Raw genomic sequence first — 72,089 nt, 5'->3', positions numbered from 1 at the left:
GTGGTTTTAGGCCCTGTTTACACGAGAACGCTCGCGGGTGCAAACGTAAAAATATTTGATCAGATGTGCCTTTCGTTTACACGGCGACAGCGTTTTTGGGCCTTAAAAACGCAAAGAAGTGAAACCCCCCTCCAGAGTGGAAATATTAAAAACGCTCCACCGTCGCGTTCCCGTCTAAAGGGTAAAAACGCAAATCTGCTCACGGTGGCTCTCGTCACGTACACGTTTACGTCACAGGCATGCGCCAGTACAGGAAAATAACAACCAACATGTCGGATTATTTCCATACGTCGGACCTTCAAGTTGCCCTAGCAGCTGATAAACGTACAAGAGTCTTTTTGCTGTTCGCTTCGCCATGTTTTGATTTTGCGCTACTAGGGAGAGAAGTAGAAGGAAGGTTGTACGCAGGCGCGCGGACTTGGTGTTGTTGTGTGGCAGTGCTTCACATTGCCACCTAGCCGCCTGGAGTGCATACTACATCGAATTTCACACACTTTTGCGTCACCATATGCACGCAGATTTCCCCCCATAACGCTCGTCTAAACGCAAAATAAAAAGTGATAACGCAACACCACTTTTGCATTTTCTCTTCAGATCGTTTCCGTGTAAACATAGCCTTAAACCATTCAAGCTAAATAAGATGCGAAAGCAACTCAATTCTGTACACGAATACTGAATTGAGATCTCTTTCACGTTTTGTGGAGCTTGAAAAAAGAAATACACAAAATTAAGTCAAAATACCCTCGTAAACACAGTCGGTTAAGTGTTGATTTAACGTAGACAGTTGAGAAAGAAAAATCACGTGTAACAGTATAATGGATCAGTGCATCAGGTCTTAAAGTGACAGCAGCCTAATATACCCGCGGTCGTCTGTGTCATTACTGTTAGTCAAAGAACATAGGAAAAAGAAAATCACTCACTGATCTTGACTGAATAATTTTTGTAACTTTAATACGGATTGATATAAAAAGAAAACTATGCAGTGTTATTTTACATTAGATATCAATTTCTGAACTTTGTTCAGTTGTATTTATTTGTGCTATTGCTAATTTGCTTATTTGTTGCTTAACTGTTTACTTGTCTTGAATAATGTTTGACATTTATTTTAGTTAGTCTAGTTCATTAGTTTGTTATTTGGGCTGCTGATTTTTGTTCATGGTATTTAGCTGGAATGGAATGTTGTGCAAAAACACACAGAATAAATATTTATGACAGCGAAATGTTTGACTTAATTTTTTATAACCATATTGCAATCGAAACTGGGAATCGATAATAATTGGAATCAATACGCAGAATTGAAATCACTAAAATTCAAACGATACCCAACCCTACATGCGAGAGCTTAAAAATTCCATAGAATAGTGTTGCCATGGAAAACACAACTTAGGAACGTCATTTGGGTGAGTAAATAATGACAGTTTTTTAACACCTATTAGCCTACTTTAACATGTGAAAAGAGAATTTTCTGTAAATATACTTTGCAAAGATTAAACACTCAAATACTCCACAGATGTCATGACAGATAAAGCTGAAACCTACGGCAAAATAAAGGTCAACACAACTAAGAAAACACAAAGTAAACTCCATGACCCTCGCAAAACGTCCAGTTATGTAAGTTTATGTGGGGTTAGTGCTTCAAGCAGTGTGTCTGCTTTAGATATTTAAACACTGGCCCCGCAGCAATAACAGGACAGTCTGGTTAGTGTCCAGGGGTCTGTTGTATTAACCAAGCAATGCAAGTTACAATTCAACCAATGTGTAACAGAAATTACAAATGTTGGAATTACCGCAATTACGAGTTTCTGATTTGCTGATCTCTGTGTCAAACTTGTCGAACTAGTACCAGTTTACAGAGAGCTCAGGACTTTCTAGAACTTTCTACAAATGGAGCAAGAACCAAATATGACAACCTGATCCACCAATAGAAAACCACAACCATCCAATCAATTCCCCACAGACAAAATCAAGCTCCGCCCACATTTGTTCTTGTTCGAGAAGCCGTTTCAGACGGATACATGAAAATAGAAAAGAAAAAAAAGAAAATAGAAAAGAAAAGAAAAAACTAATTTAACAATCTGTCACTAACTTGAGATCCACCAATAGCAAACCACAACCATCCAATCAATTCCCCACAGACAAAATCAAGCTCCGCCCACATTTGTTCTTGTCCGAGAAGCCGTTTCACTCGTATATACATCAAAATAGAAAAGAAAAATACAAATGCAATCGTTTCATGCTGACTTTAATAAAACATAAAAGAATAGTCCAAATGACTAGCGTAAAGTCACATGATGAGATGTGACAGACACATGTCATTATCTGGTGAAAAAGTAGTTTTTCTTGTTACGGTTTAAAAACTTTAAAATTCGTCTATCATATGACTTTGAGAAGAATATAATGCATGAGTTATACTGTATAGACAGACTACTGTGGTGGAGTCCTAATTAAATTGCAACCTGAAGAACTGGTAGTGCAAACCTCCCAGAAAATTATCAAACATCAGTTATTATAAACGGAGATGGAAAAACCCAGTTGGCATTTATGTAGCTGGTAAATCTGAGACAGGTACTGCAAGATCTAGGTCAAATTACAGAGAGTCATGGTAATGCATGCTGCAACACACAGTCTGTATGTGAGAACAGTGTCCAGCAACATGCCCGTATCTGCTGACAGTACTAGTTTCACTGTCAAAACAACCTAAATATTTGAGTTTATTGGGACTCGACAGCAGTTTTATCCCTGAACCCAATGCTTGTGCTTGTTACTGTAGAGCTGGAACCAATAAAACAGGTGGACAAATGAATGAAGATGCTCAGATTTTGGCCAATAATACTAATTATTACTAGAGCAAACATCACTATTACACTTACTCATACTTTGGCTTAGGATAAGAAAAATCCCACTTACACCGAACAAAGGATCAGAGACATATCATAGCGACTATTTCTAAACTCTAATGAATCAGTCCAGGTCTTATAAGATGGCCATTTACCACATAATAAACTCTCTATTGCAGCTCTGCAAACACATTAAAAGCATAAGCAATCTGTCTGATAACACTGCGACCAGCTTTATCGTGTTGAATATTTGAAGAAGGCGCGCTTAACATCGCAGATGTGCAGTGGGAGAGCAGTTTAGAGTAAGTTACAGCAGAAGCAGGAGAAAAACAGCACAGTAAATGCAGATTAGAGGATGCCTGAGAAGGTCTTGTAAATGCATGCTCAGCTAGCTGATGATACGACACAAAGAGCTCACCATAGGATTAAAGGACAGTATTAACCACTAAATTATCATGCAGTGTGTCTGAGATGATGAAACTGGACCTTAACACAAAGTACTGTGGTGATACCATAGTACAATAATGTTGTCAGACTGTAATTCCACTTGATTACCAAATTCATATATCATGCTATAATACTCCAATTAGAGCTACACGATTAATCATTAAAAGAGCAGAGAGAGCCATTGTCCGAAACAGCTACGCAAACAGTCTTTCATTTCTGTGTTACAATAATTTAAATTATCACAGAAGTACTGGAAAAGTTCGGATATGAACACCTTTTGGCGACATGTGACTGTTAAAAATGTATTTGTCATTGAATCATTCATGTAAAAGAGACTCATTCAAAAAAACTGATTCGTCCAGTAATGATCGCAAAGTCTTTATGAGTGAGTTGAATCATTCACTCAACCCAATTTAAAAAATAATAATAATGAACTCAAATTAATTAAAACATTTTTTTTTAACAAACTCCAGAAATGCAGTAAAAAAACGTTATTTTGTTTGGTTGTCTGTTCAGAATCTTGCAGCTCTCACTACAAGGTAGTTACAAAAAACAACAACACATGAACTACAAAACAATACAAAAAGTGAACTGTACTTAAAATAGGCAACATAGTCTTTATGCAAATGTATAAATATTTTTTTCGTTTTGATTTTTTGTGTGATTAACCTACAAATTTAAACAAAGCCTGGTTTACATACTTTTGTTGTTTTCACTAATATTAATGATAAGAATAATTACTAATATTAATAATGACATATACAAATTCTTATAGTGAGTTTAAATTTACAGTCAAGGTTACTAAAAAATTAAAAATCCACAATTCCAGACACAGATTAACACTCAAACAGTGTCATAAGAAAGTATCAGAAAACACCTGTGCACCCGTGATTTTATATAAAATACATACTATATTATGTAACTTTCACAACAAGAGCAAACATCTCAGCTCTTCTCAAATCTAAAAGGCATAATGTCAACAAAACGATCTGATGCTCAGATAAGCGTTGGAAAAGCATTGCTGTATGATTTTAAACAGACAAATATACTGTCAATATCTAATACATAAAAAAAATATACAGTAACATAGCAAGAGAAAACAAAGCAGAATAGAATAGAATAGAAGTGCTCTCCTTTCACTTCACACAACTGACTCTGACCTTTAGCTGCAGCAGCCAGTGCTCGTCGAACATCACGTCTTGAGGCGTCAATGAGCCTGTAATGGTGCTGACAGCGCGATCACTGCAGCATAATATCATTTATAATAATTAATATAAACACATAACCTCCGCCGAGTCCTGTCGCGCGCCTCCGCCGCTGTCAAACTGCAGCTGCAGGTCTCGCGCGCCTCCCGGAAACGGCGTCATGACGCCCAGATGATCATGCAGACGTACAGACACACCCCCCGACACACCTCAGCGCTCGGCCAATCAGAGCGCAGTACGAACTGGAGCGCCGATGGAGGAGTGTGGTGTGGATGATGGCCAGTACATGATGAGATGGGCTGACTGGTTGGACTGGGTTCAGGGGACATTGTGCATGTCTGTCGACTGCATACAGTAACATTCAGTGCATGTAGTGTAGATACTTTATCATCTCGCCATCGTCCTGTAAACTTTAACAATGACAGATACAGTGCAAAAGGCCTTCAGTCCTGTACTGCAGGAAATTTATAATATCAAAAGTTGGGAAACATAACTATTTTTAATTAATTATTGAAAGAGGACTCTGATGCTCATCAAGGCTGCATTTATTTGATCGAAAATACAGGAAAACAGTAATATTGTGAAATATTATTACAATTCAAAATAACGTTTTTGTATTTTAATATACTATAAAATATAATTTATTCCTGTGATCAAAGCTGTATTTTCAGCATCATTTCTCCAGTCATCACTAGATCCTTCAGAAATCGTAATATGCTGTTTCATTAGCAATGTTGGAAACAGTAAAATATATATTTTTAGAGCCTGCAGTGATAGGCTACTTTTTTCATGATTGTTTGATGAATAAAAGTTTTTTGTTTTTTTTAAAGGACAGCATTTATTACAAAAAAAATATATTTTGTAACAATATACACTACCATTCAAAAATTTGTGGTCAGTCATTTCTTTTTTTTAAAATACATTTTGATTCAGCAAGGATGTGTTAGATTGATAAAAAGTGATAATAAAGATTCAAATTGTTATTTTAATATTGTGAATAAAATTCTGTTATTTTTTACTTTTTATTTCATCAAAGAATCCTGAAAAAAGTAGGCCTATCACAAAAAAGCAGCAGAACTGTTTCCAATGTTGATAATAAATCAGCCTATTAGAATGATTTCTGAAGGATCATGTGACACTGAAGACTGACTGAAAATGCAGCTTTGGTCTCAGGAATAAATTACATTTTAAAGTATATTACAATAGAAAACACACACACACACACACACACACACACACACACACACACACACACACACACACACACACACACACACACACACACACACACACACACAATTAAGGTAACATTTAACCAAAACCAACAGGTTTTATTCTATATCATCATTATTACATTCTTTTTCAATTAGAAATGAAACACATCTTGGGATGAGGCAAGCCGGCAGGTTGGCAGAGAGCAGCGTTTAATCCGACTTAAAAACTCTTTCCATTGCAAAAGCACTTTGAGGAGAAACACAGAGCTTATGTTGTGAAATCTTCCAGACATAAATGTTGGGGTTGCAGTGATATTGCCCGGGGGGGGCGAGTGGGCCAGATTGCAAAAGAAGAGTGAAGGTGATCGGTCCTCTCCTCATGGACAACCTCCAGAAACCCCTGCCAGCCCGGGGACTTATACTGCATATCATTTCGTTTGTACTCTTTTGTATAATGACAAAGAAAGATTCTGAGTCTGATTCTGACTGGAGCCAGTCACGTAACACAGGGATCTGGGCAGGAATGGCATGGCTGTCCGGGAACTGGACGCTTCCCAAAGTCTGGAGCTCGAGTTTGCTCATTAAAGTGATAGTTCACCCAAAAAAGTTGTTCTAAAACTGTATACGTTTCTTTCTTCTGCTGAGCACAAAAGAACATATTTTGAAATTTTTTTTTTTAGCTTTTATTATGAATATGTTAGCCTTAAGGTTATGAATAAGCTGGTGTGCTCCAAAACAATGACAAAATTCGCATTTAGGCGATGTAAGCATTCAAAACGTACATTCTCACACTTCCGCAAAAATAGATCAGGGATTTTTATGACATCACAGCGGAGTTCAGCTTCTCATCACATCTTCTGTCCAATCAAATGCTCTCTAGAATCTAAAGCTCCGCCCCCTGTGCTATAAACACCACCTGGCCGAAGCGACCGTTGACACGTCACGGGCAATTTGGGTTGGAGACGTGTGTTCGGTTGCTCAAAGGCTCGAGTTTTATTCTGTTTTCCAACTGTACGTTGGTTAAGAATTAAATGGATGGTATTTATTCACACCTCTACTATTGAATCCAACGTTTCATCAGCGCTCGGATTCGCTTCTATGGTGCTGTCAACTACGAATTGCAGTCTGTGAGGTAAACTAAATGCTATTGGCTATTTGAAAAGGGGGAGGGGCTATTCAATTTGTCCCGTCTTAGCTTCCTGTTTCAGTGGAAATTACGTAACTTCCATAGCTACTTTTTTGAAAACACTTTAGTTTAGGGTCTAATTCTCACTATTAAGTTGGTTATTAACATGCATATGAAATCTACATCCGCCATGTTGTCATTATCATGTGACCTATAGCGTCAGTTGCGTCGCTTCACTGTCATTCACAAATCCTCTCATGTGGCCTCATCGGATAGTAAAGTGTTTATCGTATTCAAACTTCAGTATTAAGTCATCCAAGTACTCTTTGCCTAGTCTTTTATGTATACTGTGAATTCGGACACACTTCTTTTGTCACATACTGTTTTTTGCCTACTAGCATTTGCAGATGCGGTATTACCGTATGGCACAAGCTGATTGGCCTCTTCTGATCCCGCAGCCAATGATATCGCTTGCTCAACCATTAAATATTCTAGTTCAGTGTTTGGTGTAAGCTAGTCCTGCAACAGCTATTAGAGTTCCTCTGAGACCACTTTCCCAGCAAACACAGAACGTTCCCCTAACGTTCCCGAATGGTCCCATGAGGTTATTTTTTTGGGAACCAAACAAGAACGTTATAGGAACGTTCCATGTAGGTTATTTTTAGGTTCCATTTTTATAACGTAAGGAAAACGTTCCGGGAACGTTCCCCTAACGTTAAGGGAAAGTTCTAGGAACGTTCTGGGAACCAAAAACTAACGTTCCCAGAACCTAAATTTGTTTGCTGGGTTTACACATAGCTGGGTATTTAGAGAAACTAATATCCCCCCCCCCCCATTTTCAATAATAACATCGTGCACACAACATCGTTTTCAAAAAAGTTGTCATTTACATCATTATTGCGAAAACGATAATATTGATAATAAACGATAGTATTGTCGTTCTGAGACCATTTTCATCTAAAATAATGATAAATGGCATAATAATGCAGGAACACCTTTTCAAAGATCAATAAACTTTTATTTCTAAAGACTATTTAAATGAACAAAACTACCAAAAACAATAAAAGCAATGGACTCTCAGTCTCTGTTAACAAAAAAATGCACTTACAAATGTGTGACACTGAGAATCATATGCATCATGTAGCCTACTGTGTGATCTCATATGAGTATGTGCACTAGTTTGTGTCTGTGTCTGTGTGTGTGTGTGTGTGTGTGTGTGTGTGTGTGCTCGCGTTTCATATGAGTATGTGCGCTAGTTTGTGTGTGTGTGTGTGTGTGCTCGCGTCTCATATGAGTATGTGCGCTAGTTTGTGTGTGTGTGTGTGTGTGTGTGTGCTCGCGTCTCATATGAGTATGTGCCTTAGTTTGTGTGTGTGTGTGTGTGCTCGCGTCTCATATGAGTATGTGCACTAGTTTGTGTGTGTGTGTGTGTGTGTGTGTGTGCTCGCGTCTCATATGAGTATGTGCGCTAGTTTGTGTGTGTGTGTGTGTGCTCGCGTCTCAGATGAGTATGTGCGCTAGTTTGTGTGTGTGTGTGCTCGCGTCTCATATGAGTATGTGCGCTAGTTTGTGTGTGTGTGTGTGCTCGCGTCTCATATGAGTATGTGCGCTAGTTTGTGTGTGTGTGTGTGTGTGTGTGCTCGCGTCTCATATGAGTGTGTGCGCTAGTTTGTGTGTGTGCGTGTGTGCTCGCGTCTCATATGAGTATGTGCGCTAGTTTGTGTGTGTGTGCTTGCGTCTCATATGAGTTTATGCGTGGAGAGTTTGTGTGTGCGCGCGCGCGTCTCATGAGTGTGCGCGATTTTGTGTTTGTGCGCGCGTGTCTCATTATGCGTGGAAAGTTTGTGTGTGCCCGCATCTCGTGTGTGTAGAGTTTGCGTGTATGTGCGTGAGCGACTTTAGGTGTGTCGTTGTTAATTTCATATGTATTTGTTTGAGCATTCAGCAGTATACATGTATGTTTGACTACTTAGTATATGTGTATGCAAGTGTTTAATATATTTGTGCGTGAATGAAGTTTGATTTAAGCCCTAGACGGCGCCTCATATGAGGGTGAGAGAGCAGAGATAGAAAGAGAGGGACGAGCGAGATGTAGTGCTTGCACAATGGCGCTCTGCAATCAAATAGATTGTAAATGGGCTCAGTAAAAAAAAAAAATAATAATAATTAAAAAAAAAATTTGAAAATCAATGTGTGGCGGTCAGCGTTGATATTGTCATCCAGTCTCTTTGGAGTCTCAGTCTCTCTTTTAGAGAGAGAGAGAGACGAGGTAAACAAACAAGCATGCAAATGAAAATTATCGTGGCCGGAAAAATTATCGAGCTCATTTTTTTTATTGTGCAATTAATTGATTTATTGATTATCGCGACAGGCCTACCGCTCACATGACGTTTAGCATTTTCTGGCGCATAATGTGACGTTTGAGCACCTAAAACCCGTTTCTCACAGTTGACACGGCGACACAACCAGCGTTAACAGAAAATCTTTTTAAAGTTTTAAGAAATAATCATTTTCTGTGATAAAAACTGATTTTTTTGTGTAAATGAGAGGCCGCACCTCAGGGAAATATCTGCATCTTCCCTTCGTGTAACCCCTCCACCTCCCCAGCTCCACCTGCCTAGATCTGACACGGGATTTATTGTGTATCTATTAGTAGTAGCAAGTCCCTATTTCTGCAGGAGTAATAATCAACAGCAGCAGCAGACGTGTAGCAGATCTAGTCCACCAAGATCAAATACATTAACATTGCTATATTCATTCAAAACAACATGTTGCCTTTATAATGTCACACTTAACATTTTATTCACACTCAATTAAAATGCGGCACATGAAAAAATATAGTTTCTGACCCTCATCAAAATGCGACCCAGAATAAGATGAACCCAAAATTGAGGTTAAGACTAACGTGCAAGTGTTTTAGCAAAGGAAAAAGGGATGAATTTAGATATTGCGCACAGCATGTCCCAAAACATTGAACAGCATTTAGTCATTTTTTGATGTTGCAAAATTATGAGCTTAGAAAGTGTGTTTGATGAACCATCAGAGAATAGTCATGGCAGAGACTTTGTTTAAAATGGAATAACAAACATCCTGGACAATGAGATTGCAAGATCCTGAAATAATGGGACTTGCATAACGGATGGTGAAAGTGTTGATTTCTGCAGAACACAGCTGGGATCTCTCCCGAAACCTGTGGAAAATCAATCACTGCCGTCTGAAATGTTTCCTAACAAAAGATCTTCTGATGAGTGGTTTTTTTAGATTAGAGTTTTTTCTTTTGTGTTATATTGCAACATTTAATTGGTCGTGACCATGGCATAAAAACTAAAACAATGTTAGCACATTAATTAACATTTGATATTGTTGTTTTAGATGATTATTGTCATTAATAGCTATATTTTATAAATGTATAATATCTAAAACACATTGCACCAACCTGATATTTAATTATAAAGTGACTCTTGTCCTAATCTATGTCAGTGTGCTTATATTTTGTTCACTACTCAACAGATATTACAAAAATGTATAATATTGGAATTTTAGTTCTAATTCTAAGATTATAAATTCTAACTTTAATTTACAATTCTAAATGACATCTTTCTGTTAACATTCTTACTAAATATAATCATGAACACTGTATTTAACATTGCGTAATTATTTATATAAATATATATATAGGCCTATATATGTATATATATATATATATATATATATATATATACATACATACATACATACATATATATTAGTGCTGCCAAATTCATTAATCACTATTAATTTTATATATATATATATAATATGATAAAAATATTATTTTTTACCCATTATTATATATATATATATATATATATATATATATATATATATATATATATATATATATATAAAATAATGGGTAAAAAATCATATTTTTATAATATATTTTAATTAAAGGGTAAACAATTATATTCTGAAGCCAAATATATCTTCTTAATAGCCAAATCATTATTAATCGGCCATATATCATCAAATAATGTACTATAAAAAAAATCATGAAATTATTAGTTAGCATGATCAAATACACCTTAAAAGTGTATCATTGCATGCATGTGTATTTTTAGAAAAAGAGCAGTGATCCAATTGTACACGGGCAGTTATGGAATATGGTAATAATAACGCATGTCTGTCTACACTGCCGCAGAGTGACCGATAGATGGCGCCGTCACTCTGTTATAAAGTTATGATGATGATGCGTTGGCTGACAGACAACAACATTAGCTAGCTCAGCAGTTTTTCGTATGATTCAGCGCCATTTTGCAGAAATATTGCATACATTCCTAATAAATGTTTGTGTATATATTGTAGTATAAAGAATGTCATTGTTTTTAAACTTTTTTCCTGCTTTTTCCACCAAATGGAACGGAACAAATATCTCAAATTGCTCCTCACGGCCTGTGAATCAGGGACTTGTTGACATTATGACACTGCTATTTAACGCAGAATCATGGTCAGTATGGTATAACAGTATGGCAGAGCTTTATATATTGTTTTTTCCTCTGTCTAATGTGTACATCTCTGTTCATGTGAGGTTCTGACAGTGCTTCAGTCCAGAGTATGATCTTGTTGAAGTCTGTCCAGTCTCCAGCCTTGAGGTGATCCATCCAATATGAATAATGAAATACAGGTAGGCCTATATGAATGACCATCTAACAAACTACTAGCATGAAAAATAGTTATTCTCTATATGCAGTTATGTAGAAATTACACTAAAAATGTTTACTTGCGTGTTTCTTAAAGGGATTGTTCACCCCAAAATTTAAATTCTGTCTTCTTACTCACCATCAAACTTATATTGTCGTTGTAAAAAGTTTATATACACCTTGCAGAATCTGCTAAATGTTAATTACTTTAACTAAATAAGAGGGATCATACAAAATGCATTTTTGTTATATGCAATTTATAAAAATGACCCCGTTCTAAAGTTTATGTACCCTTGATTCTTAACACTGTCGTTACCTGGATGATCCACGACGTTTTTGTTTTTGTTTGTTGTGCATTGTTGTTCTTGAGTTAAACTGCTTAATGATCTTCAGAAAAATTCTTCAGTTTTCCAGCATCTTTTACATATTTAAACCCTTTCCAGCAGTGACTATGATTTTGAGATCCCTCTTTTTCACACTGAGGACAATTGAGGGACTCAAACACAACTATTACAAAAGGTTCAAACATTTACTGACGCTCCAGAAGGAAACACAATGTAAAAAATATCTACACAATCAGACTAAACAACTAAAGGCTAATGATTTAAAATAAGTTCATGATATTGAATTCAGTTTAAGTTCTACATTGTCTGGAAATAGTGATTAAACGAGCTGCTTTACAAAGTGTATGCAAAAATAGAGTAATGTAATCTTCATTTATTTAATCAGTATATTTCCAAAGTTCTTTTACTGTATGTGATATTCCATTTATTGTTCAAAGAGTCACAAAAAGACACAACAAGAAAGGTATTTATTAAAAGTCTTTTTTATTGCAGGTTTATTTGTAGACAAACGTGGAATAACTGATACACCACATAAAAGTTCAACAGATATTGCAGATATATATTCTCATCATATTTATCTTGTAAAAAGTTTAAGCCACAGCCTTCCAAAATATCAAGATGACTTAATGAACACAGTGTATATCGAAGCATTTTTAAAATAGCCAACAGGCTTTAGTTTTAATGTTAAACATTTATTTTGTTAGTGTTTAGGAAGTATGCTAGCAAATAGCCTATATATAGATTGTTTCAGAATTTTTCACTGGGTGATTAATTTTTGCAGTATGTAGTCTTAAAGTCGCCCTGTGACGAAAATCGAACTTTGGTCCCACTTTATATTAAGTGGCTTTAAGTCCTATGTACTTACATCGGAAAACAAGTACAATGTACTTATTGTGTTGACGTTGTATTGTAAAACACTTGTGCTGCTATTGAGGTGTGATACGGGTAAGGTTAGGGTGAGGTGTGTGTGATACGGGTAAGGTTAGGGTCAGGTGTGTGTGATACGGGTAAGAGTAGGGTCAGGTGTGTGTGATACGGGTAAGGTTGGGGTCAGTTGTGTGTGATACGGGTAAGGTTGGGGTCAGGTGTGTGTGATACGGGTAAGGTTGGGGTCAGGTGTGTGTGATACGGGTAAGGTTGGGGTCAGGTGTGTGTGATACGGGTAAGGTTAGGGTCAGATGTGTGTGATACGGGTAAGGTTAGGGTCAGATGTGTGTGATACGGGTAAGGTTAGGGTAAGGTATGTGTGATACGAGTAAGGTTAGGGTCAGGTGTGTGTGATACGGGTTAGGTTAGGGTCAGGTGTGTGTGATACGGGTAAGGTTGGGGTCAGGTGTGTGTGATACGGGTAAGGTTAGGGTCAGATGTGTGTGATACGGGTAAGGTTAGGGTCAGATGTGTGTGATACGGGTAAGGTTAGGGTCAGATGTGTGTGATACGGGTAAGGTTAGGGTAAGGTATGTGTGATACGAGTAAGGTTAGGGTCAGGTGTGTGTGATACGGGTTAGGTTGGGGTTAGGTGTGTGTGATACGGGTAAGGTTAGGGTCAGGTGTGTGTGATACGGGTAAGGTTAGGGTCAGGTGTGTGTGATACGGGTAAGGTAAGGGTCAGGTGTGTGTGATACGGGTAAGGTTAGGGTCAGGTGTGTGTGATACGGATAAGGTTAGGGTCAGGTGTGTGTGATACGGGTAAGGTAAGGGGCAGATGTGTGTGATACGGGTAAGGTAAGGGTCAGGTGTGTGTGATACGGGTAAGGTTAGGGTCAGGTGTGTGTGATACGGATAAGGTTAGGGTCAGGTGTGTGTGATACGGGTAAGGTAAGGGGCAGATGTGTGTGATACGGGTAAGGTTAGGGTCAGGTGTGTGTGATACGGGTAAGGTTAGGGTCAGATGTGTGTGATACGGGTAAGGTAAGGTTCAGGTGTGTGTGATACGGGTAAGGTTGGGGTCAGGTGTGTGTGATACGGGTATGGTTAGGGTCAGGTGTGTGTGATACGGGTAAGGTTAGGGTCAGGTGTGTGTGATACGGGTAAGGTTAGGGTCAGGTGTGTGTGATACGGATAAGGTTAGGGTCAGGTGTGTGTGATACGGGTAAGGTTAGGGTCAGGTGTGTGTGATACGGATAAGGTTAGGGTCAGGTGTGTGTGATACGGGTAAGGTTGGGGTCAGGTGTGTGTGATACGGGTAAGGTTAGGGTCAGGTGTGTGTGATACGGGTAAGGTAAGGGTCAGGTGTGTGTAATACGGGTAAGGTAAGGGTCAGATGTGTGTGATACGGGTACGGTTAGGGTCAGGTGTGTGTGATACGGATAAGGTTAGGGTCAGGTGTGTGTGATACGGGTAAGGTAAGGGGCAGATGTGTGTGATACGGGTAAGGTTAGGGTCAGGTGTGTGTGATACGGGTAAGGTTAGGGTCAGATGTGTGTGATACGGGTAAGGTAAGGTTCAGGTGTGTGTGATACGGGTAAGGTTGGGGTCAGGTGTGTGTGATACGGGTAAGGTTAGGGTCAGGTGTGTGTGATACGGGTAAGGTTAGGGTCAGGTGTGTGTGATACGGGTAAGGTAAGGGTCAGGTGTGTGTAATACGGGTAAGGTAAGGGTCAGATGTGTGTGATACGGGTAAGGTTAGGGTCAGGTGTGTGTGATACGGATAAGGTTAGGGTCAGGTGTGTGTGATACGGGTAAGGTTAGGGTCAGGTGTGTGTGATACGGGTAAGGTTAGGGTCAGATGTGTGTGATACGGGTAAGGTAAGGTTCAGGTGTGTGTGATACGGGTAAGGTTGGGGTCAGGTGTGTGTGATACGGGTAAGGTTAGGGTCAGATGTGTGTGATACGGGTAAGGTAAGGTTCAGGTGTGTGTGATACGGGTAAGGTTGGGGTCAGGTGTGTGTGATACGGGTATGGTTAGGGTCAGGTGTGTGTGATACGGGTAAGGTTAGGGTCAGGTGTGTGTGATACGGGTAAGGTTAGGGTCAGGTGTGTGTGATACGGATAAGGTTAGGGTCAGGTGTGTGTGATACGGGTAAGGTTAGGGTCAGGTGTGTGTGATACGGGTAAGGTTAGGGTCAGGTGTGTGTGATACGGGTAAGGTTGGGGTCAGGTGTGTGTGATACGGGTAAGGTTAGGGTCAGGTGTGTGTGATACGGATAAGGTTAGGGTCAGGTGTGTGTGATACGGGTAAGGTTAGGGTCAGGTGTGTGTGATACGGATAAGGTTAGGGTCAGGTGTGTGTGATACGGGTAAGGTTAGGGTCAGGTGTGTGTGATACGGATAAGGTTAGGGTCAGGTGTGTGTGATACGGGTAAGGTTAGGGTCAGGTGTGTGTGATACGGATAAGGTTAGGGTCAGGTGTGTGTGATACGGATAAGGTTAGGGTCAGGTGTGTGTGATACGGGTAAGGTTAGGGTCAGGTGTGTGTGATACGGATAAGGTTAGGGTCAGGTGTGTGTGATACGGGTAAGGTTAGGGTCAGGTGTGTGTGATACGGATAAGGTTAGGGTCAGGTGTGTGTGATACGGGTAAGGTTAGGGTCAGGTGTGTGTGATACGGATAAGGTTAGGGTCAGGTGTGTGTGATACGGGTAAGGTTAGGGTCAGGTGTGTGTGATACGGGTAAGGTTAGGGTCAGGTGTGTGTGATACGGATAAGGTTAGGGTCAGGTGTGTGTGATACGGGTAAGGTTAGGGTCAGATGTGTGTGATACGGGTAAGGTTAGGGTCAGGTGTGTGTGATACGGGTAAGGTAAGGGGCAGATGTGTGTGATACGGGTAAGGTTAGGGTCAGGTGTGTGTGATACGGGTAAGGTTAGGGTCAGATGTGTGTGATACGGGTAAGGTAAGGTTCAGGTGTGTGTGATACGGGTAAGGTTGGGGTCAGGTGTGTGTGATACGGGTATGGTTAGGGTCAGGTGTGTGTGATACGGGTAAGGTTAGGGTCAGGTGTGTGTGATACGGGTAAGGTTAGGGTCAGGTGTGTGTGATACGGATAAGGTTAGGGTCAGGTGTGTGTGATACGGGTAAGGTTAGGGTCAGGTGTGTGTGATACGGATAAGGTTAGGGTCAGGTGTGTGTGATACGGGTAAGGTTGGGGTCAGGTGTGTGTGATACGGGTAAGGTTAGGGCCAGGTGTGTTATACGGGTAAGGTAAGGGTCAGGTGTGTGTAATACGGGTAAGGTAAGGGTCAGATGTGTGTGATACGGGTAAGGTTAGGGTCAGGTGTGTGTGATACGGATAAGGTTAGGGTCAGGTGTGTGTGATACGGGTAAGGTAAGGGGCAGATGTGTGTGATACGGGTAAGGTTAGGGTCAGGTGTGTGAGATACGGGTAAGGTTAGGGTCAGATGTGTGTGATACGGGTAAGGTAAGGTTCAGGTGTGTGTGATACGGGTAAGGTTGGGGTCAGGTGTGTGTGATACGGGTAAGGTTAGGGTCAGGTGTGTGATACGGGTAAGGTTAGGGTCAGGTGTGTGTGATACGGGTAAGGTTAGGGTCAGGTGTGTGTGATACGGGTAAGGTAAGGGTCAGGTGTGTGATACGGGTAAGGTTAGGGTCAGGTGTGTGTGATACGGGTAAGGTTAGGGTCAGGTGTGTGTGATACGGGTAAGGTTAGGGTCAGGTGTGTGTGATACGGGTAAGGTTAGGGTCAGGTGTGTGTGATACGGGTAAGGTTAGGGTCAGGTGTGTGTGATACGGGTAAGGTAAGGGTCAGATGTGTGTGATACGGGTATGGTTAGGGTCAGGTGTGTGTGATACGGGTAAGGTAAGGGTCAGGTGTGGTGGTATGGGTCGGTTTAAGGGTGGGTTAAGGTGTAAGGGAAGGGTCAACTGTGTAATTACAAATGTAATTTGTAATGAATTTTTTTCCTTGAATGTAATTTCCTTGAATTTTTTTCAAGGAAAAAACGTTTGAATATGTAATTTTGGTGATCAAAGATGAGTTTTAAGGGATAAAATGATTGACTGCAGGGGGACTTTTAATTGATCGTTTGATTGTACCTGTATGTCCTGTTGATGGCGTGAGATTCAGCGCCTCCTGCTGGTGTCCCGCTGCCGTATCGCTGCCCTTCAGGGAAGGCAGTAGGTTGTATAGTTATCTCCTGATGGGGCAAAATCACTACCCTGAAACCACACAACCTACTACCTCACCCTGTACGAACATCAGGAGCGCCCGTCAAGCGCAGAGTCATTCGAGGATCCTGTAATATAATGAACTTCACAGCACAGATTGTGTTCGAAATTAAAAACATCCTCAGAGGCCTCGAGGAAATCAATCATTTCGATTTGAAATGTTTCTTAAAGAGGACCTGTTCGCTTTTTTACATTGTAATGTTGCTGTTTGAGCATGAAAACGTCCCTCCAGCGGGAGTTATTCTCCATATCATTGTCAGTGTTTCTGAACTCGCTGAAACACCCACATTTTAGTCTTGAGTTTCTTCCGGGAACGAACACTTCTCAATATTCCTCATTTAAATAATTAATACGCAGAATAAAGGGGCGGGGCCTGGTTGAGTTAGTTATTAGTGTGTTAAACTGGTGGTTATGGAAAGGGGCGGTACATTTCCCAAACACACTCGAAGCACTCGACCAATCACAACACACTGCTCCAGGCGACCAATCGGAGCACAGTGTGCTTTTCAGAAGGAGGGGCTTCATAGAGACAGGAAGTAAACAGAGCGTTACTGACGGACTGGGAAGAGAGGAGCCGCAACAATGGAGAATATGAGGAAAATAATCAACATTCAAGCAGGAAAACCTTTTCTAGTAGAGCTCAAAAACACATCAAGACTGTAAAAGGGCGTAATATGGCCTCTTTAACAAAAGATAATTTAAAACCATCAAATCAATTAATCTTTTAACCAACATGCACATCATGTAATTCAATTTTGATATTTAGTTGACGGATGTAGTCCATTCCAGAGACTTCATCCATCCAAACCCAGTCCTGTATAGTCGTGATCCGGTCCAGGTTTCGTCGCAGAGTTTAAAGAGGAAGATGATGGTGATATTACAGCCTCTTCAGGAAAGACAGTAAGTTGTATAGTTATCTAACAGGAAGGGTGTCACCCTAAAACTATACAACCTACTACCTCACCCCAAAGGACAGTGGGATACGCTGGAGACGCCAGTGCTTGAGCCCCGTCTGAAAATACACTTACAATACATCATCACGGAAGCAGGGTTATTATCGTTCACTAAAACTTAAACCATAAAAAATTTCCGTTACTTGAAATAAAATAGACGTTAACTGAAAATAAAAATTAACTAGAAGCTTTTTTTCCACCTCTGAATTACAAAAATAAAAAGGTATTTGCGACTATCTCATAATTCATATTTTTTTTTACAAGCGACTTTTTTGAACTGCGAGTTATAAACTGAGAATTGCGATAAAATAAAGTCTGACTTGTGAGATATAAACTCGCAATTATAAGGAAAAAGGTCAGAATTCCCCGTTTAAATCTCACAATTCTGATATAAACTCACAATTATGAGTTAAAAAGTCAGATTTGTGAGAAATAAACTTGCAATTGAGAAAAAAAGTCTAAAATAAACTAATAAAAATGATGAATTTCAACCAAAACTAAAGTTAAAACAGAAAATATAAAAATAAAATGTAATTCAAAATATTAACAAAACAGAAATTGACAGAAAAAAGACAAAAGCATTAGTGAATGCAGGCGATTGTGTGTGTGCATTTGAACCGGCACCTGTCATGAAGGGCTCAGGAAGCGTTTCAACTCATTTCAGTCTGATTATTGTACGTCTCCTTCCGTCTTCATCTTTCTGCATCTGTAATGAAGAGAAATGAGTCTTCGTCATTATCTGCTGATCTTATGGCAAGCCGTCTCTTCAGGAATAAGCCAGATTTGGGTCTTGGGTTGGTGGGCGATACACATGGGTGGCACAGTGGTGCTTTATGTGGGCAACCCAAGTTTGAGTTCAGTTCGGGTCATTTCCCAATCCCAACCCTCCTTCTCCCGGTCTCTATAAACTGTCAACACAAAATCCTTCAAAATATTTATATTTAAATTAGTTCTGTCAAATCTAACATAAGAGTTTGTGTTTATAATACATATATATATATATATATATATATATATATATACACACACACATATATACATGCACATATATATACTGTATATATTGTAATATTGTACACACACTTATATTATTTAAACAAACTTTTATGATAGATGCGATTAATCGATTTGACAACTCTGATTTAAATACTATACCTTATTACGTTTAAAATTAGAGTAATGTAATATAAATATTTAATCAAACAATTATTTGAATTATTTATCAATTTTTTTAATTTAATATTTAAATACTAAATAATAATAATAATTAAATTAATATATATTATGTTATATTATACTCATATAATTTATATAATCAATATTACATAATAATGATTAAATATTTAATATTAATTTAAATTTAATATAAAATGATTTAAATAGCAAGACCTTTTATTTCTTGTTTTATTGCCACATGACAACAAAATAGTTTCCTGCATGTTGTACCACAATGCCATTGATTTGATGCGCAGTTTTTCCAAAGTTTTTATGATCACAGGCCAGTTACACAGCCTTGACCTTGACTTTAAGCCCAGCAAAAACAGAATCAGAAATTGAAAACATGCATATAAAAATGCATTTTTAAATACATTTTTGATTGAGACCAACAAAAAAAAAACAAAAAAAAACATAAAACTCCTTCTATTGCTAACCGAGTTCCTCTTGGGTTTGTAATAATATAATTTGGTTACCCAGCGCACCCTTTAATCAGGATCGCGGCCCCAAGGGGCCCCAGGTGCCGACGGGAGGAATCCAGACAGCTGAGTTTGCTCAGCAGATGCTAAATAGGGCGAGAGAGGCTCCGCCGGCCCCGGGTTCACAGGGCAAAAGCTATTTTTATATGCCAACAGCTCCTGTTACAGATGTGGGGACTTGACGAGCTTGTGTCTGGCTGTGGGGGAGAGTTGACACGGTGAACCCTGCGTGACCCCTGCGTGACCTCTGCGGCTGAGAGTGCATGAGTTACAGCAGGGCACCGAGAACGAATGCGGCGAGAAGCCTAAAAAGTATGTGCAAACACTCGCGATTCACATTCATACAGGCGTGCATCTCAACACACAGTCACACATTCAGAAATGCACATGTGAATGCGATACATGGATGCATTCAAATAATCAAAAGTGACAGTAAATGCTTTTATAATGTTACGAAAGATTTTTGAATGAATGCTGTTCTTTTGAACTTTCCATTCATCAAAGAATCCTGGAAAACGTGTATTATGGTTTCCACAAAAAACATTGATAGTGATCATAGCATATTGGAGTGATTTCTGAAGGATCATGTGACACTGAAGACTGGAGTAATGATGCTGAAAATTCAGCTTCGATCACAGGAATAAATTACATTGTAAAATATATTCCCATAGAAAACAGCTATTTTAAACTTAAATAATATTTCACAGTTTTACTGTATTTTACTGTATTTTTAATCAAATCAATGCAGCCTCGGTGAGCAGGAGACTTCTTTTAGAAATATTAAAAAATCGTACGACTTTTGAATGGTTGTGGATGTAAGAAATCCACCGACCACACGAGTCTCTGACGTACGAGCGACACCACATGCAATGCCGCAGGAAAACGCATCACATGCTGGCGCAAGTTTATGGAAATATAAGAAAACAGAAATGTTCCTTCAAAAGTTGCACGTCACTGCAGACTATTCACTGGCCACAGGCCAATCAGCTGTGAGTCTGAGGCTACACTTCAACATCAGTACAATTAAAATTAATTCCATTCATATGTACATTCATAATGCACGTACCAATGCGACGTAACATAAAACCGGACGCTTCCAGCGCATTTGGATCTGGTGCAGACTTCATCTCAGATGTTTCTGCTAAAATCCCTGAGAAGAGATAAAACAGACACAAATGTGTCAATCCGGCTTAGATCATTTGATGAGAAATGTTGGAGCACAGATTGAGACGTTACTAAAACACATGTGAGATTACTGAGCTCTGTTTCTCAGGAGAAACATCTGAGAAGAAGGTTCAAATGTTCAGGTTTCCACTCACTAATCTCTTAGACTTTTTTGAGTTTGAAACTGTTTGAAAAAAATGTATTCATTGGAAATTAATGCGTATGCTTTTTCATTCATTCATAGTCACATATAAAACAATAAAATAAAAAAATATGTATATATTTGTAAGATTTCATATATTACTCAAGTCTATCCACTTATTTGTATTAAAATATTGGGGTATTGCATAAAAAGGCTGGATTAGAAAAAAATAATTAAATAATAAATAAAGATTTCAAAATGTGCATTAAAAACGTAAGTTTTTTTCCTTTTTGTAAGATTACATCCGCCGTAAAATAATTCCATCCACTCAATTTTAATAAAATTTTGGGGTATTGCATAAATAAAATGCTAGATTACAAACATATAAAATAAATATAATAAGTAATTGTTTTCAAATACAATTTTTAAAATGTGCTAAAATTAAATTTTTCATTTAAACTTTTATGACAGTTTTTTCTTATCAAATGCATAAGCTTTGATGGAAACACATTTACATAAATGCACATCATGTGACTTTATCTCATCAAATGATGTGCCTGAATAATCAATTTAATCTCATTATGAGCATTTTCTTTACTTTGGCCTCTTTACAAAAATACTGTAGGCTATCTCATTTTTAGCGTCAGGGTGGTTTAACCATCAAGTGTGCTACACTAAACTGTAAAAAATACACTAAAAAATAATGAAGCTCATTACACTGAACCTTGCGGAGCAGATGCAGAGGATTACGACACTCCAGATCTCCTCGCAAGACAATGAGACAATGAAGGTTTTGAATCGGACCGCAGACTTCAAAGAGCCGAGGAATGTGGAGCAATGATCAATCAATGAACGCCGGATCGGGTTCCCGAATACATTCACACGGAGGAACAATCGGCTCGCTCTGATTTCCTCCGCGCTATCATTCAAGCAACAGTTTCCAAGTCATTTGTTCATAATTTCCCCAAACATTCACCGTATTTGCGAGACAATGCCCAATAGAGGCTCTGGGCCAAAGCAGACCTGTGCACATTGTCCCCCGGACAGCGCAGGATTCGTAGCCTGAATTGAACTGTTTTTCAAGCGTGCACCGGCCAAACTAGCCTTGTTAACGCCAGAGTTTCCTTAGTTCCCTGTAACTGATACAATGTGAGAAAGCTATTTAGTGACAGGCCAGGAAAGACTTATGGTCCATCTCTCTGAGTCAGTCTGAAGGAGAACAGCTGCATCCTGTTATTAAAGCACAGCGCTAACCTTCGCCAACAGCACCTGACAACCCAGCTCACTGTGTTTTCTGGCTTTACAGTGCCGTGTACTGTACCCGACGCCCTGCCAAAGGCCTTAAAGCCACAGTTCACACTGAATTAAACTTGTTTACTCGCCCTCATGCTGTGCAAACTTAATGCAACTTAAACTTAAAGTTTATATTCATTGGAAATCTTAATGCAAATGCTATTTTTTCACAGAGAAATATCATGCACCAATAACAATGGCCTGGTGTTCCTCACTCATTTTTATTCAAATTTTGGGAATCGTGTAAAAAAATTCTGAATGCTGGATGGAAGTCAAATAAAATAAATGAAAAAAGTAAAACTACAAATATATATATATTTTCTAAATAAAACCTGTATTTAAAATGCATGCAATTTCTTTAAAGTAGTAAAGTCCATCACTCATTTTTATTCAAATTTTGGGGTATTGCATTAAAAAAAAATGCTGGATGGAAATCAAATAAAATATAAATCAAATAAAAATAAAAAATGTTCAAAATGTGCATTCATTTTTTTAATATTAAATTACTTTTATATAAAATAAATAAATAATATCCATAGTCAAACATCAAACAATAACAATTGCCTGGTGTCCATCCACTCATATTTATTTAATTTTTGTGGCATTTCATTAAAAAAAGGTTGAATGGAAAAAAAAATATCACATCAAATATATAGGGTTTTTTCAAATAAATATATAGTTTTTTTTCAAATAAAATGTTATATAAATGCATGTTCTGTGATTCAGAGAGCCTTTACTTGATCTAAACGACTCATTAGTTCAGTCAGCCAATGATAGAAACGCTTCTGTTGCTATGCTAATATTAGAGCGGCGTGAACATACTCAACTCTTTCACAACAGTAGACGTCCCTGATTAGTTACTGTGACTTCCAGCTAATCCGCAGTCTGTGCACATATTAGCCAAGAATGCTGAAGGTTTTAACAGTTAAAAAGCAGTCTACTATAACTCTTAGGAATATTGACTCTAATACAAATTACAATTACAAAAGTCATTTGGGGAAAATGCTAAAGTGTAAGAAAATTAATTTATAGTATTTTACTTACTTTTTACCAATTAAAATAAAAAGTACTTTTTTTTACTATTTATTTACATTTATATTGTATATATTATAAAATACAATGTTGGATGTAATGCATTACTAAGTATTTAATTACTTTTCCCTATAAAAAGTAAAGTACTCTTAATTGTTTCTGTAATTTAATTACATTTAATACTGTTTAGACTATAGAACATTTCTATAGGAAACAATAGTAGATTTAACATCAGAATTTAATGTCTAACTTTAAAATGTTATAAAGTTTTAATGTAACCTTCTTTGGATAATTTATGCAATTTTATATTATTTATTTAAAAGAATTAAAAGCTCAAACAAACCTTTCAGCTCTGCTGCTATTCTAAGGTGTGTTTCCCAAAAGCATCGTTTGACAACTTTAGTTGATAATTCTTTCAAACGTGACGTTCAATCATCATTTACTCAATTATATTAGTTTAATTGAGTGTGAATTGTAACTATGGTCTCAAAATCCGTCTTTATCAACTTAGTTCATTGAGTCGGTGTTTCCCGAAACCATCTTTCTGACGAACATTCGCAAAGTTGCGTGTTTTGAACGACGGCTCTCGATCTGTGGTTAGAAGCAGTTTCTTGTTTGCATGACATGTGGACTTGATAACTCCTTATCTTGAGCAAAATAAGCAAGCTGACATTCAGTACAATCTATATCTTTTATTTAGGATACATACAAATGTCATATACATCTTTTAGTTTGTCAAGAGATTTAAAGCGTCGTTTTTCAAGAGTGCGCATGTGTGAACGAGCTCTAGTGTGCAAGAACGAGCAAAATAACTGAAAAATTAGAAATAGTCCTCAGACGTCATGTCCGTAATTTATAGCTAAACATCTAGCGTTAATTCGATCTCAAACTTTCTTTAAAAGTAGTTATTACTCCACCACGTGTGTGATGTCATTAACCGACGTGGTTGAACGATCAGTTCGCGACAATACGGTTTCGGGAAACAGTCGTGACGAGCTAGTTGATTTCTTCAACGATGCATCGTACTGTGATAGTGAAGCAGCGAGTTACGTCATGTACGGGAAACACAGGATCGCAGGAAAAGAGTCAGCAATAAAAACAAAAAAATATACAAATGTGATGTTTATCTAAAGTTATTTTTGCTTATTCGCATCGTTACATTGTATAATCGAAGGTCAGCAGCAGAGACATTACTTAATAAAGTGAGATTAAATACATAAAGTGTATTTCTGTAATTAAATATATTTAATTATTCCAGGTTTGCACAGTTGTCAATCATGATGTTACACCCTGTTCTTATAGCATCAAATAACTAACTAAAACCAAACTTACCGGTAAAACGAACACTTGAACATACATCTGCCTGATGAGAAATGTCTAAAATGACAGACAACATCTTTAGAAAAATATTATTTGAAGTGTAATTGGATTTTTTAGTTTGGCTCATGTCCCATTGGATTACATGGAGAGGGCGGGGCTTATGACCTATACTGCAGCCGGCCACCAGGGGGCGGTCGAAACACTTTGGCTTCACTTTTCAGGATGTGTGCAGAACATATGGCAAAACAAAGTAATTTGCATTACTTTAAAAAGTAACGCAGATATTCAGTTGTAAACTTTAAGAGTAATGCATTACTTAAGTAGTTACTTGAAAAAGTAATCTGATTACATAACTCTCGTTATTTGTAATGCGTTACCCCCAACACTGTTAATGAGTCAACTATATTCTTGATATACAAGATAGTAGTTAGTTTACTGCTGGACTAACTAGCATATGTTCAAAAACACTTTCCAGAAGGGAATACCTAAGTTTGTTTCATAGAAACATAATTACATTGATCCAATGATGGGAATGATGTGTTAACAATGGGATGTTATGAATTTTTTGGAGCTGTGTGAACATTCCCATCAGAAAACAAACCCATTTCTCCTTACAGTGCGCTTGCAAAGTTTTCCCTCATATATCCGAACGCATCACGCCGCGAGAGATCCCATGCCATGCCGCGTGGCCATCTGCGCAGTTCAAATATAAGCAGACACATGTTCGTGGGAGAGGTTTGTGTGCTGTGCTCCTACAGGAGGTGGCATGGAAATTCATGTGCATTGGGTACAGTTATGCAATATGGTCCATAATTCATTTTTACACGGCAATATGGATGGTGTTTTATGCCAGAGCCAAGCAGGGGAGCAGCAGTGACTGGTACAAAGACAATCCTGGGCCTGTTGTGTAAGACTAGCATTGCTTACTAGTAGCGAATAAACCCGTTTTACTCCTTTTGCTTTAAGATTAAAGGCCTGTTCACACCAAGGATGATTAAAATAAAGATATAGTTCTTTATCCAAACCATAACTATAACAATAATGGCACAGAGAACTGAAATCGTTAGAATCACTTTCAGAACTTTTTTTTTTTCAGCTGATGAAAGATAAAAACACTGACAGCCAATCAGAATCCCCCAACTTTAATTGTTTAATTTGATAGTTTTCGTTCTTGGTGTGAATGAGGCAAGTCAAGTGCTTTGGGGAAAATCTGCATTTTTATATCCATAGTCAAATATAAAACCGTTACAACAATAGCCTGGTGTTTATCCACTATTCTTTTAATTTTAGGGTGGAAACATGGCTGGATGAAATATATATATATATATATATATATATATATATATATATATATATATATATATATATAAAAACTGAAAACAACTATTTCCATTTTTATTGACTGTGCAAAACAGTCTCTAGATCTGAGATTTGCACTTCTCAAACCAAATTAGAGTGAATAGAAAGTTCATAATTTAAACTAGGAATCATTCATGAGCCGCATATATTTTTATGATTCATCAACAAGTTTGCACTCAATTTTACTCTAAACTTGGGATAAAATACTACACTGTAAATAAATATTTTCATGATTTATCACAATTTTTTTTCTTTTGTCAAATCAACTTAGATAATTTATGTAGTTCAGATAACATTATATTGTGAGTTTCTGTTGATTAAATTAATCTCCTTCATTGCATTAACTAAAATTTTGAATTTCAAAGAACTCAATATTTTAAGGCAACCAGGTAACTTACTTTTTTAAGTTAAACCAATAATATATTTTTACAGTGTAGGATTTAAAACAGGAAGGAGTGTTTAGCTAAATACTTTGCTTTTTTTTATTTTCTGACACAAATCGTCTAATTAATTATTTTTGAACTGGTTCATTTGCATGGATCACGTAAACAAACTCATTCAGTAAAATGTTTTACAACTGACTGCAAAATGTCTTAAAATCATTTGTTTTTGCATATTTTTTTTCTTAAAATTTCAGGCTTAAAAGAATTCAGGCTTGCTTGATTATTCGATATCAGACTTTCCAGTGCAACATTATTTTTTAGAAAAGGATCATCACGTCCACATATTATTAACATAAATACTTTCACAATATAAGTCACGGTTTTTATCATTAAACAGAGGCTTGATCCCAAAGCGACTTATAATATGCAATTAACATTAAGCACACAAAATATGTGCAAAAATACATGTCTATATTGTTTATAATGTTTGTAAATGTTTCATTTGAAATAAATACCAGTATTTTACATTAATTCTGAATGTAATAATAAAATGTGACTTACACACTGATTTGACTTATCTGTGTTTTTGGTAACACTATAATAAAGATTCATTTGTTAACATGAACTAACAATGAATAATACTTCAACAGCATTTATTAATCATAGTTAATATTAATTTCTAGATTTTTAAAATCAAAAGTTAATGCACTGTGAACTAACATGAACAAACAATGAACAATTTTATTTTTTTATCAACGAAGGCTGTAAAAATAGTTGACTAAGTTAACTAATGTGAACAAATTGGACTTATTGTAAAGCGTTACAGTGTTTTTGTCTATCTCTCAACAATTCAATTTTGATCTGGAGATATAAATAAAAATAAATAGTCTGGTGAATATGGTAGATATTGCATATGCACTTGTAGTGTAGGTAGATCTCGACTTTTAGTTTTTATTTGGTTTGTTTATATATTTTAAACCCATTGTATTTTTTTCTGTGTGGATATTTTGTAAACTTTGTGTAAATCTGTATTGTATTTTAATTTACTTAATGTATTGTTTTTCAGCTCATGGTTGAAAATTGTGCTATACAGGACTCCCTTGTAAAAGAGACTGTCTCAATGGGACATTTCCTGTTTAATAAAAGTTATATATATATATATATATATATATTCCCCAACATTGCTAGCCAAACTAGTTGTGATTTGAGCTGGTAAAGGTGGTGATCCTGTAGATCCTTGCCAATGCTGGGAAATAAGTTTATGGCTCGGATCCCAGGACAGAGCCGATCAATGCTGTGAAGGAGCGTATTTACATGCGGTCTGTTGGCAACAATTCAGCGGCTAAATAAGAAGGAATTTATTTCTTCATCTTTGGACTGAATTGCCACCCATTCTTCTTCTATTCAAAATCAGCCATTTCAGAACAACTCAGAAATTTAGTTACGGATCACTCGATTTATTGGCACAGCACTGTTAAAAAAAGAAAGTAACTACAAATAGAGATGTTTTACAAGAAAATCAATAAAAAAATGTCATGTTTAATTTAAAGGATTAGTTCATTTTTTGAGAAACTTTTGCTGATAATTTACTCACCCCCATGTCATCCAAGATGTCCATGTCTTTCTTTCTTCAGTCGAAAAGAAATTAAGGTTTGTGATGAAAACATTCTAGGATTTTTTGAATGAACGAAATGACTCGAAAAAAGATTCGTTCATTTTGATGAACGAGTTCGAACAGGAGAGTCACGAACGCGCATCACAGAACAGAGCAAGGTGATCATTTGTGCTTATAAAACTTAGTTTTTTATTTATTTTTGAAATGAGCGATCGTTTCGCTAGATAAGACTCTTATTCATCGTCTGGTATCGTTTAAAGCCATTTGAATCTGCACTGAAACTGTCATTTGGACCTTGAAACGTTTGGGTCCTGTTGAAGTCCATTATATGGAGAAAAATCCTAGAATGTTTTCATCAAAAAACCTTAATTTCTTTTCGACTGAAGAAAGAACGACATGGACATCTTGGATGACATGGGGGTGAGTAAATTATCAGCAAAAGTTTTTCAAAAAGTGAACTAATCCTTTAATGTGTTACTAGCCATTTCTTTGTAATTTATATTTATGAGTGAAAATTGTTTTTGACACCTAGTAAATCCAACACCATTTTTCTTTCAGTGTGGTAAAAGCGAGTAATCATTGCAAGCCTGAATTCTTTCAGCTGTAAGCATTGCACTTAGGAGATAAATATGCAGAAACCAATGGATTTTTTTCCTCATTTGTTGGAAACGTTTTGCAGTCAGTGGTAAAACATTCAGCTGGCTTTGAACGAGCTCAAACGGGCACGTCTCTCCACTCAGGAGGAAGAAAAGACATAAAAAACGTCACGCTTTGTCGTGACTTGTGGGCAGGAAAGTGGAGGACTCAAACATGTGGCTTGTGCTCAATTGCGACTAACGTTGTGTTCACACTTGTAGTTCGGTTCTCAAAAAAGAAATTGATACATTAAGTCCTGGTTCACTTAGCGTTAACACCGAACCTAAAGATACAAAACAAAAAAGCAACATAAATTTTGCGACTGAACTCATGCAATACATTCCAATGAGCTGGTTGTATGTGCGTAGCCTATATATGATGGTATTTTGCCCAGCTGAGAACTTGTGAAGAGCTTATAAAATGTCAAAACAGCGGCAGGAATCCCTCCGTCACACACACACATATCGATCTAATGCAAGGAGACGTGTTTCTGACGCCTGTACCGAACTTTGGCAACGTAGCTCCTATATGAAAATAAAAAAACAACCTATGCTTTTGCATTCTAACCTTTTAGGAGTCACATCTTGTGACATCACGTCCTGTTTTTGATTTGTTTAAATAACTGCGGTCCGTGTTGAGTTCATATTTCAGGGTGTGTTCACACTTGGGATGATTGGTTGGATGAAAGGTGCAGTGTGTGATTTTTAGCGGCATCTAGTGGTGAGGTTACGAATTGCAACCAACAAAAGTTACGGTGGCCGACAGGAAAATATGTCAAATTATGTTTGCTTAATTATTCAGTAAAATGATATGTTATTGCGAATGTTATTGTTACTTGTTACCAAACTAGTGGACCGAGACGCTGAAAAGATGAGTCTCGGTCCACTTCCAAATGAACTCTGGTGCGGTTCGAATAAAATATGAACGCAACACGGACCAAAGACATGTAAACAAACCAAACATTTTTTTATTTCTCTGTACTCTGCTTATTTTTTTGTTTTTTTAATGATTGTGAAGCAACTTGGGCAACAGCTGTTGCATTAAATGTGCTATATACTGGATTTTGAACAACAACAAAAAAAGACTTTGAAGCAGAAATGAGAGAGAAACACCTCATATGAGCCGCTCACAGTATAAGGGGCTTTCCTTGCCATTAATGCTTGGATACACTCCTACCTCTCCTTCCATTAGCAATAATGACTAGTGCGGTGGCTTAGAAAAATATTGCAAAAGTTTAAAAGTCAAAAAAAATAAAAGTCTACGCTAGATCTTTAAAATGCATCCAAAGCGCAGAGGTCAAACAGGATTTAAACCGTGAGTTTTGAAGTGATCTCTTCTTAGAGATGTGTCAAAAACAGTAGGTGACTCATTCTAGAATTTGGGGAATTTCGAGTCTCCCAGATAAACCTTCTTTTATTTAAAAAAAAAAACTTTTTTGAATCAGTTTTGAATAATAACACAAATTATATTACACTATATTTATACTAAAAATAATGCTTTATGTATATTTAGGATTTTTTTTATGGGAAATATTAACTAAATGACTCCCACTCCATCTATTATTGACTGTCTCTGCCTCCTGATTCATACATTCAACTTGAATTATCATGAAACCTTTAAGTATTTTTTGTGTTTACTCTATTAAGTTATATAAACAATTGCATAGAATATATATTTTCTATATTATTCGTAATTTAATTCATAAAAAAATAGATTTTGTGTCTGTCCCTACGTTCTGGTCAACTCTGTTACCTCTGTTATAAAGAGGAAAAAAAAAGCATTTTTAGAAAAGCAGGAGTTTCTGGCGGGAAACTCTGGAAAGCAGTGATGTCAGTCATTATTCTTCCTTTCATTTGTACAAAATGTTTAGGATACACCAATAATAGATTAATTATTTGTCAAATCTATTATTGTGATATTGCAGTGAATCTCTCATTCACTTATTAAAAAATTATAATATGCCGAGAACCCATAAAATTCTGTTTTTAGAAATGCCATGTGGTATCTGGTTTGAGATTAGCATTTTGAACTAAAGCACAAAATGGTGGAAAATGTCAACTCTGTTATCGTCAACTGTTATCGTCAACTCTGTTATTGTCAACTGTTATCGTCAGCTGTTATCGTCAACTGTTATCGTCAACTTTGTTATCGTCAACTCTGTTATCGTCAACTCTGTTATCGTCAACTCTGTTATCGTCAACTGTTATCGTCAACTCTGTTATCGTCAACTGTTATCGTCAGCTGTTATCGTCAACTGTTATCGTCAACTTTGTTATCGTCAACTCTGTTATCGTCAACTCTGTTATCGTCAACTGTTATCGTCAACTTTGTTATCGTCAACTCTGTTATCGTCAACTCTGTTTTCGTCAACTGTTATCGTCAAATCTGTTATCGTCAACTTTGTTATCTTCAACTCTGTTATCGTCAACTGTTATCGTCAACTCTGTTATCATCAACTCTGTTATCGTCAACTCTGTTATCGTCAACTCTGTTATCGTCAAATCTGTTATCGCCAACTCTGTTATCGCCAACTCTGTTATCGTCAACTCTGTTATCGTCAACTTTGTTATCTTCAACTCTGTTATTGTCAACTCTGTTATCGTCAAGTGTTATCGTCAAGTGTTATCGTCAAGTGTTATCGTCAAGTGTTATCGTCAAGTGTTATCGTCAACTGTTATCTTCAACTCTGTTATCGTCAAGTGTTATCGTCAAGTGTTATCGTCAACTGTTATCGTCAACTGTTATCGTCAACTGTTATCTTCAACTTTGTTATCGTCAACTCTGTTATCGTCAAGTGTTATCGTCAAGTGTTATCGTCAAGTGTTATCGTCAACTGTTATCGTCAACTGTTATCGTCAACTCTGTTATCGTCAACTTTGTTATCGTCAACTCTGTTATCGTCAACTCTGTTATCGTCAACTCTGTTATCGTCAACTCTGTTATCGTCAACTCTGTTATCGTCAACTGTTATCGTCAACTCTGTTATCGTCAACTCTGTTATCGTCAACTGTTATCGTCAACTCTGTTATCATCAACCCAATTTGTCTATAACAGAGTTGACAGCTTTTTCTGTTAGTACATTGATGTTCAGTATTAATATGTTAAATCTTACAAGTTTAAGATCAGCAAATAATGAAAATGTTGAATTTAAAGTGCATTCTATGAAAATAAAAAAGTTTAACAGAAACAAAAATTCCTATTTTTTGTTTTCTTTCTCTACTTGAAATATACCCGCAATTCTGGAATGAGTCAGGTATTTCGGCCTGGGATTTTCACACAGGTGTTGGGAGAAAAACACTGTATATCTGGATTCAGCCAATAAAATCTCCAACTAGCTCCTGTAAATGTTGAATATACTATACAACCCCATTAGAAACAGTTACCGTCCGAATAGGGCTTTACACTAACACTTCTCCTCGTGTGTTTTCATCTTCCGCATGCTTACATTTCCATAAGGATGGTATCCGACGAAAAAATAAAATGAATAAATAGAGCCAAATTGCAGAAACTGCGAAGACTGGCCATTTTAATGCTCAATTGCGTGGGTTTATTATAAACAACCAATTCTATAAACTCATGTCACTTTCAATAGGGTTTTAAAACTAAATTAAAGTTACATCAATAAGTGAATCATTAAAAAACACACGTGCGCAGTACGGGCTTCTATAACACACACTCTAATATCTGTAATAATCTGCGTTCAAGCCATGTGGTAATTATCGTGAAGATGCCTATATTAATTAGCAGTGGTCAGGTGGTACGAGGAGGTCAATTCAAGATGTAATTACAAGCTCGACCAGAACGCTTTCTAAAATTTAATTACCGTTCCCTATCGGTCAGTCACTACAACGTAGGTTATGACGGACCAATAGGAATCTCGCTAGAGAGGCCAATCTACTTCGAGTGAAACTAAAACAAGCCAATACACATTGGCGTGCAATCATTTGCATCAGCTGCGCGCCCTCGTTAGCGCGGGTATAAACGAGCAGCTGGTGCGATTGCACACTAGCTTTTTGCTTCGGAGCCAAGCACTTCGTATGCTGAACAGAGTGAATTTGAAAGCAAGCCTCTTCTGGATCTCTCCACTTTGGTGCGGGCGTGACGGCACAACAGCGCGAGCGGTCTTTTTCTCTTCTCTCTCTCTCTTCTTTGTTTGTTGTTTTAAAACTGAGCAAACAAAAAAGCTGTTTTCACGGCTGGTAAGGTGCGCGGTTAAAGCGCTCAACGGCCGTTCTTACGGCTGGTAAGGTGCGCGATTAAAGCGCTCAACGGCCGTTTTTACGGCTGGTAAGACCAGCGAGAGAGAATCGCGCACAGACAGGTGCACATTCCTGTCTGTGTTCGCTGTGACCGTTCCCCTGCGTGCTTCAGCACCAAGGAGAGCAGTCTCTAAAAGAGCTTACACAGATAGTTTGCGTCTTTTTCAAGATGACATTCTATCTGTGTGTTTCTGGATGCGGTCGTTACCTGGGGTCGCGGGATGGTCACGATCACTGCCTTGTGTGTCTGGGCCTCGAACACGCACAGGCAGCGTTCGTGGATGAGTCATGTACCCATTGTGGGAAGATGACCATCTCGGAGCTGAGGTCGAGACTCACGTTCCTGCAAAGGGGCGGAGTCCCCGTGCCTGCACCTCGTTCCAACCCCCCTTCGCGGGTTGCTTCGGGCAGTGACACGGGTGACCTGAGGATTACAGTGAGCGCGCTTCCTTCGGGGAACCAACCCCCTAGGAACCCTCACTCCTCCCATGCTCCGCAACCAGTTGAGCTGCCAACGGAATGTTCTGGACCGTCCTCGAGATGTGTACCGGTCGTTTCGTTCGGCGCTCCCTGCGACGACCAGATGTCGATCGCTGCATCGGAGGGTGGGTCAGACCTCTCTGCGGACGACGGCTCGGAGCCGCTGCCTCCTTCAGGTGTGTCAGCGGTGTCCGAGTCGGACCCGGAGATGATGGCCATGCTTTCCCGGGCCGCCAACAGGATCGGGCTCGTGTGGAACCCTCCACCGTGTCCCGAGCCCTCGAGGTTGGACGATTGGTATCTCGGGGTGGCGCGCGCTGGTTCTCAGCAACCCACCCCAGTGCCTTTCTTCCCGGAAGTGCATGAGGAGCTCACAGGGACGTGGACGGCACCTTTTACTGCCCGAAACCGTCTCGGTGGCTCCTCCTCCCTCACCACCCTTGATGGCGGGGCAGCTAAGGGATACGTGCGTATCCCGCCAGTGGAACGGGCCGTTGCTATGCAACTGTGCCCTAACTCCACTTGGCGTGGAGAACCGTGTCTTCCTTCCCGGGCCTGTAAGTACTCGTCGGACCTGACCGGCAAGGCTTACAAGGCCTGTGGGGAAGCTGCCTCTGCCATGCACGCTATGGCGTTGTTGCAGGTTCATCAGGCCAAGGCACTGAAGGACCTGCACGAGGGTGGTCATGATCCACAAGTTCTCCAAGAACTTCGTGCCGCAACTGACCTCGCGCTTCGTGCGACGAAGGTCACTGCGCGGTCAGTGGGTCGTGCGATGTCCACACTAGTGGTCCAGGAACGCCACCTCTGGCTGTGTCTGGCTGACATGCGGGAGACCGGCAAGATCAGGTTCCTTAACTCCCCCGTGTCCCAGACCGGCCTCTTCGGCGACGCGGTCGAGAACTTCGCCCAGCAGTTCTCGGCTGTACAGAAGCAGACTGAGGCCATTAAACATATCCTGCCGCGGCGGTCAGCTGCTGCCTCCACCCCACCGCCCGCGGCTCCTCGGTCTGCTCGTCGCCGTGGGCGTCCGCCTGCGTCTGCCCCTGCTCCCGCGCCGCAGCAGCAGCCTCCATCCAAGCGGCACCGTGGAGCCAGTCGCAGGCAGGGCGCCCCGCCCGTCCAGGCCCCCGCCAAGAGGGGCGGCAAAGCCAAAGGTAAGCGGCCCTAGGACGGGCGACCCAGAGGTGGAAGGGACTGCTCTCCAGGAGACGATGACTGCATCGCTCCCTCCCCCGGAAGAGGGCCGGGTGGAAAATCCTTTGTTCCGTTTTGTTTGTGTTCTGCCGCTGGCCTTAAAACCAGCGGTACCCAAATTTTCAATAAAAGAGCAGTTTCTATCATCTCTGGGTCCGAAGAGGGCCCGGAGAGTAGTGGGGGGTCAGAATCCTCACCACTCTCATCCGCCTCTTCTATCGCCAGCCGGCAGCTGCGTACGGTCCGAGAACGCCATCGAGCCGCCTCCCGCACCTCCTGCCCCGTGGAACCAGGTAAGTGCTGCACAGCACACTCAGACCCCGCTACGGGCCGCCTCCCAGAGAGAGCCTCCCGAGCTGCGTCCCTGTGTTCCACCTCGCTGCCCCACTCCGGGTACGCCTTCGGTCCCTTTGGTCCCGCTTGTACGGTCTCTGCGAGCCTGGTTAGCGCTCCCCAGGCCGTCTCGCTGGCTCATTCGAACCATCAGGCTCGGCTATGCGATTCAGTTCGCCCGGCGTCCCCCCAAGTTTCGGGCCATCCACTCCACTACAGTGAGAGCAGCCGATGCCCATGTCTTGCGTGCGGAGATCGCAGTCCTACTGGCGAAGGATGCGATAGAGCCGGTCCCTCCAGCCGATATGAGGTCAGGGCACTACAGTCCCTACTTCATTGTACCCAAGAAAGGGGGTGGGTTACGACCGATCTTGGATCTGCGAGTTTTGAATCGGAGCCTCCACAAGCTACCGTTCAAAATGCTCACGCAGAGACGCATTTTCGAATGCATCCGTCCCCAAGATTGGTTTGCAGCGATCGACCTGAAGGACGCGTACTTTCATGTCTCGATTCTTCCTCGACACAGGCCATTTCTGCGCTTTGCGTTCGAGGGTCGAGCATATCAGTACAAAGTCCTACACTTCGGGCTGTCCCTGTCCCCCCGTGTCTTCACGAAAGTCACGGAGGGGGCCCTTGTTCCCATGAGAGAACAGGGCGTTCGCATCCTCAACTATCTCGACGACTGGCTCATACTAGCACACTCTCGAGATCAGCTATGCGAACACAGGGACCTAGTGCTCAGGCACAACAGCCAGTTGGGTCTTCAGGTCAACTGGGAAAAGAGCAAACTCTCCCCTGTGCAGAGGATCTCTTTTCTCGGTATGGAGTTGGATTCGGTCGCCCAGACAGCGCGCCTCACAGAGCAGCGTGCTCAGTCGGTGCTGAACTGCTTGAACACGTTCAAGGGCAGGACAGCGGTCCCACTGAAACTCTTTCAGAGGCTCCTGGGGCATATGGCAGCAGCATCAGCGGTAACCCCGCTCGGCCTGCTACATATGAGACCGCTTCAGCACTGGCTTCACGGCCGAGTCCCGAGATGGGCGTGGCGTCATGGCACTCACCGGGTGGCAATCACACCGGCGTGCCGCCAGACCTTCAGCCCGTGGTCAGACCCCTCGTTCCTGCGGGCAGGAGTCCCCTTGGAACAGGTGTCCAGGCATGCTGTGGTATTCACAGATGCCTCTGCCACCGGCTGGGGTGCCACGTACAACGGGCATGCAGTGTCAGGGGTGTGGACGGACCCTCAACTGCGTTGGCACATCAACTGCCTCGAGTTGCTAGCAGTACATCTCGCCCTGACCCGCTTGAAAAGACGGCTACAGGGCAGGGACGTGCTGGTCCGTACGGACAACACTGCGACCGTTGCGTACATCAACCGACAAGGTGGTCTACGCTCCCGTCGCATGTCGCAACTCGCCCGCCATCTCCTCCTCTGGAGTCAGAAGCATCTGAGGTCGCTTCGAGCCATGTATGTCCCCGGCTTGCAAAACCGTGTGGCCGACGAGCTATCACGAGCTGTGCTCCCGGGAGAATGGCGACTCCACCCCCAGGCGGTTCAGCTGATCTGGAGAGAGTTCGGGGAGGCTCAGGTAGACCTGTTTGCCTCCTCAGAGACCTCCCACTGCCAGCTGTTTTACTCCCTGACCGAGGGAACACTCGGCACGGACGCACTGGCACACAGCTGGCCCCGGGGCCTTCGCAAATATGCGTTTCCCCCAGTGAGCCTACTTGCGCAGACACTGTGCAAAGTCAGGGAGGACGAGGAGCAGGTCCTTCTGGTGGCTCCCTATTGGCCCACCCGGACTTGGTTCCCAGAACTCATGCTCCTTGTGACAGTCCCTCCCTGGCCCATTCCTCTGAGGAAGGACCTTCTGACTCAGAGACGGGGCACCCTATGGCACCCGCGTCCAGACCTCTGGAAACTCCATGTCTGGTCCCTGGACGGGACGCGGAGGTTTTAGGTGACTTACCCCCTGAGGTACTTAACACCATCACTTCAGCACGGGCGCCGTCCACGAGACGTGTTTACGCCCTGAAGTGGAACCTGTTCGTCAAGTGGTGTTCTTCTCGCCGAGAAGACCCCCGAAGATGTCCGATAGGGTCTGTGCTTTCCTTCTTGCAGCAGGGGTTGGAGCGTAGACTGTCTCCCTCCACCCTCAAAGTACATGCTGCCGCTATTTCAGCTTATCACGACCACATAGATGGCAAAGCAGTGGGAAAGCACGACCTGGTCGTCAGGTTTCTTAGGGGGGCGAGACGATTAAATCCTCCTCGACCCCCCTCCATACCCTCTTGGGATCTTTCCCTGGTGCTTCGAGCACTTCAGGATGTTCCCTTTGAGCCTCTGCAGTCAGTAGACTTAAAGCTTCTTTCCATGAAGACTTTGCTGCTGGTTGCACTGGCCTCTGTCAAGAGGGTAGGAGACCTGCACGCATTTTCGGTCGACGAATCGTGCCTAGAGTTCGGGCCGGGTGGCAGCCACGTGGTACTAAGACCCCGGCCTGGCTATGTGCCCAAGGTTCCTACCACTCCCTTCAAAGACCAGGTAGTGAACCTGCAAGCGCTGCCTTTGGAGGAGGCAGACCCAGCCCTGGCTTTGCTCTGTCCCGTTCGCGCTCTGCGTATGTACGTGGACAGAACTCAAAGCGTCAGGACCTCAGACCAGCTCTTGTCTGTTACGGAGGCCAGCAGAAGGGAAAGGCTGTCTCCAAGCAGAGGATGGCCCACTGGATAGTGGATGCCATCGCCTTGGCTTACCAAGCACAAGGCGTGCCCTGCCCGCTCAGGTTGCATGCACACTCCACGAGAGGCGTTGCATCCTCCTGGGCGCTGGCACGTGGCTCCTCGCTAACAGATATCTGTAGAGCTGCGGGCTGGGCGACACCTAACACGTTCGCTAGATACTATAGCCTACGTGTAGAGCCGGTGTCCTCCCGTGTTCTCACCCTAGACGGGTAGAAGCACTGAGAGGTCTGGCTCTGTCGGCTTGCTGCACCCTACTGTGCACCCTTATTGCTCCAGAGTAAAACCTGTTGAGTCCTCCAAAACCCCTCGGCCCGGACTTGGCGGAGCGTCCGGCGCCAGGCCCTTATCCGCTGAATCCTTGAGAACCGGATCTGGGCTGGGTTCCATTTGTGTGACCCTACGGGGATCCCATATGTGTATATTCCACGGCTGCTCCTATCGGAAGCCCGTGTCTTTCCCTTGGGCTAAGTCACCCTTTATTTCATATGCAGTACAGCCTTCGGCTAGTCCATATGCATTTCCACATAACTCTTTGAAGAAGTGGCTTCCGCAGCGTTCCTTCCTAAACAGAAAGGGCACGCTTTCCCAGTGTTATCCAATATCTCACTGTATGGTTTATTACGGAACAACAGTGTCAGACTCACTCTGTGTAAGCCTCCGCCTATCGTCCTTCCAGGCAAGAAGGTGTAGAGGCTTGCACGGGGGCGCTGGATGGGGTGCAGCGGCTGTGGCGCTTTGGTAGGGATTCCTATTGGTCAGTCATGACCTACGTTGTAGTGACTGACCGATAGGGAACGTCTCGGTTACATATGGTAACCCTCGTTCCCTGAGGGAGGGAACGGAGACGTAGGTCCCGTCGCCACATCCGCTGCCGCCCGCCGGGGCGGCCAGCTTCTCAGGCTTGGCTCCTCAGCAAAAAACTAGTGTGCAATCGCACCAGCTGCTCGTTTATACCCGCGCTAACGAGGGCGCGCAGCTGATGCAAATGATTGCACGCCAATGTGTATTGGCTTGTTTTAGTTTCACTCGAAGTAGATTGGCCTCTCTAGCGAGATTCCTATTGGTCAGTCATGACCTACGTCTCCGTTCCCTCCCTCAGGGAACGAGGGTTACCATATGTAACCGAGACGTTACATGAACGGACCTATAAACACAGATGACAGACTTCAGGTGATAAGAATCGTAACTCAAACATTGTAAAGAAAACTATACCGAATAGTGATAATTTAACTCTATTACAATGAGTTTTTGTACGTGCTTTGTGATTATTGTGCTTTTGGGTCGGGTTCAGCAGTCTCAGGGCCCGACTGTAGGGGGCGCCACTGTCAGGTGAATAAAAAAAGAATAAAACGGTTTCCCTTCAAAGCCAATTATATTCATTTTACTGTCCGAAAAACATATTAATAAATAAATAAAATAATCAATGCATTTGCCTACTGAAGTTTAGAGGAGAGACCATCCAATAAAGTGACTACATGTGGGCTAGTTGTTAAATGTGTAGGCATTTATTTATTTTATAAATTAAAGATTTTTTATTTATTATTATTCACATTTAAGTAGCTCAGAAAAGAAAATATCTGTACTGACCTGTGCAGCGCTGCATCTCGATTAGTCCATTTCAAACTTCCCCTCTGCCTATGGAAAAGCGCAATAAAAAATATATTATAATTATAATTTTTCAAAATGACTTAGTTATTTGTTTGCTTAAATGTACAGTTTATACATATAATATTTCAGTTACTGCTGTATTCGTTATATTTCACTTTACTTTATTCATGTGAGATGCATTTTAAAGCACAACATCTATATTTTAATAATTAAATCATGCTGCTCGTAAATTTTTATTTGTTTAATGAACCATAGCCGTCAATATGCTTAATTGATCACTGCAGCAGATATTTATTCAGTGAATTATTGATTAAAGATCAACAAAAGGTGAAGTAATTAGTGATTATTACATTTGCTGATCGTAAAAAAATAGAACATGCTTTAATCAATGTGAATAAAGAGATCAAATGCAAATATGGCATTCAAAGGGAATTTTCAAGTGAGCAATTCTGCAAATAAAAGGTGCATAACGCTAGTTGGAAAAATGCCAAATGATTTCTGATGTATTTCTCAATAAAGCACATGCTCTGAGTTTGTGAACAACTAAACATGAGCTTGTACAAATATAAAGATATAAGTTGCCATAACATAAAACAAGAAATACCCCAAAAAGATTTGTATAATCCAATGAATCCACATGCACACTTTTAATATGAATGATGATTTCCAAAAAATATGATTTTGCAAGAGTATACAGGAAGTTATATGTGTTTTTTATGCATAAAAAATAATTTTTATCATGCCCAAATGCACAGTGTAGAGTGTTTTAAGGAAGAGAACGTATTTTACATTAGTATTTTTAAACATAAATTCAAATATTACTGTGACCTTTAAAGCCAGATACTTATTTTATATACTTTTTCATGACTCTAACTTCAGACAACATCTACAGTTTTGCAAATGAGCTTGATGAACATGTAAATGATGGGTCTGTAATTGTGTATATTAATAGTTATGCACATGCACGCTCTTGTACACTTTCTTTTGCCTCACTTTTCCTTAAAACATTTGGTGCATATTGCAAAAACACGGAAAGATGCGTAAATCTATTTTGCCAATGACAATCGTGCAATAAACTGTACAAAAAGCAATAAATCCGTCAGCAAACGCAAAATGATACTGATGTTTGTGGGGAAAGTTCGGACTTTGGAGAAGAGAAATAAATTATGATGCAATATAATTCATTGCGGCTAATGTGATGAATGCATATTTAAAATAGCCTATATATTTGCAGTATATTTAAAAATGTACTGTTACACTGTTAATGTCCCAAACAAAACAGCACAAACAAAGATATCTACGAAAGTAATAGGATTAAAAATACTTAAATGGATTAAACCAAAAATAAACTGAGATAGAATAAATGTCCTGCAGTGTATCATAAAAACCGTGAAATATTAATTTCTGCACTGTTATTTTGGGACTAAACTGGCTTTAATACACACGCTAATACACAATCATACACTCCTCCTATACTAAAAGGTTTATGTATGTTTTAATATCTGCAATTGTGATCTTTGTTCGTTTGCAAGTTTAGTTGGAGACAAACATATTGAATATTTTTTTTTAATTATAATTGTAAAAAAGGCGAGTACACACACATGCACAAGATAATGCAAAACACACATCTATTTTAGCATAACATTATAGATTTTATATAGAGCGAATTATAATTCAAATAGACGAATTCTAAACCTTAAACGAAACTATTGCATTTTTAGATTTAAAAAAAAACAAATTATTTAATCTATGGATCTCTTTTATCCAAATGAAAAAGTAAGTAAAAGTGTGTGTACACTGATATAAGCTAGTATTTCTGTGTTCAACAATGTGCACAAAATAAATTTAAACAATTTTAATATTAAATCACAACTGTGTAAAAAGGCGTGTTTGTGTACGTGTGTGTTTTTAGTAAATAAACTTGCTTAATAGAAAATTAGTGTCTTAAAATACAGTAGTAATCATAAAAAATGTAGTCTGTGGTATGTTTAATCTCGGCAGTCATTTTTTTATCCATAGAAGTATCGATAGAGCTCGTTTCACACACTGCATCAAAATGGTGGACTTGAACTTCACACACACACACACACACACACACACACACACACACACACACACACACACACACACACACACACACACACACACACACACACACACACACACACTGAAACTCAAACTACTGAGGAATGAGACCCCCTCATTGCAGACACCGTGTGTGCGTGCGCGTGCTTGTGTGTGTGTGTGTGTGTGTGTGTGTGTGCGCCCATGAGGGAGGCCAATCGAGTTTGAAAATATTTAGAAATATCCCAAAATTAAATTTAAAGTTGTGTGCTAAATTCTTTGCATAATAAATATGAAGCACTTCTATCTGTGTGTGCCTGAGGGTGAGCAATCGAGATGCAAATATTTAGAACTTTCCCAAAATTCCATTTAAAGTGATATGCTAAGTTTTTACTCTAATAAATATGTATTTTTGAAGTACTTCTAACCGTGTGTGTGCTCTTGGCGCTAACACACATTTCACAATTAAAAATGTTTGAAGTCCCTGTTCTTGATCTGGCAGATCTCAAGTCGCAAAGTCAGCAAATTCAACAACAGGTAAAATCACACACACACACACACGCACACACACACACACACACACACACACACACACACACACACACACACACACACACACACACACACACACACACACACACACACACACACACACACACACACAATCCGGGAATCCAATTGAATAATTCCACACCCACAATGAAAATTATATCAGGAGTATTTGTCTGGAAGGCATAACTCTACACCACATGCATCACAACAAAACATCAAAATTGTTGTCCTAAAAACTGCCTGATAATTATCCGAAAAATAAATAAAAAGCCTATACAGAAATTACAGTCCTGAATTCTTACAATATTAAATAAATATGGGTCACGATTCCTAATTTATTGTCAACTTATTTAGGGTATATATTTATAAAATTAACTGTCTTATTAATTATTTTATTTAATTAATACAACCCATTATGCATATGCATGTATGAAAAATATTTATAAGAGTTAGGGATGCCATATTGTCTTTAAAACGTAAAAATCTCCTGAACAACGCTAGCTATGAAGTGAATAATAAATGTGTTATATCATAACTATCAGGATTATATCATAATATTGTTGATTTTTAAATGCATTATGCAAACAAAAATTACCTTAATAGAGCGAACCACATATGCATTTCGTAAGTTTAAATATTTGTGGTCAAAAAGCACCTAAAAACAAATCACTGTATACAATGGCAATTAAAAATAAACACATAAAAAATATTGCATGCACTAAATAAAATCACAGTTGATCAAAGGCCCATTGTGTAATACAATAGAGGCCAGATACAAAGAGTGAAGCCAGGCCTCTTGCTACCGATTATAATTTAGAAGAAAAACAACAACATTTTGACCCAAATATAAATATTAACAAATACCTCTTTCGCTGTGTTGTATTTAATAAAACAAGAAAAGTTTATTAAACACAGTAAAGCATCATCTCAACGTGGTGGAAAAGTATGAGCATTAGTATACTTGTAAATTGCAATGCATCCGTAAGAGGTCAGATGTAATCTGAAATATTTCGGATAGATTTACTGCATTTACATGCATTTCGGAATAATATTGAGTGATACTTAATAAATCAGCAAATGCACAAACATTTGCATCAGACCCGAATCCGTGTGTTTTAATCCTTCAGAGATGCATGTTTTAGAAATCTGTGCATTGGAGAGAAAAAGAAAAAAAAGCATGCGCACACACATTCTCACACACACACGCGGCTGTGACTTACACACATCTGCGAGGACGTCAGCGTCCGGAGGCAGTGCTTTCCCCAGGCCTCTTTCTCTTCGGATGTTTTGCTGCGAGAGAAAAGGGCTGCTATTCCTCCAGTCGTCCCGTTCTGCTTTCCCGGTCTGGAATTCCCGTGTTCCCCTCGACAGGCGCTGGTTGGGCTCGTCTGGGCCTCTGGAACAATAGGAGGCCTCCGGGGCGTCTGGGAGGTGTGTGTGAACCCCGTCTGCGGACCGGAGCACGTCTCGCTGAATGCTGCGTGTTAGCAAACACACAATTAGCGTGTCTGTCGCATGCAAATGGTCCACATGCGAACGGCTCTCGGAGGCCCGAGGAGTGTTGAATAACCCCCCCCCCCGCCTCCTCTTTCACCATTCTCTCTTTCTGCGTCTTCCCCTCCCCTTCGCAACCATCCTTCACTTTTTTCTGCCATAGTTGCATGGCGTTTTCCTTACACTCCCAACGTGTAGATGACCGATTTTCAGACACCTTTTGAGAGCGACTGGCACCTGTCCCATATCGGAAAACCGAACGGATCAGGAACGGATCAGGTCAGTGAGGTTTTCGGCACCCTGAAGGGCCTGGCGTTGGGCTTCGGGTCGAGGCGGATTCGCTGAAATCGGAAAAGAAATGTGTGAGAACAGGACTCTGTGAAGCAAACCTTGCTAAAAATCTTCAATCAGGTGCATGGAAAAGCTCAGGAGCGTCTTGGAAAAGCGGGATATTCTAGCAGGTTTGTGGAGGAGCCTCTGTCGCGCTTTAGTCAGGAGGCCCTCGTGGCAAAAAAAAAAGGTTTTCTTTTCTTTTTTTTCCCTCTTGCACGCTCTGAAATCTCCTTTACAGTGGGTCTCCACCTTGCGTGCAGCACGAAGACAGCGCGGCTCGAGGAACCCGTACGGGAAGCCAAAGAACGGGGGAGAGGGAAAGAGAGAAGAAACTGGAGACGTAGAGGAGTGAAACTCCTCATCAGACGTCCCACATGGCCTTGCACTTCAGAGAGAGGGAGAGAGAGACTGAGAGAGACAGACAAATAAAGAGAGAGAGAAGTGGGAGGGGGAAAAACAGCAAGTCCAGAGCAGGAGAAAGACGGAGAGAGAGAGAGAGAGAGAGAGAGGGAGTGTGACATAGATACTCCTCCCCCAGCGCGCAGACTCAGTGTGTTTTCCCACACACACACACACACACATGGATAATCCCAGCAGAAAGAATGAAAGAAAGAGAAGAAATGCAGCAGAAGAACTCCATAAAACTGTTTGAAACCCTTAAATTCCACACCGTTTCTGAACATACAAACCAGCTGGGTTATTTTTTAGGTCATCTTTCACACAAACATGCAATTGGTTGCTTTAAAGGTTTGCTTTAATAGTGGACTTTATGAAAACCAAACGTCGTACCCTAAGTATAGATCTCTGAATAATCTTCTAAATGCAACTGATGCCAAAATGGCAGTGATTCGCATGTGTGTCCGGACCCATTTTCATTTCTGGACGTTGCAAAGCTTTTCGTTGAATATCAGCTTAAACTTTGGTGTATTCCTCAATAAAGCTTCATATGGAATATAGTGCAGGACTCGTGTGCACTACTGTTGTCGACGGTTTGGAAGCACGTGGCGAATAAATAATGAAAGATTTTAGATTTTTGTGTGAACTAATCCTATAACCAGCAAGTCTTTTCGACTTTGAGGATAATAAACTCTCATGAAAATGTATTTAATACGTCAACTAACTAACCATGTCCAACAATGGACATACATTGTCATTTCCACCACATCTCAAACTGCCATTCATTCTGTGGTGGAAAAGACATTTAAAACAGTTTTGGAATAAAATAGCATCGAAAATACACATAAATAATATTTTCCCACTTTGCATATTTAAAGAAATGACTGGAAATGATGCACAGTATAAATATTCTGCTAACAAATGATATTTATCTTGAGCTTTTCATTGACATTACAAGTATACTAACCTTAAAATTAAACTTATCAGGGACAAAATATGAAAATTACACTACAATGAATAACAAGCAGCTGTAATTGATATAAAAAAATATTTTCACATTGAAAGGTCAATGCTCATTTCACTTTTTGTTTAGATAATCAAATGCATTTTCATAGCTTTGGATGTTTGGGACATTAACAATGTAAACATTTCCAAAGCAGTTTAATATAATAATAATAATTTAAAAAAAGTCTGTTAGATAATAAAAATCAGCCACTGGTTTATACAAGTGCCTGTACTTGAAGAAACACCCACATTCAACCAATCAGAATCTCCACACTGGATTTAGACAACAACTCAGACCTTCCAGCCAATGAGAAAGCGGGAAAACGAACAGACTCCGCCCACCACAACGCTGTTCTCCTCATGTGCCCTTTCTCTCTCTCTCTCCCTTCTCCTCGTTCATCCCTCCTTCATCCCTCCATCTGCGCCGTTTGCTGAAATCCCTCCCTTGCGGTGACTGAACGAGTCTGGGAAAGAAAACTGCACAAACATCCTTCAAACACACCCACCGTTAGAGAAGTGTCGCTCTCGTTCCCCTTCATTTCTTCCCAGTGTCTGAAATTGTGGCAGGCGCTATTGTAATAAATTAAAAGGAAATGGACAGAGCAAAAAAACGTTCTGTTTGCTCTTGTGCTCGAAACCCCTCGAGGGTCGGACTCGCTGTGCAAACTTTTTTTCCTTCTCTCTCTCTCTCTCTCTCTCTCTCTCTCTCTCTCTCTCTCTCTGGCGGCTCCACTAATGAGAGTGCAGAAAGAGAGAAAGCCTGCGAACTGCGAAAATCTCTTGTGGACTTACTCAACACTTCTCTCTGCAGTTTCTCTGGGGACTGAGGGAAGATTGTGCCACTTCAGAAGGTTGGACTTCTTTCTTAACCAGCGTGTTTCTGTGTCTGAAAGTGTGAAGCTGCGCTCGGACTGATCTAACATGGCCGATGCATTCCCTTCGCCGCTGACTCACGTCTGTCCTCGCACACTAACACACCGACCAGGCCAATGCAGAGTTAATGCGTTCGTGTAAAAAAACTTGTTTGCACGGTTTTACGCCGCTAAGTTTGGGACCCCGTCGTTTTCCTCGCACGTCACATCTCGCCACGGCTTCTGACCAATCGGTGGCCTCGTTTCTAGGAGGCAGATAAAAACGTGCACGCTTATATTTCATCTCTAACTTCAGAGATAGCAGATTGCATCACTAAAGACTGAGCAAGCAGGACAGAAACGGCTTTTTCTTTTGTTGTATAGCAGGAAAACTCTGCGTTTAGTGGCTTTTTTTTTACCGGCCGACAGGTTACTGGCCAACTTCAACGACGCTGTGACAAAACAGAGCAGTGTTTTAGAGATGCATCACACCTAATCTCAATTGTGCATTCATTCACAATCACTGCAATGCTAGCGGAGGAAACCGGTGCAAGAGGAAATGTGTGAGAGATGCTACATGCTAAACACACTCGGATTCCTGATTATACGGTGAATTTGAATAAATGCTGTGAGACTAGAACATGAGGACTGTTGAAAACATAATGCTAATGTTGATATGGTGCTGCGCAAACACTCGCACAGATATACTTCACCTTGAGGCCGCGTTCAGCACAAAATGGCGGCTGCCTCCATCTCGTAGATGGCGACTGTCTTGTATCTCATGCCTTCCTGATTATTTCTGTGAGAAACACACGCAAACAGGAAACAATAAAGATTGCAATGTGAAAAACACGTTTTGCTTAATCGTGTGTATTTTTTAAACAAGTGTAACAGTAAGTGATGCACGTTTTCTTCTTTACACATAAAAAAAATGCATGGATGAAACAAATTTCAGTTTTCTCATTTAATTTTTGCATTAAAATGTAAATTAAAATGCATTAAAATCAGAGTTAAAATGCATAACAATTGCGCTCAAATTTAATGCATTTCTCGCCTTAAAATGAACAGCTTGTTTAATGCATTTTAATGCAATGGAATGCAATGCAGTTTCTTTCTCTGGAAAGGGAAGGTATATTTGGACAATTCTCCCATGGATCCTTGTCCTTGCGAAATCATCAGATGCCCCAGACTTTAACTGGACATTAAAAAACCAAATAATATGCCAACTAGCACAAATGTTTTGCTGCACATTTTAGTCAGCTCAGTATTCTTTGATATCGTGATGTTGGTCTGATGTTAGGCCGCGTTCGCATGGGTAAGTAACCTGGACTAGGACAAAAAGCGTTATTCTCCTCGCCGGATTCACACACACACACACACACACGCACACACACACACACACACACACAAGTGTTTGTCGCAACAGGAAATGCTGGACAAATAAAAGCCAGCAAGAAAACAGCCGGCAGCAGGAGCTTTGAGAGCCGGTAACCGAGATTCTCTTTTATGTCCGGAAACATAAATACTATGAGTTTCAATGAAATTATTCTTAAAAATAGCAGCATTGTTTGTTTCTACTTTTAAAATTAAACTTAGAAGGCAAAATCAGCCTCTGTTTAAACATGCAAATTGGACATAATTAAAAAATGCAACATTAAGACGCAATTTGAATATGCTTCTCCAAACAAATCCACACAACCGTCTCCCAAATAAACTCTTTTCCCGACTTCACACAAAAAAGGCAGCATGGGCCGTGTGAGGTGGTCTGACCTCTGACCTCCACGCGTGCCTAAAGGACTGCTCCATTGACTCCCCACTGGGTCAGACAAAAAGGTCACGACCCCCGGGTCAAAAGCGTTACTCAAGGGGCTGTTCAAGCTAAATTGAGAGGGTGCATGCGACATTTGTTTGCTTTGACAGGGTAAAGATTACGCTCACGCTAAGTGTTGCTGACAAGCGGGTCAGCCCCTTGGGAATGACCTGTGGGACCGCAGACAGCTCCTCTTATTAACTGCACTGACCTTTGACCTCTGGCACCAGCCGAACGACACCGGGTCCTCGCGCGCGCACCTGATCTGAGACAGAAATCAATCACACACAGGTTAGCGTCCTTCATATTAGTGGATTTTAAAATAAATGTTGAAATTAAAAGAAGTTGGAATTCATTAAAATCTCTTTAACAACCTCATGATGATGATATTACATGCACAATTTCCTGTGTAAATCAAATACATTATAAAAGGAAAGCCATACAATACTTTAGAGAATTAAAAAAATGAAACACTAGAATTTAAAACACTAGAGTACTATTTGAAAGGACGTTTGGGCAATACTTTATAATGCATTATACATTTATTTTAAATGCATTAATTATGCAGCATCTTCTAATGCATTGTATGATCTCATGAATAATTTTAAACCAGAGTTATAAAACACCTTTAGAAAGTATAATACATTAAAATACATGACAAACGATGTAATACGGAATCTGCAAATATTATAATGCATTTTATCTTTGGTTACAATTATTTATACAACGTACATTATTAGCACCTTTATAATGCATTATACATGAAGGCTTTCAGTAAAGTGTCGCCAAAGTTTGTAGTGCCGAATTAATAATTAATTTGATCAATTATGTAATATAAATGATTACTCTAACCATTTTTTTACCTACTGTAGATGTGATGCAATATTTATTGTATTAAGTGTGTTAAAAACCTTCTGTAGCATTATCAATTATATAAAAGATTGCATTGTTCCCCTTTAGAATTTTATGAAATATATTTATGAATAATTATGATGCATGTATGTCTAAAATGCCTAAGTGTGTGTGTGTGTGTGTGAGTGTGTGCGCGTGTGTGACAAGAACAAGACAAAAAAGTAATAAAATATCCATGTTTTTTCCCACGAAATCACTGATATTTAACTAACAACACAAAATAGTCATTAAAAATAATTTGTTGATTAACTTTCTCTCTATCAATATTTATAAAAATCAGACATTAAAAACACTTTTTAACACCTTTTAAGTATTTAAGTAAATTGTGGGCAAATGTAATTACACTAAATTGGCCAAATATTATTTTTAGATTAACTATATATTTATATATATTTTTTTTTAACTCAGACGATTCACAGGCTGCCTACATGTTTTCATTATTTAATATTCTATATTCAGTGAATCAAATAATACAATATTTTCTGTTAATAACCCATTTTTAAATAAAAAAAATTATTCTTTACACAACGAATAGCCTAAATGTGTGTGAAAATATAACACACATTCGGTACAATTCAAACACCAGTGTAAAGACACTTCACTCAAATCATATAATTCTTCCACAAAATAGAATTATAAATAAATCATAAATTCACTCAATATCACTTCTCATGATTTCACATTTTTCCTTGGCTGTAAGATAACAAGCAAGCACATAAAAGCACATCTTATTTTCTTCTTAGATAATCTATCCATTAACAAACTAAAATATCATGCGCACATTCCCACACTGATTGATGAAGATGAGCTAAAAATCACGTTACATACAGAAAAACTCAGAACAAAGAATAAAGTTTGCAAAAACTAACCACTGACTTCTCTCAAATGTAGATAAATGACACGAGCAAACTTAAATTGATACTGACTGAAATTTCTTATACAATTCAAATGGCTTTTTAAACAACAATTTTGTTTGTTCTTGTACAATTTAGATTGAAGCATGTTGCATGTGTTGATCATGATATGATCTTTAGTTTAAACATCGCTATTGAGACCTGTCAATCAAACAAACAACACATAAAGTCGACTCACCGGCTGAAGATGCGGAAGATAAGGATTCATAAAACCTCTTCACTCACACACACGCTGGTTTCCAGCTCTTCTCCTGCAGTCGTCCTGCAAAGTGAGTGTGTGTGTCCTTGTGTTCGGGCCGCTCTTCATGCGAAGCTGGCACGGGACGTGACCTGGCACACAGCACTGAAATAAAAAGAGAGAGGGACAAACTCAGCTTAGAAAAGAAAAACTCCAGGTGCAAATTATATTGAACCTGAGTGAGTTGTAAAATCATGTTATTTTGTGGCTCTCAACTTGAAGATTGACTTGAGAAAACCAGCATGCAAATTCGTGCAATTCTGAATCTGAACTGCTGATATCGTCAAACACACTTAAAAAACGACGGGAAAGCAGGGAATTGTGCTTGCAAATAAAGTGCATTAAATCCAGTGTGTTTCGGACCCGGATCTGCCACGTCAGCGATGTGCTCATCGTTCCCCGGGTCACACTCGACACACCCCGCATGTGCGACGTGCATCACACACACACACACACACACACTCCGTGTAAACTGTCTGTCTGTTTCTCTGATTGCACGTAAACACATTAAAATGCACTTCTGCATGTCGCCCACAGATTTTGGATTCTAACATTACGAGCAACAAACGTCAGTTTTTCGTGACTTATCTGAGGTCACACGTTTGTTTTTTTTGTGAATGCAAACATCATTAACATTAAACGAGCTCTAATTTGTACAACAACTACATCATCGATGATTGTGGAATACATTTGAAAGCCATTTAAAAGAGCTTGAGTTTGTGTGATTGCCTGGGTAAATCATTTTGAGACACTTATAGTGCAACGAAGAACATCTGAATAAAGTTTAGACAACGTGTCGTCACCATGGGCGAAATTTAGTCACGTTTCACAAATTTACACTCTTAGATGAAAAGGTTCTGTTTGGAACCTTCACGGTTCCGTCAGGCACTTCATGGGTTCCGTCATCGGATCATTTGATGGATTTTGTTTAAATGAATTCATTTTGTTTAATGCATTCTTAATTTTATGAATAAAACAGCTTGTAAAAGTATCTTTTTCTAATAACTTGGCAATATAAATGCAATAATCCTTCATGATTCAAAAATATTTGGATGCTTAAAAATGCCTGAATGTCCATTGCATCATAAGAAAACATCAAATCTGCATGATGCGTCACTTTTCATATTACATTCTAAAATATAAAATTTGGCCTTAAAAAAATGTATTTACTAAACTTAAATGCACATCTAGCACTGCCTTTGAAAATGTATACAAGTAAAAATGATTTACTTATATATTTACTGTAATAATGTTTTCTTACATGGTTCAAGAGAATTTTATTTTATTTAAAAAATAATTTACTTCTTTAAAACTCAATCAAACCCATTATTTTAATCGAACCCATTTCGAGTTTACAATAAGCCAACATTTTGTAATTTCATTATGTGCGTCTGTGGGGTTTTATGTTTCTATTTAGCTTTAATTTTAGCCAGTTTTATTTTTCATGCACTTCTAATAATTTTAAGTGCTTCAACTTGAACTTCTGATTTTATCTAGATGTCAGGCAACATCTCTAATTTTCATGACGTTTTAAATCTAACATTTATATTTCATTTCAGCTTTATTTCATTTAACAAAACCACGATACGATAACGAAACAGAGGAACACAAGCTTAGGAACACAAATACTTCAATATCATCAAATGAAATGATTTATTTTAACAAAACCCAATCTCTCTATATTTTGTGTCTACAATAAGCCCGTTTTTCCCCGTTAAAATCATGATAGTTTGACGTCTAAATTGCGACCTCGATTCAGCTGAAGAAAAGTTGTCCTGACTTTGACTTGTGAACTTGATGAAGTATTAGATGTGTGTGTGTGAGTGTGTGTGCCGTTCCCTGCGCTCACCTAATGAGACCCGAGAGAAAGAGACGGGGTTCACGGGGGGCTTTTCTCAATAATCCCCACCCCCACCTTCATCTGTTTCAATAGGTAGAGCTGTCTGTCTCTCGGCCTGTCTGTCTCTCAGGGTCACGTGTGCCAAACACACCACAAAAGCCTCTTTTATGAAGAGCGTATGCAGATAGAGCTGCTGCTTTTGTGCCCCGACCCCAAGCCTGGAGGAGCGGTGGGGCGAGAGACACCGAGAGAGACAGAGAGAGAGAGTGTGTGTAGAGCTCGGGATTGGTGTTAAAACACAGCAAACACTCGCATGTTTCAACCTGGTTTGTGACTAAATGATTTAAATGTCTATTAAAGACCCCGTAATGATCAAAACCAGATTCTTGTGGCTTTAAATCGATTGAATCCTCTGCTTTTACATGATGTTTTACACACTGGTTTTACATTAAATGGCAACCAGAACAAGAACGTCCTTAATGCAGATTTTGTAGGGCCGACAATATGAACATTTATTAGCATGTTCTTAATAGTACATATTCCTGGTCTCAAGGCCCGTTCAAGGATGATAACTATAATAATTAATAACTGTAATTATAAATAACTAATGATTGTTCTAAAGTCCAGGATTTAGGATTATTTATATACCATTCGTTAATATTTATTATTTGTATATCCGCAGTTTTCATTTTAATTTTAGTAACATTTTTTGTAATTTTATTATGTGACCGCACACGCATGTCCGTACACACACACACACACACTTGTGCACACACACACACACACACACATGCTTGCACACACATACAAATGTGTGTTTGTTTATTTTTCTTTACCATAAATGCAACTCGCTTTAATATTTTATTATATAATGCAATGACGTTCAGACCCAAAATGCCTGTGGACACTTTAAAATTACAGAATATCATTAGATGCAAAACATTAAACTAATAGATTTATTAATCATTTCTGACGTCTCAACATCTCGATGAGCTGGTGTTTCGTCATCTTAAAAGGAAGTATGCTTAAACATATTAACGATTTGCTTGTAAAGTGTGTTTTGATATACAGTATAATGCAGTTTTATGTGTGTCTAAAACACTTAATCTGCTTCTGCTCCACATGCTTGTTTCGGGGTTGACCTGTAAACACTGAAGCTGAAGTGATGAAAATCACCAAAAACCTAAAAGCTATTCACACAAAACACACACACAACACTGTCCACAACACCTACTTTACACCATCACACCAGCTTCCTAAAGATGACATCAAGTTGCATTGAATATTGTAAATATGTCACATTATGGGAATAAAATGGGCTTTGATTTCTTGGATTTAAAAGTATTTTAATTGCTTTGAAAATGTGTTTATTCCTAATAAACTGATATTATTTTTGCATGTATGTATGCAGACTGATGAAATCAATAGTGTGTCTTAATTTTAATTATTCCTAATAAACTGAAATTATTTTTGCATGTATGCAGGCTGATAAAATCAATAGTGCGTCTTAATTTTATTCCTAAAAATACTATTCCTAATAAACTGCATGTGCATAAGATGGAAAAGATCATTTATTTGTATATGCATGCGGGCATGATGAAGTTGAAATATAGTTTGACAGAATCTGGGATTAATATGTGAGCGTTTATTAAACGGCTTTAACGTTCAGTTGAACAGAATATAAAGCGGATCTGAAGCGCGTCTCATTGTCCACTAGAGTTAGTTGACATTCGTCCAGCGTAACCGAGTATTTCAGGTCACTTCGCAGGCAGTTTGTCAGACAGCCAAAAGTCCCAGAATGCCTTGCTCTGCTGGGAGAGTTAACTGTTGCGACGGACCGTTTTCTCTTTCTCTCCTCCTCCTGTCATCCGTTAGCCTTCTGTTAGTCTTTTTAAACAACCGTTTTTCCTTTTGTTTGGGGAATACGAGCTGCTCAGCTCCACATACGACACTTTAGTTTGACTCTGACAATAAAACACGGTAAATTAAACATACAGCGCGCTGATATTTCACTCATGTTATCACTTCTGAAACACATCTGACACATTTGGTCGTTTTTTTTTTAATTGGGCTCTTAAAGGGACAGTACACCCAAAAATGTCGTTTCAACCCTGCATGATGCTATTTCTTGTTTGGAAACATAGATTTGTAGTTTATAGTGACCACAGATTTAATCATAAGGATTAAAAGTTTAAACTTTAGGACAGTAAAGAACTCCTCATTTCAGCATCTAGTAGGTGTTGATCTGTTAAAGGCGTTTGGACCTGTTCTCTAATCCCCCTGGTTTATATTTCTCTGGTCTCGAGAGACTCAGTGTTGTCCAGTTCACTGGTTTCTGTTCGTTCTGCATCTGTCCCACACCTGCAACTCTGATAACACACACACACACACGCGCGCGCAACCATCGCAGATCACGGAGTATATAACAGCCTGGAGGAACGACAGAGCTCAAAGATACTCAGTTACTCTCTCACACACACACACACACACACACACACACACACACACACACACACAAAAACACGCATGCATGCACGCACGCACGCATACACTCACACAAACACGCACACACACACACACACACAAACAAACTTACACTCACACAAACACACGTTTACACAGACACTCACTCACACACACATACACACAAACACTCACTCTCACAAACACTCACATACTCTTAGACACACGCAACCAAAACACACACTCACTCACATACACACAGACACACTCTCACACACACACACTTTATCCATATTGTCTAGCCCTAAAAAATGACATCCATGAGCTCAGAAATATTATTACGGTCGACCTCAAACAATATGACAATACAAACGGTGAACTTGCTTTGGTAGTTAATTCGAGTCAGAAATAAATAAATAAAGTGAGTCAGATATTAAATGTGTGTGACTCAGTTCCAGAAACACTAGCGCCTCCTCATGGATGAACTACACACTCATCTTTCCCGAGTTCTGCAGGACACGTACAGTAAATCAGTGTGAGCTCGGAAAAATGTGTTCGTCTCCAGAAATATCACAGACAAGAAGATTTACTTTAAGGCCATCTGTTCTTCTCTGTTAAAACCACAAAATATTAACATAACTGTAACTGCAACTTGCAGAGTACATTCAAACATATATGTAGTTGGATAAACAGAAAGAGTTAAATTAAATATAAATTGAATTAAATTAAATATAATTAAATATATAAGAAATAATAATTATTTTAGATATATTAAATAATTATTTGATAATAATTTTAATATAATTTCATATTTTAATTAAATACAACAATTAATTAAAGAATATTAAAGATTTAATTTAATCAAAATTAAGTTTTTATTTCTTAAAAATTAAGATTATAGGCTAAAAAACACCAGACTTTAGATGTAATTGGTCACCAACCTTTTATCACTAATTGCATTTAAAGTTTCAAAATTAAACTAAGCATTCTAATTAGTTAAGATAAAAATAAAGAGGTTCAGCATGTCATATAAAGATCATCTCTGGATAAATGAGGCGCACACACAAAACAGAAATACATAAAAGCTGAAAGCACAGGGAACCGATCCAAAATCTGAGAGAGCAAAGAGCGCCTGACATCTGCATTAAAATAATGAAGCATTATGGGATTAAACTTTAACCAGCACTTTTCCAGACAGATATTAAACATTGTCATCGATGGATCAATATCAAAGCAAAGCTGGCATTATGTTTATGGATTCTAGGACTGACCTTGATCCGTGTCCAGAGAACCGTCTGAGAGGCCAATGAACTACAGCGAGAGACTCTGTTCATTAAAACACTCGGGGTCGCCGAGTCCACACACACACACACACACACACACACACACACACACACACACACACACACACACACACACACACACACACACACACACACACACACACACACACACGCACACGATAGACAGGTGCTGTCTGGGTCAGGAGGGGAATAAGTGCACCGGCCAGACAGAGGTGAGTAAATATGCACTGACTTTAATTCAAATGCATAGTGTTAGTAACACAAGACACACAGCAGCTGGAGAAACAGTACAGTGACCCTCGAATACACACACACACACACAGACACACACAGACACACACACAGACACACACACACACACTCTCATACACACACTCGCACACACACACACACACACACACACACACACACACACACACACACACACACACACACACACACACACACACACACACACACACACACACACACACATTCTCACACAAACACACACTCACTCACTCACACACACACACTCACTCACAAGGACACACTCACTCACACACACACTCACTTACTTACAGACACACACACACACTCACTCACACAAACACTCTCACACAAACACTCTCACACAAACACACACACACTCACTATCTGTCTATCTATCTATCTATCTATCTATCTATCTATCTATCTATCTATCTATCTATCTCTCTATTTGTCTATCTGTCTATCTCTCTATTTGTCTATCTGTCTATCTCTCTATCTATCTATCTATCTATCTATCTATCTATCTATCTATCTATCTATCTATCTATCTATCTGTCTATCTATCTATCTGTCTATCTCTCTATCTATCTATCTATCTATCTATCTATCTATCTATCTATCTATCTATCTATCTATCTGTCTATCTCTCTATCTATCTGTCTATATATCTATCTATCTATCTATCTATCTATCTATCTATCTATCTATCTGTCTATCTATCTATCTGTCTATCTATCTATCTATCTATCTATCTGTCTATCTCTCTATCTATCTGTCTATCTGTCTGTCTATCTATCTATCTATCTATCTGTCTATCTATCTGTCTATCTATCTATCTATCTATCTATCTATCTATCTATCTGTCTATCTATCTATCTGTCTATCTATCTATCTATCTATCTATCTATCTATCTATCTATCTATCTATCTGTCTATCTATCTGTCTATCTATCTATCTATCTATCTATCTATCTGTCTATCTATCTATCTATCTATCTATCTATCTATCTATCTGTCTATCTATCTGTCTATCTATCTATCTATCTATCTATCTATCTATCTATCTATCTATCTATCTATCTATCTATCTATCTATCTATCTATCTATCTGTCTATCTATCTATCTATCTATCTATCTATCTATCTATCTATCTGTCTATCTATCTATCTATCTATCTATCTATCTGTCTATCTATCTATCTATCTATCTATCTATCTATCTATCTATCTATCTGTCTATCTGTCTATCTCTCTATCTATCTGTCTATCTGTCTGTCTATCTATCTATCTATCTATCTGTCTATCTGTCTATCTATCTATCTATCTATCTATCTATCTGTCTATCTCTCTATCTATCTGTCTATCTATCTGTCTATCTATCTATCTATCTATCTATCTATCTATCTATCTATCTATCTATCTATCTATCTATCTATCTGTCTATCTATCTATCTGTCTATCTATCTGTCTATCTATCTATCTATCTATCTATCTATCTATCTATCTATCTATCTATCTATCTATCTGTCTATCCATCTGTCTGTCTGTCTGTTTAACATTGTTAAAAAAAAAGTTTATCGATTTAAATGTTTTATATTCATTGTTTACTAACAAACATAAAAAGCACACAAAAAAAATTTGATGGTACAATTATGGTTGAATTACACATCCAAGACTGTAAATATCCATTTCAAAAGTTCATTATATGTGTTTTCCATGGATTACCTGGGATATATCAGATTTCTATAAGGAAAACAAGTGTAATTACTTTTAAAGAGAAGATCTCATAATATTACAGTCGCCAAACTGAAATAAAAATCCAATCAAATGTGCCGAAAAAACCCCATCAATCTGTAGTCCGTCGCTACTTTCAGAGCCCAGAGCAAAAGCCATCCTTCGTTCAGAGAAGAAATCCACATTAAACGTGCAAATGAGGGCCGGCCTGTCGAGATCTCACTTAGCCCGGCTCGTAACTCACACTAAACCTGCCACTAAAAGCTTAAACCAGGCAACAAAAACACTCCGCGGGACCAAGTCACCACAGCACGATGTCATCACCATGACTAGACCTGAAATATAACACACACACACACACACACACAAAATCCAACACAGCAGAACGACAGGGATTTGGGTTTCAGTCATATATCACGCGAGAAAATCGCTGACTGGACGCCATTTGAAAGATAGCCCAGAATCCACTTTACTGATTATACATTAGAGCCCTCTTTTTAATGCATACTTTTTATTTAATCCATCAATTAATGAAATTAACCTAGTTTATTTTCATTCCCAGATTGAAAGCTCATAAATGTGACCCAGTTTACAGCATAATACTGTTCCGTATTCATAAATAAATTCCATATGTGAAACACAATATCTGATGCCGAATAGCCGTCCTATAATGGAAATATAAACTGCCAAGTGTAATCTAAGTGTCTTTTCTCTCATACACAAGGAGTTATAATGGCTTCTGCAAATCTGATGCCTTCAACGCTTCCAAATCGGCATTTCCCACAATCGTTTCAGGCTCTTAAAGGATTTTGGACATCGGACCTCATTTCCAAGTTAGCCTGGGTGTTATTTATCAGTGGAGACAGTTTTCAAAAATTTTCATCCAGTCCCTCCAGTTGCATAGTTCGCCGGTGCTAGGCTAGCGCGATTCAACGGTATCTGCTAGCCTGCCATTAAAAACAATTTTACCCACTCCACAGTACGCCAAACGCAAATAAATTATAACGCCAGACTAGAGATGTAAATGTCTGTTGAGAGAATAATGGTAGAAATCAAACCCTTTCATCGCATTGCAATAGTTATACTTTGTTCCCTGTATTTATTAGCACAGTCTACAGCAGCGGCGGAGTGATATTAAGTTACCTAGACAACCGAGAGAGCCGGTCCACATGACAATCACTTATTTTTACAGTTTCGAAATGCACACCGAATCACCATGTTGCCAATTCCTTCGTATACAATCGAATGTTTCAATATCGTTGTTCAAGGCTACTACTAGCAGGGCTCTCAAGTCTCACGCATTGGGCGTGAGACACACGCATTTCAACCCGTTCACACGCCACACCTTGTATTTCTCACGCTGAGGAGAAAGGGAACTTGTCCCGCTATAAAATTAATGGACGAGACGCAGGCAAACGGAGGGAAGTTCTCTGCCGAGTTCATAGCATCTGTCTCGAGTTATACAGAGTTAAATAATAGCTACCAGCCAATCAGAAATTAGAATTAGTTGTTTCCGGGTAAATTATGTGTTCCCGCTGCAAGCACGTTCGTTACTAGACAACACGCGCACACACGGAGTGGAAGTTGAAAGAGCACGATCTGATGAATGCGTTTTGCGTTTTTTTTTTTAGCATTTTGATTTTACGATTCCTGGACGATATCTCTTGCCTGTGATCAAAGACAGTGAGAGCTGATGTTGAGGAGTATAGCCCAATTCGTGCTAAATTATTTTTGATGCATTCAAAAACTCTCCAACTGCTTTTAAAGGGGTCATCGGATGCAAAATACACTTTTATATGGTATTTGCAAATAAATGTGTCTTTGCAGTGTGTGGACACAATCACCATGCAATGAAAAAAATCCATTCACTTTTTTTTAATCCTCAAAAAGCCAAAAAGTTGTTGCTCATTATCATTTAAAGAGACATGCACCGAAACGGGTCACTGTGAACAGAGCTGTTTTTGAAGAGGTAAAAAGGGTGTTGTTTTACACAGCCATTGAGAAATTTTAACCAAAGTATGTTACAAACTTTACATGAAGACCCAAAAGAATCATACCAACTTGTGGAAAATGGGCATCCGATGACCCCTGTAAAGGTGACCGGTTTGGGTCTTGACATACATGCTCAGGGCAAGTTGTTATGGCACAATGTTATGTACATTGAGCACTGATGTTCAGTTGGCTTGTTTGGGGTCAAATTTATTTTTATTTTTCAATAAATTTTTATTTTTTAAATATAACTATTTATTTTATTTGGATGAATTTGTCTTTTTATCAGATTTAACAATTGTTATAATTTTCATTTGTGCTGGTCAATTATGAACAATAGGCAAAATTGAACTGCTAGCAAAAATTGAAGCGAATTTGGTTGGGTCGAGGGACCGCTGCTGCAAATATTTGGGTGGCTCCTCCCCTAAATCTCACTCTAAACTTTTGATAAAACTTGAGAGCCCTGTACTAGCTAGCTAGACGTCCCGACCGTAGTGCGCTTCTGTTCTGTTCTGTGTTTACTTTTTGGCGCAGTGCTACTAGGGTTGCCACCTTTGTCCGATAAAAAACCGGGACATATTGATGACTCGCACACACAGTTGCTCGATCGGGGGGGTGGGGGGCTTTAGATAGCTGTCTTACATGCGCTTCATGAGGCACACACGCAGACTAGCACACACACGCAAGGTGAAAACCGGGACACATTCATCGTAGCCTTTAGAAAACCGGGGCATATTCACATAGCCATTTGAAAACCGGGACATTCAGTGTCCCGGGAAAGTGTATAAATTTCCCGGGACAGGTTGTTAAAAAAAGGGACAATCCCGGAAAAACCGAGACGGGTGGCAACCCTAAGTACTACTAACCGGAGCAAAGTAAAATTCTGCCGCTGCTGAGAAACTAGTTCCTGTAAATGTAATGCGATCATTGAGATGCAAGAGTAGTTTGATTTCTATCATTATTCTCTCAACAGACATTTACATCGATAGTCTGGCGTTATAATTTATTTGCTTTTGGTGTACTGTGGAGTGGGTAAAACTGTTTTTAATGGCAGGCTAGCAGATACCATTGACTCGCGCTAGCCTAGCATCGGCGAACTATGCAACTGGAGGGACTGGATGAAAATTTTTGAAAACTGTCTCCACTGATAAATAACACCCAGTATAACTTGGAAATGAGCTCCGATGTCCAAAATCCTTTAAAGTGCGTTGATGTCAAACTACGTATCTTGCTAAGTGTTCAGATTGATTCAGTCATTTACACACAATGCAACTAACGAATCACCCAATCAGAAATATATTTCAGTTGAGCAACAACACGATTCATCAGTAAGCATCTTCACAAAACAAAATGCACAAAATGTGTTTATTGAAGAAACGCTGATTTCGCATTTAAAGTGCCCCTGTTATGATGTTTTAAAGGTTTCTAATTTAGTTGTGTTGGTCTCCTACAAAAGGTTCACCTACATCCAAGGTCAAAAAACACTTTCATTTACTCATAATATACATTAGCCTGGTAAGCCAGACCCACATAAAGATGTTAGGTCTGGGAACTCACCATTGGCAGCGCTCAATCCGAGCGGCTGTCTTTCAAATTCCCTCTCCACACAATAGGATAGCGCTACAACCAACCAGAGCAACGAACGGCTGTGGCTGAGTGAGTCCCATGCGTTTTCCCACCAGCGGAGCTAGTTGATATATTAAACTTTTGCCGAATCCGGTCGTCAAAACTCCAAACACATCTTCCTTTTTTAAGAATGACTTACAGTTTTTCACAATCGCTATGACAATTTTTTCAATACTTTTAACAAATTTCCTAAACTCTTAACACAGTTAGCACTACATCCGTCTGTGTAAGCTATACTATTAACACATTTCTTGTTGCTTTAACACAAAATGCATACAATTAACACAAATTTAAAATGCTTGAACTTCTTTAACACACAAGCTCAAATAAGACCAAAACAATGGATTTTTACTGGTAAATTTACCAATGCTTTAACATTGTATGTCAGAACAGAAAACACCATGTTTTAAACCTAACCTTTCAGGCTAAAGTCATGGTAAACAGCTGTTTATATTGTGAATTGAAACACAAAAATATCCCCTGTATTTTATTCTATTGTTACTGAGAAACAGCTGATTGAATTTCTGCAATCCAAAACACCTAAACCCAACAAAACAAAAATGTAGAGAGGCTTCAAAAGAAACTGCAGTGTAAAACACAATCTATGATCAATACAATACACTGTCTGTTGTATAAAGGCATACCTGACACATATAAAATAATGCAGTTTCTGTAATTCCATCTGATGTTTTTTTGACAGTGTGCTATATGATTGACTAAATCTTCCTGTTGATTTTAAATTTGATTTTGAGACATGTTTACAGTGTTTTGGTAGACATAGTGTATTGTTGCTAGTGTATTATTGTATTTTCAAAATCAGTGTTGGAGTTTAGTTTACAATGTGTGATTTTGAGCAAGAAATTAACTGTTTTGCCAATTGTGTGTTGTAGGTGTGTTGGTGCGTTAAGAGTTTAGGAAATTTGTTAAAAGTATTGAAAGAATTGTCATAGCGATTGTAAAAAACTGTACCTCCAAGTCCTCCAGAGTCGCGGCCAAAGCCGTTTCGAAAGACCGCTGTTCGCCAGTAGCCGCCATCTTCTTTATGTTAAGCCCGCCCACCAACTCTATACACGGTGTGATTGGCCTGACTAGAGTTTGGTTTTTCCAACTCGAAAGCCAACGGAGAGTTGCTAGACTACACTGGCTGCAAAATAAATTTTGCTGCCGCTAGGGTGCGTCTAGCTTTCTAGTCTAAATATACATTGCACATCACCTCATTTCTCAGAGTCTGAAACGCTTCGTTCGAAAGTTCAGTCTCTCCAAACCCCTCCTTTACGCGAGCCTGCTCTTCTCTGATTGGTCAGATCGTTCTCAGCGCTTGATACACAGTGATACGAACAGTAACGATGGCGTCGGTTTTTCCGCATCAATTCCAGCGCGAGTCTCATCCTTTTGAAGTGCATTAAAGCATCTTCTCTACAACTACAGTGTTTGAGGGCGGGGCAAAGTAGACGTTGTTCTCAGGCAGCCAATGAAGACCAGAGGCTGGCATTGTGCAAATTTGTTACGTTGTTACGTAGTAATGTAACAGTAAGTGAGACGATTCTTTGATCTTGATCTTTAAAACTTTGCAGACCTTTTATAATCACAAACAGCTGTATTACACACTATATGAAACATAATATTCGAAAAGGCAAAAGGGGCACTGTAATTAAAAACAAAGACCAATTCATAACTTTCAGCTAACAAAAATACGGGTTTGGAAATACTTTTTTTTTTAAACGAATACCAAAATATAAAAATTGTAAAATGCATGACTCAAATTATCTACAAATCGTCTACATGCACCAACTGAACAAAGAGATTTACTAAAATAAACGCTAAAAGAAATCTGGTGTGAAAAACAATTTTCACTCAGAAATTGCTTGTAAATTTCGCAATTACAAAGACACGGAAAGTAACGCATCATATTAAATGTGTTATTTTTAATTAGAAAGACTGAAATAGTATGTATGGTCTTGTAAAACGTCTCAAAAGTAAATTACTTACTAATACAATGACTTGAATATGATTAAATTGCTTATAACTTTTTTTTTTTTACCAAATTGATGTTGTGTGGTCAATGACACATCCTGGCGTTCTCTTCGTCAAATTCGTTTGCGCGTTATTTGAGAACGGTTTGGTTTATCAAAATGCTTTTAATAACTTTGGTAACACTTTATTTTAGGGTTCAATTCTCGCTATTAACTATAGTCGCTTATTAGCATGCATATTACTAGGATATTGGCTGTTTATTAGTACTTATAAAGCACTTATTAATGCCTTATTGTGCATCCCTTAATCCTACCTAATATCTAAACTTAAACGCTACAAAAACTACCTTATTAACTATTAATAAGCATATTTAGGAGTTTATTGAGGCAAAAGTAGTTAATAGTGAATATGTTCCCCATACAAAAGTGTTACTGTAACTTTTTGCCAGCATGGATCTGAAGATGATGTGAGCCAATTTTGGTGAAAGACAAGCAGGTTTTTCAGAAAATTCGCAATGTCGGATAACTTTTCATGATTCGAATTGTGTATGAGTCGAATCGCCTTGAACCAAGGAAAAAAAATGTGTTTCTAGCCCTTACGGTTCAAAAGTTATTAGCATTAATGGAAGTACAAATCTGGACAGTTGGTGGCGCTACAGAGATTGCGTTAGAGCCTCAAAATTTGCTCTGGTTAATGCTCAGACTGTCCATAATTCTCCCTCATATGGCTCTATAGGCTGCCATAGACTTCAAGAGCGGAAGAAGAAGAAAAGAAGATTCTAAAGGTTCCATATATGATGCGCCTGACAGAACCCTTGAAGATTCCATATAGAACATTTTCTTCTGAGAGTGTAGAAACTTGCTAGAAAAGTACAATTAATTGTAAAAAGTGCTGATTTCAGCAAAGCTCCAAATGGAAGCCATTCGCTCACAACACACGTACACACCTCCGCTGAAACCGGGCCGTAACGGTTGATTCTGGGCCGCGCTCCATCCAAACTCCCTCTGGCAGAAACATTAGCTTATGGAAGCGGCACAGAGAAAAGTCCTCGGCCAAAAGCTCAGCTTTCATTTCAAAGCCCTGTCTTTAGTGGCTTTTTCCTGATTTAACTTTCTTCTGGCCCATTAAAAGCGTTCATAAAATTAGGTTAGCAAGTGTTTTTGCCATTAGCAGTTAGCTTATAAATAGACATCTGAACTGCTGGACGGGTTTGGGATTGAAGCTAACCGCTAATAATGTGGCACTATGGGAGGAATAGACAGTCTCTAAATGATCCCGGAGAAAAATAAAACATCTATAGTGATTAAAATGAAATAAAGCAGAGACTGGAGCATGAAATTAGCCGCTCTATTTTAGCAGAGAGGGCATTAATGTGTTCTACATCGGGCCTTTGAGGTTACATGGCTTTTTTAGCAGCTAGCAGACGGTACTCGTTTGTCATCCGTATTGCACACATGTGCATAGACAGATACATAATTCTTAGTAAGCAGAGAGAGATGTGCAGACTATCAAGACGATGTCTTCAAAATTAACTCAAAATTAACATTCTTATCCTAAGATATAATAGCTTTTAATCTATGCTTTTATGCAAAAACTTTAAGTCATTCACAGAGACAGGACACAGTTAATGTGTTTTTAGCATCTCAAGTCCCGTGATCTTAAGTTGACATGTCACATTAAATCTGGAGAATGCATTTTGATTCACTGCATGGCATCCAGGCGTTTTGAGCGCAAGAAAGTGTCATGAATGAATGACTCTTCATGGAAAACAGCCATGCTAAAGCTGGGTAGGCTAAAGAGAATTTGCACACAACTGGAAAACAAGAACAAAGAAAATGTTAAAATATTAAAAAGTAAGCAACTTCACAAAACAAAATGAGGGTTTATTGATTTCACGTTTAGTTAAAAACAAAGATGAAGCTAATGCGACAAACTCACAACTTCCAGTGATTAAATAAGAGAGTCACTATTTGAGGGGGAAAATTTTATTTTTCTGATAAAAATTGCTAATGTGATTTAAAATGGAATTTAAAAATTCTATTTTCGTAGAGGAACTTTTATTTAATATTAATAACATCTTATATATCAATATAGCTGTAAAATTATTACTAATAATAATAATAATTCAATATACTTAAAGAGCTAAATAAAAACAAAACACTACTAAATAAAAAAGAGAAATATTGTAATATGGCAGTGACAAATTATAAAATCAACTATTTAAGAAACATATTACAATATTTTTATTTTACAACTGTAAAATGACAACACTAATATTCATAGCTGTCTTAAGGGTGGGAAAGGATTTTTCTGATAAAAATTGCAACTGTGATTTTTGTGAAGTTTTAGGGCTGTACAATTTTAACAAACGTTTGTGTCTATATATTATTACGGCTCTAAAATATAATAATACCAAAAACATATCTAAATAAAGAGCTAAATAAAAACATAAACTGAATAAACAAAACCAAAAATATTACTTTTGTAATATTTAACTGAAAAATAATAAAATTGAGAATAAACAATAATGTAAAACTGTAAAATTACAATACTAATATTTATGGCTGTCTTAATTCAAATGTTAAACCTGTCATGATTCTGTCCTTGAGTTCTCTAGTTCTGAGACAGGATCATGGCAGACCCATGTTTGTGTACAACACATGGTCTTTTGTTTGGGCCATGTGCTTGTGTGTCTCGTTACTTAACCCCACCCCCTTGTTTTCCTCGTTTGTCATGATTGTCTAGTTAGTGTCACCTGTTCCCTTTATTGGTTCTCCTATTTAATCTCCTTGTGTTTGCTGTCTCGTGTCGGTTCATTGTGACCCTTACCTCTGTGTGGTCATTGAGAGTTTTTGAGACCTTGTGATATCCTGTTCCAGAGTATTGTCTAGTTATTGTTAGTCAAAGTCTAGTTTATTCTCTTCGTGTCCTGTCTACGTTTTGCCCCCTCGTGGGTTTTTTTCCCCTGTTTTTGTAAATAAACTATTTGTTATACATCCTGTTTGCGCTTGGGTGGATCTGTATCGATCGTGACAGAATGAACCGACCTGACCAGAACCCAGCAAACAGTACGCCACCATGTCTTGATCAGCAATCGGACCCTGTGGTAGAATGGTGGCAGGAAACGATTGCCGATAGTAGGAGGGGCAAACTTCCGTTCCCTCCCCAGGGTGAGTGGTCCCTGAGAGAGTACGCCCGGGTCGTGGACGAGAGGAGGGTTTTCTTGCCTGACGCCCTACTAAAACGTTACTTCATCGCGGGCTTAAATGAGCCGCCTCCTCTGGCTGAACGGGAGAAACTGGTTCGTCATCCGTTCCAGGAGATGATTACCTGTTTGGCACAGAAGGAATCACGGACTTCCATCAGACCATCATCACCTGGAATGCTACCCGTGATCCCGGAGGGTCGCGTCCTCACCGTGGCCACGTTGGTGAACCAGACTCGTCCCAGCGCGACTTCGGAAGCATTCTCCACAGCTACAAGTCTTCAGGGTAAACGAGACAGACGGCTGTCGTGGGAGTCGGCTTCAGAGTCATCCTCCACAGAGACTACAGTTCCTGCTGTGGTTCCCTCTGAGTCTTTCCAACCGGTTTCAAGTCCGGTTTTGGCTTCTGCTCCGCGGCCGAGGAGAAAGAGAAGGAGGGGAACTTTCAGTTCTCCGTCCCTGTCTTCGCCTGAGTCCATGAGGACTCTCGAACCTGCTGCAGAGAGCACAGGTCCACAGTCAGCACTGGTGAGAGTTGATCCTTTGGCTGCTGCAGAGAGGATTATTCCGGATCCTGAAGCAGTGAAGATGGTTTTCGAGTCTGTTGCCGCTAACGATATCTCTGAGTCAGTTTCAGAGAGGGCGGCAGCCGACACAGCTGCAGGAGCACTCCTCCGGGCAGTTTCAGCTGCTCAGGACATGCCGATTGCAGTTATGGCCAAGACTTTATCTAATTACTTGTCAAGTCTGGTAAAAATTCTGGAAATTCCTGTCAGACCCGTTTCATCATCAAGTCCTGCGTCCACAGGGGAGGAGAGTGCGGGTTTTAAGTCAGTTGCAGAGAGAGCGGTCTCCATGGCTACTACAGAGAACTCTGTTTCTGAGTCAATGATGGAGTGTGCGGGTTCCGAATCTGTTTTAGAGGGTTTCGAATCTGTAGATGAGACTGTGGGTCCTGTTCCAGCATCACCGTCCGCCGCAGCGCCGCTTATTCCCGATTACTTCCCACCGGCTACACCTCTTGTCTTCGTTCCATTGCCGGCTGCAGCAGTCCCCACTATCACCCAGCCTATGTATGTTTCCCCGGTCTCCCCTGTTAAGGCTCAACCCCGGACTGTGTCTACCATTTCCCCACCCAAACCCGCCCGGGTTCCTCGTCAGAAGTCTACATCCCGTAGACCCAAGACCAACGTCCCACCCACCCACCCTGGACAATCCCCCGTGAACTTTGTTGTGCCTCCGCCTCCCCTTCCTTGTTTACTGTTCTTAATTTTTCACCCTAATCCTGTCATTCGGTTTTCATGTATGCCTTTGTTATTATTGGTTATGTTGTGTTGGTTCATGTCTATGTCTCGGTCAGTCTCGAGTTTGGTATCCTCTTGAGAAGCGTCTGGTAGCCGCTTTTTAAGAGGGGGGTTCTGTCATGATTCTGTCCTTGAGTTCTCTAGTTCTGAGACAGGATCATGGCAGACCCATGTTTGTGTACAACACATGGTCTTTTGTTTGGGCCATGTGCTTGTGTGTCTCGTTACTTAACCCCACCCCCTTGTTTTCCTCGTTTGTCATGATTGTCTAGTTAGTGTCACCTGTTCCCTTTATTGGTTCTCCTATTTAATCTCCTTGTGTTTGCTGTCTCGTGTCGGTTCATTGTGACCCTTACCTCTGTGTGGTCATTGAGAGTTTTTGAGACCTTGTGATATCCTGTTCCAGAGTATTGTCTAGTTATTGTTAGTCAAAGTCTAGTTTATTCTCTTCGTGTCCTGTCTACGTTTTGCCCCCTCGTGGGTTTTTTTCCCCTGTTTTTGTAAATAAACTATTTGTTATACATCCTGTTTGCGCTTGGGTGGATCTGTATCGATCGTGACAAAACCATCGAACTGCTCACAGTGCCGTGGCACATTTTGAAACATTCAGCACATGTATATGTTATTTACTGAAATGACAGCCTTTGCCACATCATTTTTAATCTCGCAGCCCAAGAGTCAAGTGAGACATTTTGCATTACATTTACATTCATGCATTTGGCAATGCTTTTATCCGAAGCCACTTGCATTAAAGTAAGGTATATATATATATATGTTATCAGTTCATGCATTCCTTGGGAATCGAACCCATGACTTTTTGAAACCAAAGATTTTTTAACCACCACTGGATCAGACAAAAATGCCTATGTATTTTCTATCTGGATCCACAATGGTGCCTTTTAGTCCGAGATGCATCACTAGCACACCAATCAAAATATCCATTACCATCCGCACCCAGTTACAAGCCAGCCAATAGGAAACCTGCACGCCAGCTCCTCCTCTCTCCTGAGCCGATCACCGCAGGAACGCCAGCAGCGGGTCATTTATTCTCATTAGGCCAATTGCCATTCCCGAGTCGGCCCTAACTCAGCCAGCTATACCTGAGACTGTAGCTCTTCAATCAAAACTAGACTTTAACCACTGGGGAATCCATCAGTGCGAGGACGAGGAAGAGCTCGACTCATGTTCGGTTACAAAACATCTACATGCATTTTTAATATGGCCAAGCGTGACTCTGCTTAACTGTTGTCTTTGGCCGTCCAGCTCGCTTCTTTTTCTAGTAATGGCTAAAGTTTCACGCTTTAGAGCTGTAACAACACGGTACGAGGAGCTTAAACACCTGGCTTTCATCAGATGCATTTATCCAAACACACAAATGATTAAACAGAGATATGTGCTCAGAATTCGTATGTTTTCTGGAGGCCTGACTGTAATATCTACCGTTTTTGTATAATAAAAACACACTTTTTTTCTTGGCAGAAGACATCAGTGTTGGCGTTTGTTTTGCATGTTCATTTCGTTGGTTTAGTCACACGCATAAAATGTTTAGACACTGATAAAATGGACGTTTTGACTTACGAACACTTTTTACAGTGGACGAATACTCAAACCACGACTCTCATTTATCAGTAAATAATGGAGAAACTTTGCCAGAGAAAGACCTTTGAATAGCAAATGCATTTATGAGATAAAATATACAGTGAGCTTTACTGTTTTATGGCTTAATTTAACATCAAAGATCAACAATAAGCTGACAAAAACACTAGAAATATCAAATATGTATATATTTAATCTAATTTATTATAAAAACAATAAAATCAAACAATAAACCCATGAATATTCATATAATGAATATGAATATTCATTAACACACAATCACATATTCATAAACATTTGTCGCATTGTGTCAATTAACTTTTATTATTATATTTCCAGTGTTATGCGGTGGTAAATTTGATTAGGTTTCTATTTACTTAATTTGCGCTTTAGTACTTCAGCATGACCTTATTTTAAGGTAGTTGCCAATGCAGGATTTCTAATTCAATTATTTTATTATATGATTTTTAATAGTTCCATTTAACAGTAACAACACTGCCATTCCTCTGAAGTATAAGAGTTTACACTGATATTGTACATTAAAGTCTCTGTCCAAACGTAGGTGCACTAGAAGCACACATACAGCTATGAATACTAATAAGTTCACTTTGTAGGGCGCATAAGCACAGAGAAAGGACCTCTTCAAACTCTCAGACCTCTCAATGAGGTCGAAATCACTTCGGGACAGAGTTCACAACCAAACAGGAAGAAATGGCAGAATCCTAACAAGATTTATTTTCATTCGCTTTCAAGACGCGGCGAAGGCAGGAACTAGCTTTCGCTCGCTGTATCTTTAAAGGACTTGAAGTTTTCTTGGCAGCTCAGGGAAGAACTGCAAGTTCAGCCAAAATAGACAATAAAGCAAAGGGGAGGAACATGCCAAAATGAAGGGGGCAACTAGTTCCAGGGGTTCATTTTTCCTTCATGATTCACGCTGGAAAAGAAAGCACTTCCCTGTCCTCGAATGAACCCTCGCGCTCACGGAACTGGGTCACCGTGCAGACGCCTGAAGAGTATGGCAAGCCGTTTGCCTTTTATTCATTCCCAGGATATCAGCAATTTAATTTTCACTAGTTAAAATCCTGATTCTTGATGGCCTATTAGAAAATAAGTCACAATCCTCATTTTTGATATAATTAATTACTTGGTTACTAGTCAAATGTCTGTTCTTGATATCAACAATTGAGTAAAAATTAGTGTGTGTAATGAATGTGATTATTATGGCAAGCCATTTTGACTTTTAATCATTCGAGGATGTGAATTTGTGATATCAACAATTACATTTTCATTAGTTAAAATGCTGCTGTTTGATATCAGGAATTGTATTTCTACCAGTAACAATTTTAAATCTTGATATCAGCAATGACGTCATCTCTCGCCGAAACATGTATTCTTGATATCTGGAATTACATTTCAACTAGTAAAAACTATAACTCTTCGTATCTGTAACTGTAATTTCACTAGTTAAATGTCAGCCATTGAAATTTGTTGATATCAAGAAATTATTTCTTGTTGAAATTTCAATTTCACATAGGCCTATCCAGGGCCGGCTCGAGGCATAAGCGAACTAAGCGGCTGCTTGGGGCCCCTTGGCCACCAGGGGGCCCCCCCATTCGAGTCAAAAAATAAAAATAAAAATGTTTTAGATTACTTATACGAGTGACTAGAGCTGCACGATTATGACAAAAATCATAATTGCCGAATATTTCCTTGAAATTGTAATTGCGATTATTAATTACGATTATCACAATTTACATTGAATATATATATAGGCATATTATAATACATGTTTACACAAAAATTGTTAACACACACAAGTACTGTTCCCCTTTACTTAACATACACATAAATTGTAAGAATGACTCATATTAAAGACTAGAAAAACATTAGGACTATGCTAAAGCAATTAAATAGCAGTCCCAAACTAGTTTTTGTTAATACAATGTTTATATGAGCCACCACAGTCATTTAATAATATAAAAAATAACACAAAGTGAAAATAAAGTGGCATTTTTGAAAGGACAGTTACCATGGTAAATACACAATACTAACAAGAACTGTTAATGAAACAGATCCTGGTGAATAGAATGAAAATCACACCTGCATGCAAATCCTTCTCAGCTAACACGTGATTTATTGGTATTTTACTTTTATTTCGTGACTTAATAATTTGCATTGTAACGACGTTCCATGGACGTAGTTTCTTTTGCACTTTATTCAGTGAAGCGATACACAGCGCGCGCCGCCGCATTTGCGCGTGCAATTGACGAGTGCGCGCTTCGAGCACAGTATAACGGCTGACAGGACAGTAGAGTCTGTTTTTCTGAGGTGAAAGACTTTTTATTTCAGCGTACACTTACGTCACTGCCTGGTATGTCATATTGTGCTGGGTTTTCTGAAGTAGTCGTGACTCATAACATAATTATGCTCTAAACACACACGCAGAGTGGACTTTCTTTTGTAATCGCGGCTTTGAACGATTACGTAATCGTGGCATCCGTAATCGTAATCGCAATTAGAAATTCGATTAATTGTGCAACCCTACAAGTGACATAAATGAATGAATTAATATGAATGAATGAATGAATAATTAAAGACAAGAAAATTCTGATTTCATGATCAATATACCTGCCTACAACTGCTGCTGTGTCTGCCAGCGTTTAAGTCATGCGCAAAATCTAGACACCTCGCGCGTACATAGACAATTCGTGCGCAACTGCGCATAGTCACGGTAATGTTGAGCCATGTCACAAAAAGGGACGTATCCCTCTGGTGCCGAAAATAGAAAGAAGAAAATGACAGAGGAGGAGAACAAAAAGCAAGATAAAAGTATGTTTGCATGATTCTTTACGGTATGTTTTGTGCAGCAATTGACCCATTCCTATCTACGGCAAGCCCCGAGGGGAAAAATACATTGCATACACACGTATACAACGAGCGCCATTACCGGTATTATAGTAACAGACTTTGTTGGATTCTGTCATGTACAATCCAACAAAGTCTGTTACAATAATAATCAACAAAAAAAAAGATTTTGAGGACA

The 72,089-nt window shown here is 39.3% G+C and overlaps 1 protein-coding gene and 2 long non-coding RNA genes across 4 annotated transcripts in view; all 3 read right to left on the bottom strand.

Annotated features, from left to right (window-relative positions):
- The window catches only part of pparab (peroxisome proliferator-activated receptor alpha b), a 39,575-nt gene extending 34,926 nt beyond the window's left edge, over positions 1-4,649 (bottom strand). Inside the window, exon 1 of the mRNA XM_077209768.1 lies at positions 4,445-4,649. The gene's annotated coding sequence lies outside the window, so the exon portion shown is untranslated. The remainder of the gene's footprint in view (positions 1-4,444) is intronic.
- A 13,853-nt stretch (positions 4,650-18,502) lies between these two features.
- LOC143719398 (uncharacterized) lies at positions 18,503-46,296 on the bottom strand. Of its 2 annotated transcripts, XR_013196495.1 has the most exons (5): positions 45,541-46,296; positions 43,027-43,641; positions 39,170-39,217; positions 20,691-20,774; positions 18,503-18,636 (listed from the first exon to the last, which is right to left on the bottom strand). It is a non-coding gene; the product is annotated as an uncharacterized LOC143719398 (long non-coding RNA). The 2 variants fall into 2 exon arrangements; XR_013196494.1 differs by lacking the exon at positions 45,541-46,296 and having other exon boundaries at positions 43,027-44,486.
- A 302-nt stretch (positions 46,297-46,598) lies between these two features.
- Positions 46,599-49,948, bottom strand: LOC143719400 (uncharacterized). The gene is made up of 3 exons (XR_013196497.1): positions 49,700-49,948; positions 47,907-47,960; positions 46,599-46,684 (listed from the first exon to the last, which is right to left on the bottom strand). It is a non-coding gene; the product is annotated as an uncharacterized LOC143719400 (long non-coding RNA).
- Positions 49,949-72,089: the final 22,141 nt, after the last annotated feature.

This window comes from Siphateles boraxobius, unplaced genomic scaffold (genome assembly GCF_051911475.1).
Source record: "Siphateles boraxobius isolate OS27281-9 unplaced genomic scaffold, OSU_SipBor_1 62, whole genome shotgun sequence".
Classification (NCBI taxonomy): domain Eukaryota; kingdom Metazoa; phylum Chordata; class Actinopteri; order Cypriniformes; family Leuciscidae; genus Siphateles; species Siphateles boraxobius.
Note: the sequence above shows the minus strand (reverse complement) of the source record. Positions and strands in the feature narration are given on the sequence as shown.